This window comes from Pomacea canaliculata, linkage group LG2, assembly GCF_003073045.1.
Source record: "Pomacea canaliculata isolate SZHN2017 linkage group LG2, ASM307304v1, whole genome shotgun sequence".
Taxonomy (NCBI): domain Eukaryota; kingdom Metazoa; phylum Mollusca; class Gastropoda; order Architaenioglossa; family Ampullariidae; genus Pomacea; species Pomacea canaliculata.
The window spans coordinates 19,392,311-19,464,399 of NC_037591.1; the positions used below are offsets into that span (position 1 = coordinate 19,392,311).

The 72,089-nt window shown below is 40.1% G+C and overlaps 2 protein-coding genes across 8 annotated transcripts; both read left to right on the forward strand.

Annotated features, from left to right (window-relative positions):
- Nucleotides 1-1,024: 1,024 nt before the first annotated feature.
- On the forward strand, nucleotides 1,025-34,743 carry LOC112556527 (endoplasmic reticulum aminopeptidase 1-like). Of its 7 annotated transcripts, none has more exons than XM_025225609.1 (21): nucleotides 1,025-1,167; nucleotides 1,409-1,600; nucleotides 7,290-7,399; nucleotides 11,573-12,212; nucleotides 13,311-13,584; nucleotides 15,822-15,942; nucleotides 16,595-16,749; nucleotides 17,425-17,538; nucleotides 18,266-18,400; nucleotides 20,917-21,048; nucleotides 21,683-21,867; nucleotides 24,069-24,151; nucleotides 24,344-24,471; nucleotides 24,880-24,935; nucleotides 25,363-25,510; nucleotides 25,694-25,767; nucleotides 28,487-28,591; nucleotides 28,911-29,078; nucleotides 29,847-29,987; nucleotides 30,478-30,559; nucleotides 31,276-34,743. In XM_025225609.1, the coding sequence occupies exons 3-21, from the start codon at nucleotides 7,354-7,356 to the stop codon at nucleotides 31,423-31,425; spliced, it is 2,937 nt and encodes a 978-aa protein (XP_025081394.1). In that variant the 5' UTR covers nucleotides 1,025-1,167; nucleotides 1,409-1,600; nucleotides 7,290-7,353; the 3' UTR covers nucleotides 31,426-34,743. The 7 variants fall into 7 exon arrangements, with proteins under 7 accessions (XP_025081394.1, XP_025081399.1, XP_025081400.1 ...); XM_025225614.1 differs by having other exon boundaries at nucleotides 1,409-1,596; XM_025225615.1 differs by having other exon boundaries at nucleotides 1,409-1,540.
- A 2,856-nt stretch (nucleotides 34,744-37,599) lies between these two features.
- LOC112558218 lies at nucleotides 37,600-49,641 on the forward strand. Its single transcript, XM_025228547.1, has 11 exons — nucleotides 37,600-38,327; nucleotides 40,855-41,078; nucleotides 41,387-41,470; nucleotides 41,686-41,843; nucleotides 42,227-42,275; nucleotides 42,721-42,823; nucleotides 43,507-43,621; nucleotides 45,377-45,437; nucleotides 46,205-46,374; nucleotides 47,971-48,122; nucleotides 48,683-49,641. Coding segments are annotated over exons 1-11 (1,269 nt in total). The 5' UTR covers nucleotides 37,600-38,325; the 3' UTR covers nucleotides 48,834-49,641.
- Nucleotides 49,642-72,089: the final 22,448 nt, after the last annotated feature.

Sequence of the window (72,089 nt, forward strand, 5' to 3'; positions counted from 1 at the left end):
TGATAACTGACAAAATATGTTACACAAATTCTGTCGAGATTTCTGAACTCAAGGTAGAAGATATAAGGGAAATGTTGGTTGCTACACCCTGCAGCAGAGTGATAAGGGAGGGCGGGTGAACAACAGCGTATGAACCAGAAGTACAACACAATCAGTTATCATTATTTGATCTTTACCAAAGAACAGAAAAACGTAGGCAGGAAAAGTAATCTGACTCTTTAGTTCTTCAATGTTTGTTTAAATTAATGCTATCCCCCAGACTGAGCCTCGTCGTCCAGAGCCAACACTCTGCCATAAGAGTGGGCTTGCACTTCTCTTGACAAGCTGTGTTGGAGCCAGGGCCACAGAAAGACAGCACGGGAACAAAACACAGAAACATAACAAATACAAAACAAAAGAGCAGAATGTCTCAGCTTTTCATGGAGTTTAAAATAAAGCAGTATCTTTTATGACAGCGTGCATGAAGCAAGAGGCCCTGGTATAAGAAAAGCGTCAAGCTTAGTGTTTGTAGCTGTTTTTAAGTCCAAGCGACAGAAATGTGAAATTTAAGTGTCCTGGTCAAAGAGGAAGGAAGGATATTTAAAAGCTGTTTAATTCCACCCTCTCACGACTAAAAACGATTGATGAGTGCTGTAGAAGCAGAGAAAAAAATATATGCATTGATAAAAACCATAATTAAATTGCAGTTTTCCTTAGCACTAATATATTTTCCCAAAGAAAAGGTTCAAAGATCTATTACAATATATCTAATGATGAGTATATATGAACCAAATTGCTGTAACAAATAAAATTCAAAAACTCCAGAATATAATGTAAAATAAAGGAAGGTATCATAAATACGAAGTCATCTAGTCTATATAAATGGCAGTCCTAGGGTTACGTCAACCCCGAGTTACTGTTTCGTGGTTACGACATATCTTCCATTTACGGTATAAACTTTAAAGCCTTGTTTTGCGTCATAAACGTCGTAACGCGAACTTCTTTTATTTCATTATTAAACTATTTTATATGTATTTTTTGATAATTACTGTGTTAGGGTAGAATAAGTGTTAACAGTATGCTATTTACGTACAGTATGTACGTCTGTTCCGACTTTCAGCGAAATGCGGTTAACGACGCGACGTAGGAACGGAACAACGAGGACTGCCTGTACAGCGATCAAGAATGGTAACTAGGGTTAAATCCCACTTCGCATGTCTTTACTACCTTTTTTTTAAGTTACAGAAATTGTCTGGGGTGCTTTTCGTCCAGTTAAACCCCAAATGCCCAAGTCCTAGTGAAGAGTTACTTGTGTCTTTTTATTCAGTGTTTTGTTCCAATGACCACTGAATGCTCTCCAGTTTTGCATGCTCACCGAATCAATAATGCTGCAAAAGTCATGAACTGAACGTTTATTTCCCGTGTCAAGCGGAAGCAAGTCCGAAGAAAATTTACACTCCGTTTGAGTGGACTGCACATAGATATACACTGATTCTTGCGATAAATAGCAGTGTGCCAGTGACTGAACACGGACGTCTACAGAAGCTCGAGGACTGAGGAGGTAATTTCATGGGCCGGTAATCAAGCGAGCGATGGAAATAGTCTCCCTTTCACCGTGTAGGTAATGATCAGTGCAGATTATTATAAAAGTAACTCTTTAAGTCTTTTAAAACTTATTTTTATAACTGAACGCCGCGATCACGTATTGAAATATTTACACATCGTAGTAAATTTCAACAGCATTGCGAATGCTCGGAATTGTTTGTAGTTCATGGTAGAGATTAAGCGAAGTGTGTCCGTATTTGATGTGGCGTGTCAACAGCGCTGTAAGAATGTGAGTAGAGAGATCCTGAAGGCAAGGGAAGGAGAAGGGAGCTGAATTCAATGGCATTTAATCTAGTCATATGTGCATGTTCCACTTCTTTTGTTTGATTTCCAGACCTCCCAAAAGTACACTAAAAATAAAATTTCGAACTGGGGAAAAGTTTAAATGTCAGTTCTTCCTTATGGAAGCCTTTGAAAACATCCATATTCTAATCAGCACAGCAGTTTCAACAGAGCTTACTTGTATCGTTATTTAAAATTGAATGTATACATTTTTTTATTACTTGTAAATGTGCTTTCGCTTTTAAAATTTGCTAAAAATGTCAGATCTTTTGAGTTTCAGTCACAATTTTTTATATTCATATAAAAAACATAATAACAGCTTTTTACATCTGATGCAAAAAAACATTATTAACAATAAGCGTCATCCTATAGTATTGGATTTAGGATTTCCTATATGCATGCATGCTGCATATTTTTTTTCCAGTATGTTCCCAAACATCAGTTGCATTTTCAGAAACATACCTGTGGCTGTGACTATTATAGGCTGGCCATGAAATGTCTTGGCTTGCTCAAATAATGCAAATAATTTTCAGATAGTGTTTTATGGTAAGGATTGTAGGTGGAAGTGCTGAGTGATTTTTGCAGCAGCATAAAGGTTTTTATTAGCAAGATTGACCTGTCCTTAAACATGTGACCGAAAGCAGAATTTTGATACTGAATCAGCAGATTATGTTTTAAATGTTCAAAAACTCATTCCACAATAAAGTGTAAGAGAACACTATACCCACCTGAACTGATAGCTTAATTGTTGTAAACAAATCCAGATGCAGTGCCAGTTGTGTCAGTATTGATTCATTGCTGTAATAACATTTGACATTGCTTGCAAATAGGAATTTTAGGCTATGTTAAAAACATTTATTTTCAAAATTAACAATTGTTAAAATAAAGTCTATAAATCCATTTGCTTTTAGAGTACAGGCAGTTGTGGGTTGTTATCTTTGCAAAATTGTGAAATAATTTCCCTGAAGTTAAATAGCACTAAAAAACTGACACCATCAGAGCACAGCTGGACTAACAGACTCATAGCCATAGTTTTCCCATTTACTCTGGAATGCCTTTAATGCAATGAAGTTTTATACGTGTCACTAGGATTTAGTAACTCTTAACCCAAATCTAACACACATCTCTTGTTATTAGTTATCACCGACATTATCAACCATTCTTTGTTAACTGGTGCTGTACCCTTATTTAAGCATTCTGTTGTCACCCTATTTTTAACAGGCAAAAAAAGCAAAATAAAATAAAAAAAATCTTAACCCTAATAACTTAAAAATGTCATCCTGTTTCAATCTTCTTTTTCTGTTCGAATCAATTATAAAAAGTTTCAGCTTCAGAGCCATTTTGTCAGCCATGATCTTCTTAAACTACTTCAGTCTGCTTATCTTGAGAATCATTCAATTATACTGGCACTGCTTTGAGTGTAGAATGACTTGCTATCTGCTTGTGACGACTTCTAATGACTATCAGTGCTGAATCTGTCAGCTGCATTTGATCATTATATCCTTTCTCAGCACCTTTGACTTTCAGTCTCTCTGGCACCATTCTAAATTGTTTTTTATCTTACTTGACTGACCACACCCATGTTGGCTGTTGAAGGCCCCATATCTATGCCTACAACTTTGAAGCATGGGGTCCCTCAAGACCTGGCTTAAGGCAAGCAAGGCTTGGACCACTTATTCACTGTATGCATCCAACCACTTAGGCCTAGACTAGAGTGTCACATAACTTTTATATTCTGATGATACACAGCTTTCAGGTCTGGACCACCACACAGCAAACAGTAGACACTGTGAAGGCCTGGAAATCCACCATAAAACTGAAAGTGAATGATGACAAAGCTGAGATCATTCCAATAGTTTGAAAATAAATACCATCCATGTCTGCTTTAACTTTTCTTTAGGATATACACCTCTCTTTCCATGTCTCTGAGGAGTCTCAGTGTTGTCATCAGTGCATCATTGTCCCATAAATCTCATTTGGTCAGCCTGCCTTTAAATTTTCTTCCTTCTCAGTTCTGACCCTTGCTGTCAGGTTTTGCCTCATGTCTGCTTTTGTGATGTCCTGACTGGATTACTGCAACTCACTTCTTGCCAATTTTCCTAACTGCCTATGGATAACCTTTGAAATTAATTCAACTCATACTGTCTGTCTCCTATAGGCTAAAAATATGGATCATGCTGCACCCTTCCTTTGCAAGGTACACTGACTTCCAGTTTCGGCTCACGTTAATTATAAAACTGCTGCACTGGGTTGCAGGTGTCATTGCAATCTGTTTGTGTCATACATTAAATTGAAAAAAATTATCTGATTATTCTTCTTCTTGTCTGGTCTTACTGTTTGCAATGCTATTGCCATAAAAAGTCAACCTAAATTTTGCATTAGTTGATTGGTCTAGAAATAAAAGTTTCTATCCATGTATGAGTTTTAATTTTTTTGAAAAATGAAATTGGTTGGCAACAACTTAATTTTATTGAGTGTTGCATATGATGTCAAAATGTACACAAAGATCTTCTTACCAATAAGGGAAGTAGAAGGAAAGACAAAAGAATAGATAAAAGACAACACTCTTGAGTGGGCAGGTCTAATGGTACCATATCCAAATAATTGCAGAAAACTAAAAGATATGACTAAAGTGTAGATATGAAGTTCTGTAATATTTCCAAAGCTTTATTATGAAGAAATACTAAGAATGCATAAGGATGAGGGAAAAATGCTAAAGAAGGATATTAAATTAACAGCTGGCATTTCTTTTTCCATCTAATAAAATTTTAACTTATAAAAACTTAAAATGTATGCAGAACACTCCCAAAAGAATACAGATGCTTCCTTGACATCATCAAAATTTCAGACCAAACCAACAATATCCCTACCCCTCCCTCCAAAAATTACTGAATAATTTCAAATGCAACATAACTCTTTTCCTCCAGCACATATTCACCAAAGCTATTTACCTGTGAAGTCTGTGTTGTAAAAATCATTTTGTTTACATAAAATATTTGGTGACTTGTGTTTATTGTGTTTATTATTTTCCACTAGAGGAATATACAGTTTTTTGTTACCATTTAAAAGCGAAGATCTTACGTTTATAAGCTTTACGATAAAGGAATCAACAAAAAAGTGCTAAAGAATGCAGAAAGAAAGTCTTGATTGGATGTAATGAGGAGAAACAAATGTGCAAATGATAATAAGACAAATCATTTATGTGTATAGAAAATGAAGATGACTCAAAAACTTCTAAGCAATGCTGGCTGAAATCTTCGGACATAATATAGAAATCTCATTCTCCTAACAGCACAGTTCACAAGAATGTTTCAAAACATAGTTCTCAGCAAATCATGGTTACCACTATGCATTGAATTTGCAAGTAATATAAATGTAACTTAAAAACTAATTGTGCCTGTTTTCATGGATTTTCCCTAGCAGATTCATTTGTTAGATATATATGGTACTAGGAAAGATATTAAACGTTCACTGCCTTACTTTCTCCTGCCAACTCTTGAACTGTGATTTTATTGTCACCTTTAGTTCGATCACTTCATTTGAGTCAAGCTTATTCAGCTTAATAATTGATAAACACGGTGTCAGTGTAGTAAAATTGTGAAACACTTGTTCCAAGAATTTGATGCACCTGTGATCAAGTTCGATGTGCCAATGCTTTTAATGCTTGTTCTTGATGTCTCTTTGCTACATCAACAAAAAAGTGCTAAAGAATGCAGAAAGAAAGTCTTTATTGGATGTAATGAGAAACAAATGTGCAAATGATCAGCTTTATTGGTCCCAGTGGGCAATATAAACATGGGAAGTAGCTCTAGTTTTATTTTTAACTTACTATAACTCGAGCACTTTCCCATGTTTAAATTGTCCGCTGGGACCAATAAAGTTTGTCATTGTCATTGCTAACTGACTATGGCTTGCAGCTCAGTTTTGCTTTGTTGTAATTGTTCTAGCTGCATGCTTCTGACCAAACATAATTTGTGACCTTCCCCTAGATAAAAGCATTCAGATCTGGAAATTTGTCTTTATTTCTGTCTCACTCTTTTTCTCTCTCATTTTCTAATAGGGTGGGATGTTGATGTCAGTGATGAGAAAAACATGACGTCAGTAACACCAGAAATAATTGCCAAAATTTACTCTGATAATTTTTCTTTGGCCCCATCAGCAATGCATTTATAGGTAGCATAAAATTTAATGTATAGGTGTGCCCCTGTCTCCATAGGTAATATATTATATACATCCCAAGACCTACCACAGAAAAAAGAATGCAGGCAAGTTCTGCAGGTAAGCATGGAATAAGGACAAATGAAGATGAGTCAAGTACTGGACATATTTGAACTTTTGGATTTCACCGGGTTATGACCTGTTTTTGATTGTAGTACAAGCTGTTTAATTTTCTCTTTAATTTTCCTTTTTTTTCCTTCTTCGGCGAATTGTGGATAACAGAAACTGCACCCTCTGAACCAGTGGGTATTGGGGCATAATTGTAAATTTCCTTTGATGCAAAATACTTGAACCAGACATGGTGTAAAACCTTCCTGTAGATCAAAGGAGTTCTTTGCAAAATGCAGTGGGAATCTGAATAGCATTAAAGCATTCAACACTCTGCTTTATTTTTAAGATGGCTGCTTAGCATCTCATTTGGTTCAATTTTTTTTCCATTCAGAGTCCAGTTACCTTTTCTTGCATCTGCTCTAGTCCTTTGCTTGTGGAATCTTGCTGCCACAAATGTCACCACATATAATTAGTCTTCATAAAAAAGACCTTACCCACATCCTCCCCTGCCCCATTCTGTCAGAAAAACACTAAGACCCATTATTCTGTACACATATCAATGACCATAAAAGAGAAAAGCTTGTTTTGATACAATCAAAGGAATTCCAGTCATTTAATATGAAACAGTGCCATAAATATGAGTGTTTTATAAAAGCAAGTATCTCATATTATCTTTTTTGTCTAAAAAGTGCTCAGATCATGCTCCTTTGTTAATGTTATTATGCGCTATGTAAATCGCAGATTTATTATTATTATTTTGAGCATTCCAAAAAATATAGACTGGCAAGCGAAGACAGCTGGGATGACATGGATCCAACTGGGGAGGGTCGCCCAGAATCAGGTCCGTTGGGTTGGTGTAGTTGCAGCTATATGCTCCACTGGGGGCAGAAAGGTCTAAGAAGAAGAAGAAGAATCATTTGACTTTGCTGTTGTGATTTGTGCTGTAAGGTTATTCTGGTTCTTATACAGAAGTAACCTATAGGGTACAGATCATGTTCTTATCATTTTCACTTCTATGTCCTTGTTGCTTTAAAAAAAAAAATTCCTTTAGTTATTCTTATGAATGACTTATATAATTATCAGTAAAGGTATACAAATCTTGAAATTTTTAGTGTAAATAAGGATGCAATCTTGATGTTCCTACTTTTGAGCAGAGGCTTGTAACATCTTACTCTGGGCTGTTAGCTGAATAACGAAATCATCGGTGATCACATAACCATGTCAGACATGGAGGCAGAGGTGGAGGAAGCATCATTCTTGCCAGGTAAGAAACATTTGTAGAATTCTTACTTAGCTGTATTACCTTGTGTGAAGTGTTTTATTTTTGTTGTGAGACTGCCTTTGTTTTGCATGTAGCTTGTAAAGTGCATGTACTTAAATGGATTGTGAGGAAATATCCGTGTAATGATTGTCATCATCAGCATCACAATCATCTGACAAGGATTTTTGTGTACATGTGTCTGTTTATTGTGGCTTTTTCTCCTTCAAGAAGATAATAAGGTGCTTTGACAATAAAGTGCTCATGATGATGTTTCACCTTCATTTGAAGAGCTCAGCAGTGAGACATCAATAACTTTTAAGAGACAGAAAATCCCACCATAAAAGATGCCTTTCAACCAGAAGGTAGAAGAGCAGAATACACATCACTGACCATCCTTAGGGCTAACAGAAAAAAACAGATATTTCTACATCAGTAGTTCCAATTTTGACTCTGTATAGGAGTGCACCCATGTAAGTGCATGCATAGGAAATGGGGTGTATCTGTGTAAAAAGATGGCAAGATGACATGTAAAACTAGTGCAGATCTATTTGACTCATATAGTATTTTTAGTAATGTTCTTAAACACTTTTTCTTTTTACATCAACTTTATCAGCATGAGAGACTGCAGCAATCTCCAGTTTAATAACTCAGGTGGTCCAGTGGCGTAACAGTTAACGCTTGTCACCAATTACAGTGAAGGTTGGCTGTCCTGGGTTCAGCTCTTGTCTCGGGCAAGTTGTTCTTTCTCTGCAAGTGACATCTGTTTACAGGGCTGGCTGCCTTGCCGTGAAATAGCCTTCGTTGCTGGCTTGGTGTAAAACACCAATCCCCATCCCCGGCTTAATAACTCATTGATCATCTTGTGATGCCATCCATGATTTACCAACTTCCTGTATTTATTTTGGGACTGTGGGTGCAGCTGTTGCCATCTGCTGGAACAGAGAACCAGCTGTGCTAGATTGCTTAGATAATGCAAAAGAAAACATATGTGTAAATGTATAGAGCTGGTTCTTGTTAGATTTTCCTTTTTAAATTTTGTGATTGTATATCCTTGGTAAGTAGGATTATGTTGGAAGTCTTCATACTGTGACCCTTTTTCATTGTTTATCAATGAAAAAAATTACATTCTCAAACTTTCACTGTGAAATGCAACATTAGCAGAACACTTTGAGATGAAAATAACGACCAAGTATCCTGAAGGTCCAGAAGAGTCTCCTCTTATGGACCTCAGATTAGAAGGTAAGCGATTTGTACAATGAGGTTCTCACAAGGATTGTAGGGGATTATGTAGCATGCTTAGCAAATTTTACTTTTCATATAATCTCTCATAAACAGCTCTAGTTTTATCCATGTGCAGTTTAAAAAGAGGAATAAACTAACAATGCTACATATGAAGGAGCTAATTGTCTAAAAGTAATTTAAGTAACTCAGATTTAAAGAGGTTATGTGTGCCAGACTGAACTACAGTTGTGTGTGAAAAACAGGATTTTTTTGTACCCAGAATTCTACAACTTTTAGTATCTCAATGGAAAAGCATGAAAAACTAACCTTGATCAGTTGGCAGAATAATAATTATGGGATTTTGAATTGGTTGGGGCTGTGGCTTGAGCTCTTGTGACACCTGTCACCATTCAAAAAACATGGAGACATGGTGAGATGAGGCTGGATTTATCAACACTTTGAAGTTCTACCAACTGAGCAAGGGTGTTTTCAAAGATGCATTCTTGACAGCAAAGCAAGATCAATTTTGTGATACATCCAGAACTACTGACACTTGAGAAACTGTTGCAATTTTGTTGCTTTCTATGAGGGGCTACATGCTATGAAAAATAGTCATCTTAAGTGGGAGTGCTATTAATGAGAAATTTTGAGGGCAGGTAGGCCTATCTGTAAAGACTGGAGATTTAATGACTTTAAAAAACTATAATTATAAACATATTGCTAATTTGAAACAGTTTAAGCATAACAAGGCTTACATAAATCCTTAACTTGCTTCATTTACAAATAAAGCCATGTGAAAAAATTCTAAACAGAATGATACTTTATATCTGAATATATAATGATCCATTGTTCTCAGCTTGAAAATTTTTCAAAGTTATTATAAGCCCATTTGACACACATCCCTATGAGATTAACACCATACTAATATTAGTGCTCTAGAGTTGGTGGTAGTGACCCTTGGCTAAAGTTCCTGTCACTATGACTATGAGAATTGGGCATCATGGGTTCATATCTCAGCTCCAACATAACTCTCTCTGGAAATGACACCTTGTGATACCAGGACTGACCTTGGTGGGTTTTTTTCTGGAAACTCTGGTTTCCTCCACCTTATGTGTGGGTTTTGTGTGTAGCATGTTGAGTGCGTGTGTGTGTTTGTGAAGGTGCATTTGATGCTTATCCTGGAAAGGTGTGTGCTGGTGCGCCTGTGTGCATGTATGGAAAGTGCTTTGAGTTCAGCTGGTACTGGGTAAAAGTGCGATGTAAATGCATTGTATTATCATTATTAATGTGCCATTATCAAGTTTAAGATTTATCTTCTTTTCTTAGTGTGATTCAACCCTTGTTTTATGACCATTAAAATGGTTCCTTGTAGTTATCAGTAGATACTAGCCATATAACCATAATTAGGAGGTTCACGGACATATATAGGTGGACTGCTGTCTGTCTGCTGAGATCAACGGCTAGCCTCTTGCGAGTCTAAACAATGAATGTGACTAAACCAGAAGCTTTGTACACACCAGCCTCGTTCTAATAGTTTTTTCTCACACTCAGGCGCAGAATATGCCCCTTGCATGTCCCAGGTGAAAGTAATTGATATTATCCACCCCCGGTAATAGTCTTAGGGAGGAAGAAGAAACGTCTGCTAGCATATGGCCTAGAAGCAATTTAATTTGCAAAACTTTCAGAACCTATAACACTTAATTAAGTAGATGACAAAAAGATCGTGACTAATTGCTTACTGGTTTTGCTTTAAATGTCAAAAGTCAGTGCTTGTTATGTGTAAATAATTTAGAGCCATTTTGCCTGATTAAAAGTTTATTTTTTATTTCATATATAGAGAGAAGTAAAAACTCATACATCTGTAATATGTTTTTGCATTGCATATTTTGCAACTGGACATTTCATGAAGTGTTGACGTGTTGTAGTTTATAAAGTAAATTTGTTTTGCCACTTGTCATGGATCTAGTCAGAGTGCTAGGACTGGGCGCATGTGTGAATGAAAGGGTGCGAATGATGACGTTTTCTAAATGGAACGTGATAAATGACGTAAGGAGACGTCAAAATAAAGTGACGTCAAAAAGAGAGGTGACGAGAGAGGAGAAAAACGTTAGGAAGCAGCTAGAAGGAGAAGGACGCTAGAGGGCAGAGAGATAGAAGAGGTTGGGACATTGGAGAGCGGACAGAAGAAAAAGGACGTTGGAGATCGGATTGAAGAAGAGAGGACGTTGAAGAGCGGATTGAGGAAGAGAGGACGTTAGAGAGCGGATAGGGAGAGGTGAACGCATTTGCCAAGACAATGTGCTTCGCTAGTCAGAGATCGAATGTGATAGTATGAACGAAAAAACTACTGCCAAGATAGTGAGTTTATAGTGTGTGAGGTGTTCTTGGTACTTCGTAGATGTAGTAATTGAAGGAAAAACTATTGTGTTTGAGACTGTTTTGTTTGTATAGTTAGGATTTTGTTTGGGTGTTTTTGATCAGTAAACACGGGCAGACTCGTACAGGCAAATCATTCTTTAATTGGAGCGAAAGAACGCGCAATTGTCCGACCCGCTGGTGTGCTGGAAAGAGTGTAAAACGAGAGACACTAGCGGCGTCGTGACACCACTAGCTATCAATATCTTTAAAGAAAGCAATAAACATATAATGAGCCTCATGTATACATCTTTGTGTGTGTGCGTGCGTATGTGCTTGTGCAGGTGCACAGTCGTGTACATTCACATTCCCACACATGTAAGAGAGAGAGTGGGGGAATTAATGTAATGTAAAGAAAAACTGAACAATTTTGTTGTGGGAGGTTGTAACTAAAAGAACCAAAATAAAAAACGTCACAAATACTATATAAGTTGAATATTTTAATATAAAAATATTAAGCTGCGTAAAAGATATAGTTTTATAAAGCTCATAAGAGTTTATTGTACATACAGTGATTATGCATATTCTTTTAATGTACAGGTGAAAAGATTTTAAACAAGAAAGCTGTATATGAGCCATCATCAACACAGCGGTGCCAACAGTTGGTATGCAGTCGTCGCTGGGCAGTGTCAATATTTGCAGGAATGGGTTTTTTCGCTTTACTTATTGCTTCAATTGCTGCCTTTGCTCGCCCTTCTGTTTCTTGCCAAACAGGAAGCAACATTCCAGCACTCCTGGAAACGGCTTCTCCATCAGCAACATCTGCAAAAAGTAGCATTCTTTTGGCAACTAACGGCCAACCATTTCCTTGGAAAGATATTCGTTTGCCTAGGAACATTATTCCTGACCACTATCATATCTTCATTCACCCTAATCTGTCACAGTCACATTTCTCAGGAAATGTCAATATTTTTGCTTTAGTTGTAAGTGCTACAGACTTTATTGTATTTCATGTAAAGGATCTAAATATCACAGATGTTAAAGTTTTAAGAGGAGAAGTGGAAGTTGAAAAGAAGACACTCTTAGAAAACAAACAGCATGAACAGATATATCTGAAACTGTCAGACAGCCTGGCTAAAGGCACCAAGATTAAAATTATTGTGCATTTTGAGGGAACTTTGGAGAACAAACTGGCTGGCTTTTACAAAAGCTCCTACAAGACAAGTAAAGGTGAAATAAGGTTTGTAGCTTTTTGTTCATTCAGTAGCAGAGGTTTAATGTTCTGTTTACTAGAAGTGTTTTCATGGCTAAAATTTATAAACAGTTTTAGAACATCTTCATACTCAGTTTAATTTTTAGTATATGTACTGGAATCAATTAGGGGCATTCAGAAAGTGTGTCCCTTCAGTCGTCAGTTAAGAATAGCATTCCCAATATTCTTTCATTCCCTGTTGAAGCAAAATTATTATACACGTTATTATCACTAATATTGCGACCTTTCAAAAATCTCTCTTAATGTATATACTTATTATATTGGACATTATTTATTTCAAATAATTTGCTATATAAAGTTTTGTATGCAACATTAGACACCAGTTTTAAGGAATAGTTTGTCTTGTTTGGGTATGCAGGTTTAAGATCCTTTGTCTCTTAGTAACTTATAATTGTTTGTATAAAAAAACACATAAATGGCTTAAGAGGAATTTTTTGAAGAGTTTTAACTTTCAGAAACATGTGCAACTTAACCCAGATCTCCAGTGCTGTTAGAAATGGTCTCTTTTTTTTGTGAAGAGTTTGTTGTTAACTAAAGAGAAAGCTATACAGCTGGTAAATTTTAGATTGTAAGATTGTCCTGTAGTCATGTCATCTGGTATGTACTGAAGAAACAGAATTGATAATTTTATCTCAGAAGAAACATTATTACTAATAAGATTTAGTAGTTGCCAAGTTTTTTCCTTTCTAAAGCTCTTTTGTCCCTGTATTTGGCATGGAAAATGTTTGAGATTCCATTCAAAATACCATCTACACGTAAATCTTCTACAGTAGAGCCTCACTTTATGTGGTCTTTTTACATTGGCAAACAGTATGATAACCTATTTTTCGCTGATGGGCATGTTTATACTGTATTTCCTTTGCTGATCAAGCTTCATTTTTGTATTTGTTGTAATGAGAACTACATTGTAGGGGGAGGTCAGATACTAAAATTTGACGTAAAAATGCTGTATTCTTTGTATACTTGTATAAATCACATCGAGTCAGTTACAGTTGAGAAATGTACTACATAAATCTGCTATTATTACTACTACTCCTCTTTATAATAATTCTTTGTATTTCACAGAAATATTGCCACCACACATTTTGAGCCCACAGATGCCCGAGCGGCATTCCCTTGCTTTGATGAGCCAGACATGAAGGCCAACTTCTCCATGACGTTGATCAGAGAGAAACATCATATAGCACTTTTCAATATGCCTCTGCTTACGACAACAACATACAAGAATGACTTGATGCAAGATGACTTTGAAACCAGTGTTCAAATGAGCACTTACTTGGTTGCTTTCATCATCTGTGATTTTAAGAATGTCAGCAGTGTAACACAACAGAATGTTTTGGTAAGTTTCTTGGTGCCTGATAGTTTTGCAGTAAGGAAAATAGGTTTCATAGTTTATATGATTAATATGAAAGTGGATGACCAGTAAAAGGATTTTTTGGAGAGAGTTCCATTTGGGCACTTCCTGAACAGTGCTGCTTGCTTTGTTTACATGAATGTAGCCCACTTGCTTCAAGAAAAGACCATTTTCAAGTTAACATATTTAAATTCAATTGGAATTCACACAGGGTAACAATAAGAAATCATAATTAACACTGCCTGCACAACTAGTAGACTCGTAAACACTTGAAATAAAGTGTGACATGATCTTTGCAAAAAGGAAAGAAAAGTAACTGTGTGATGAGAACGTTTTTTCCCATTTAATTTTTTTTTGTACAGGTCTTTGCTTTGAAGTAACCATGTCATGAGAGATCTGTTTGCAAATGTAAATTTTTCTTGTCATTTCGGAGGACATGTAGTGATGTACATGTTTTTAACTTCAGAAGGCAGAATGCTGTGTGTAGTATTTAGGTAACTTTCAAGGTTAAGTGAAATATATACCAAATGGATAGAGAATGTAATCACTTCAACAAAATGTGGCAAGAATATTGATATTATGTTGTACACCACAACATGAATTTGGGCATAAAGCAGTTGTACCATCAATGAGGCTGGCTGTATTTGGTAAAGCTGCATAGTAATTATTATATATATATATACAAGGTGTCCGAAAAAATGTATTTACACTTTAAATGACAATAAATGCAGTGCTTATTGACTTATAAAACAAGATTAATTGTTCAAATTTACAAATATATTGTAAAAAATGCATCCACTCTTTAAATGACCATAAAGGCACTTGTTTATTGACAAGATTAATAGCTAATTATGAAATGGACAAATAGAGCGTTGTGCTAGTGAATCCTTGTGAAAATGTGCTCTAAATTGTCTATGTACTTTAATGATATTATTGTTCTTCCAGTTGCATTTTATGATACATTTTTTTAGTCATACTTTTGCCATTATTAGGGCTCAGTTGATCTGAAAAAAATGAAAAAGTTTAGCGAGTTATAGAGTCAAAATGTGAGTGCATTTTTGGGGCAGAGTGTTTTTATATATAGTTTTAAGAGTATAGGGAAAACAAAATCCATCCAGATGAGAACTGAATGATAGGAGGCTGGTGTTTTTACAGTAAACCACTATCCTTAAAAAATATGCTCATCTGGTTCAGAGACAACAACGACAGTGAAAATAAAAGAGCAATATGTGTTAAACAAAACGGCCTCACTCAAGTAAAGTAAAAAGGATCAGCAGACAGAAAGAATAACTAATTGATAAGACACCTGCATCAACTGACAATAAAAGAAAGACTGCCATCAGATATAGAGCAGGAAAGGACTAAATCAATTAGCAAAAGTTTTTTGAAAGGGTAAGCTTTAGGGTGACTGAGCATGTTGAAGAAGTACTGGGAAGGAACTCCACTGATCCCAATGTTGCAAAAGATCTTTTGCCAAAGATTGACTAGAAGTACTTCAGTTCTACAAGATGAAATCCATTATGAGACCCCAGTGCATGTGTTGGTTTATGTTGGTGGACAATATGAGATAATGAGGAAAACTGTTTGAATACAGGCAGAAACCACCTCGTAATCAATGCATTCCTAAATGGAGGCCTTTTAAGAGTTTTTAGAATTTCAGCAGAACTTACATGAGATGCAAATAATTCTGGTAACTTGGTCATTTAGGACCCTTACAAGTGGCCAGGAAAGAGAGAAAACATCATATTCATTTTAGTAGGGCATGGAGGACTCCCTAGAGATGAATTCTCAGGACTTCGAAGCTACTCTACAAACCATGCAAACTACAGAATAGTGATAAGAGCTGGTCAATTTTGAAAGAAGCTCAAGAGAATGGAGAATATTAGTTGTGTCCAACTCCTGACTTCAGTTGGCACTTTTATTCACCAGTATCCAGCTCTTGGATACAGGCTTTTCTTGCTAGATGCTTGAATTTTCATCATATTCAAGAAACTGTTAGAAAAGAAAATCCTCTAAGGGTCATATTAGAAATAAACAAGATGTGGTAAATTTACATCTTTTATTGTAGAAGCAGAGTTTCTTAAAGACTTGGTTCTCCATTTTTGTAATTTAATTATTTTAATCAGTATGAAGGTGCCAGATTTTCCCTCTCTTACAACTGTTGGGAGCTTTGAATATGACAAAATAAACTAACATCTTTGTGGTGTGTTTTGATTGTACAGGTTCGGGTCTTTGCTCCAGAAGAACAGATTCACATGGCACAGTATGCTCTGCAAGTGGCTGTCAAAGTCTTAGATTACTACACCTCCTTTTTTGATGTGCCTTATCCACTACCTAAACAAGGTATACCATGGTGCAGATAGATCTGCATTATTGGGTTGCCTGGAAAACCTTTTTGCTGGAGAAAAAAAAAAAAACCTCACTAGACTGGATAGGGTTAAAGCAGAGAGTGTGGTTGGGTGATAATTGCAATAAGTAATGTATTTGGACTGATCATACAGGATACAATGAGTATAGCAATCAGAGGGAGCTTAAGATTGGTCTAATTTGATCGGAATTTTGTGGCTAAGTTGGAGAAGTTTATAGCATCATGTCACTGGGTAATGTTCAAAGAAGAAATCCATCGACTGATAGAATACTTTAGAGTGAGAGTATTGTAATGTGTTTCTAACATGTCACTGGATAATGCTCATCTGGTGATAGAATATTTTGGAGTGATGCAAACTAGTATTGCTATTATATTAAAGCTACAGTGCTTGTGTTGGTCCAGTTATTCATTTAGATAAGATAGCCTAACACAGAACTGAGAATAAAGCCAGGAGAGATAAGCGTTTGTTTCCAGTGTGGTACTAGATTCCTGTTTCTTTGTAGATTCCTTTTTCTATTTTCTGTGTGCTGTATTTTTTTGTCTAGAGAGGAACAATGTACACTATTCTGTTAAAAGCTAAACTATTGGTGTTATGTATTGGGTGATTCAGCCTTTTGTTGTATGCAGACATGGTTGCTATCCCAGACTTTGGAGCTGGGGCAATGGAGAACTGGGGACTCATCACCTATCGCATGACATCCATTTTGTATGACCCTTTGCAGACCTCTGCTTCAGGCAAACAATGGATTGCCACTGTTGTGGCACATGAGCTTGCTCACCAGGTAGTGACGAATTCAGAAGGAGCAGCTTAATTTATGCAGCTTTACTAATGGAATTCCAGATAAAATTCACATGCTGTTATATTTCTTTTTTAGCCTTATTACTATCAGGTATGGCACTTACTAATTTGGTGTGTAAAGATGAGAACTGGGATCAGCAGGAAATAAAGATCTGCAATGTAGGGTCATTAAGGCAGCTTGTTAGTCCTCTGATTTTCTTTGGTGATTGGTGTCTGCTGACTGTATTGATGATAAGTCTAGTTTTTAAAAGGCGGCTCTTCTGAGCCTTTTGTTTAGGTTGTCCAACTTCCCACTTCTTTCATTTACATCTTTTCCAATTTTATATTGTTTACTTGTATTTCCAATTCTATTTACCATTAGTTACATTTTATCCTTTTAATTAAATGATTAGCCTAGTAAACTAAAAAATAAGAGAAGCATTAAAGACTTGAGAAGCACAGATTTTATTTTGGTAGCTTCCTACTTTTTGTCATTCTATGAAATGTTAGTCAGAGCTTATTTGCCATCATAATTTGTTGAAGGCAGTTGGATAATTGTGTTGGATATTTCCTGTTTTGTAGAGTATAGACAACTCTTTTTCACTGTGTTATCTTCCTTATTTAGGAACATATTTTAGCTGTTGTCACTTTATGGTAGATTAGGGAATATATGTTGCAGTGGTTTGGCAACATAGTTACTATGGAATGGTGGGATGACCTGTGGTTGAATGAAGGATTTGCATCTTTTATGGAGTACATTGGAGTTAATATTGCCGATGCAGATTTTCACATGGTAAGCAGTTTTATTTTAACACTTTATGGTTAGGGTTTTGTTGTTGTTGCTCAACCACTTGTGTTTTTTTGACTAAAGTATTTAGTTGAACCTGCAAGGAGTTCAATTTTGTATTAGTTTAAAATCTATATTTGGTTTTATCTTTGTCATCTGTATGGGTGAAAGTTTAGGTGCAAAATACAAGATACAAGATTCGTTTCCATTCAAGAAAATTGGTTGTGCTTGAAATTTTTTTTGTACATAACAGAAATGGAGTAAAAGTCAGTGTGAGTGGTGTGGTGTTACTTGAGTAGCACAGGAATATTTGTCCATTATTGTTCCAACATGGGCAGCCATAGGGATAATATAATACTGGTGATCTAAACTAGGAATCCACTAAGACATCACACTAATAAGTAAAGTAGGTTGCAGAATACTTGTAAAATCAAGAAGGAAAATAAACATTAAAAATTCTCTCTCTCAATCTGTCTCACACACAAGCACACTCTCTCTCACTTGTATGTCAGGTTGCTAGAATGCAGTGCACTGTGTTGGAAATCTTTTTTGCTATATTTTGAGCACAAATGTCCTTATGCTGTTTCATCAGGTTTGGTCATCCCCCCAAAAAAAATTTCAACATGACTGATAACTTTTATTTAAAATGTTAGTATAATTGCGCTTTATTGGTGAACAAGATAAAAGTATGAACATGTAATGAGTGGTCATGGCTGCTAATGTTGTGTTGCAGGAAGAGCAATTTGTATCTGATTCCCTGCAAAATGCACTGTTTTTGGATAGTTTCACCAGCTCACATCCTATCCAGGCACAAGTCAAGAACCCAGCTGAGATCAATGAGATTTTTGACAAGATATCTTATGACAAGGTAACTCATGCAACTCAGTGAATTGTCAATTCTTGGTAGACTATGACCAGATGGATCTTATCATGTTACAAAATAAACATTAGTAGATGTTAACAAGACACCAGGCATTTGGGCAGTCTTAAGCAAAATGTGGGCAAGCCTGACTTAGAAAATGAAAGAGAACGATGGAAAATGGCACAATTTGTCAGGATCTTACAAAAGCTAACAAGGCTAAAGGACTGATGATAAGAATAACGTAAAACTATTAACACATTTGCTTGGCGATAGGTAACATTGCAAAATACATCGTGCTGTGCAAGAATGAATAAATATGGAAGGAAACCCTTGTTTTTGGTCTGGCAAGAATGTATTTTTGACTAACCTGTAGGGTAAAGTTCTTTTGTGCTGGCATGTCCTCACCCCAAGATCAAGTAAGCAGGGGTTCTTGGTACATTACAAAAGCAATTGGTTTTAGTATGTGTTGTTTTTGCAGTTCTAGTAACTTTATGTTCACCTCTAACAAGTATGTCATGTAAAGTGTTCCTTGGTAAAGCTTACATCTTAGTGTTGTAGGTAGGGTTTCCTCTGAAATCTTTAAGCTACTCCCTTCTGTCCTTGCTTCAGGTGGCTTGGGTTACTCCATTACCACAAAAGCAATGGAAACTGATGATGATCTGAAAAAGCATTCCTTTTCATTGATGTTAAGGCTGTTTACATCTATATAAAAATGTTTAATTTATAAATGAGAAACCGAAAAGCAAAAGGAACAGTAAATCCACCAAAAGTCCCACTATCATGCACAGTGAGTGTGAACTGTGCAGTCCACATCCTATTTCAGCAAAATGCTTCTTTTCGAGAATTTTTTCCAACTGTTTGTAGATATGATTTCTTTTGATTCGTTTTCATATCATTTGACAAACAGTGATGCTGGTCCATCACTACTGATAATCAGGGGTACAACTAAATAGGCAAGCAGCTGACAAGGCTTGTGAATTGATGATAATAATAACAACAACAACATATTATTTAAAAAGCATATCTCCCACTTCTCTGTACATATACATATATTGGTAAAGTTAGGAGCACAGCATCATCCCACAGCATCATCCCACGCTCAGCACAGCATTTGTAGAGACAGTGTACAACTTTGTAGGAATTCAATAGACATTCAGACACCTAACTGTTGCTGATCATATAGTATGTGATCTTTTTTATATGTCTGTGCCCACTTAAATCTGTGTGGTCTACTTTTCACTGTATGAAGTCTCAAAACATGATAGGAATAGATTCTAGTCAGTAATTGTAGACCAAGTAATAGATCTTGGGCCTTAGGCCTGTTTTAAGTAGGTCCAGCATGAAATGACCAGTCCACACCTTTTAGTTTTGCAGTGGACACTTTACCTAGTCACATGCCTGAACTAGATCAGCTTGCACTGGAGGGATTCCTGGTATCCCACAAATGTGGCATCCTAGGTACATGAAGGATATTTGAAGTAGCTTCCTCAGGCTTATTTTCGCAAATACCTGGATTCTCCTCTCCATATCAACAAGCAGAGTCCATATCTCATATCTGTAAAGTAGGATGCACTATGACAGACTTGTACAGTCTGTCCTTGGTAGCAAACCTGATGATGTTGCTGCACAAGATCCTTTCCAGCCTGGCCATTGTCACTGTTGCTGTTGCTATTCTGATGCAGATATCTGCAGTGCAGCTGCCATCTTTGAAAAGGGTGGTTCCTAAGTCCTCAGAGCTGTTTATCTTCTCAAGCTGTACTTTGTTGTTGTAGATCTCAGCATTTCCACTGTCGTTTGTGTTAACCATTACCTTACTCTTAGTGCTGGTCTACATTCCATATGTATTCATGCTGTCTGTCAGCCTGTTGGCGAGGTCTTACAATGGTTGATTCTCACATACAGATCAATGTTGCATAGTGTCCTTCTACTAGTGGAAATGGAAGTGTGATGGTCATGAAAGGTTTTTCACAAGATGTTTTCCAATATATTGAGCAGTACAAAGGGATAGGGTTACGTATAGTGGCCATTCACTGTTGTCTGAAAGAAGTTTCCTAGTTGGTTGTTTAGTTCTGTGCTCACCAAAGGTTTCATACCTCTGATTACTATTCTCCCATAAATGATATCTTTAATGTAAATTCTTTCTTCAAGACTTACAAGATGACACAATGTTGCTGCGCTTTTAACCTCCATGTTAATTGTGTTGAGTGCTGGTTGAAAACAAACCAAACTGGAGTCATTTGTTTTGCTGTTGTCTATATATATATATCTGAGGGCCTCTGCTCACCTGACTAGTGAGCACCCTGCATACCAGACACAAGGTAGTGAATACAAGATTTTATTTTTATGAAAGTGTTTGTTTGAAAAAAATCTTTTTCATATTTTGTATTTTTTTAGTAAAAGTTATTTAGGTAAAATATTTTGAAAATCATACACACCAGAGTCAATCACATAGTATACTTTTATTTTCAAAACCAGTCAAGACAGAATTGTGGCATCTGGATTGGGAAGGAATTTTGTTGCAGGGAGCATGCTTGATACGAATGCTTCAGAGTGTGGTTGGAAAGGACCAGTTTCAGAGAGGATTAAGCACATACCTCAAGTCCCATGCCTACGGTAATGCACGCACAGCAGACCTGTGGGACGCTATACAAAGTGTGAGTTACAATGCACTTTTTCCATCTTGATAATGTCATTTCTTTTATAACATTAATTGTAACATGAATTAAGGGATTAGTTTGGTTTTAATAAGAACAAGAGTAAATTTGGATGCATACCTATTTCTCTACTTGCCCATCTGAAGAGAATATACAACTACATCAGCATCCTCGCACACATATACACAAACATTTGCATGCTCATGTTTTGCGAACAAATACATGCATACATGCTTAGACATTATTTTGAGGTATTGTTTTTATAATTTTATTAGAAACATAGAGTTTAGATACAAAACTTTATTCTCGTAGTGGTGGCTGGCTAGAGTTATCTTGATAGCAGAAATGTGTAGATGTTGGACATCAGTGATCAAAGTTAAGCAGAAATTCTGGTTGCCTTGCTAGTCTGGTCTTCCTGAAGATTTCCAATGCCACCATTATAGCAAAGTTGTGTTACAGTGGAGGTTGCATGTAAAATCACATATTTCCAGTTAAGAGTAGAGCTGTGTCTTCACAGTTGTGTCTGCAGTCAGTGCATCTTGCATGTGTACAGACACTTTCTCACATCACTGATGTTAGTGTTTTTAGTAGATAAGAGTAAACATTCATAGGAAATGTGGGCTTGTACACACAGGTCAGCAGTATGTCAGATGGGCTGACTGTGGCACAGATGATGGATACATGGACAATGCAGATGGGGTATCCAGTCATATCAGTGAGTTCGGCTCCTGGTTCTGGGAATCTTACTCTCCGACAAAATCGGTTTCTGCTGGGCTGCCAGCTGTGTAATCAAGACAGCAACAATATCTCACCATTCAAGTGAGTATCTGTGTCATTTTCAGTTGAATTAGATATGCCTATTAGGCAGAATTTTGTAAGTAAATTAGAGTTATTCCTGAAACGAATGCAAATTGCATATTGTTTAGTAACGAGGTTGGAACCAACATTGTAAGGCCATATACAGTGATTGAGAAGGTAACATCTGAACTTTAAGCATGTGAAATTAAGGCGAAACTGAGAAAAAAAACCCTGTATATATTGAAACAAAGAGTTTAGAAAAATGTATGCTAAAATAGTAAGTTCTGCCTTTTTCACAGATCAGCTTCAAGATTCCCAACTCTTTTACCACTTGCTCACTCATTAGCTCATTCACACACAGAATTGCTCAGTCAGTACATGCAATGCCATTTGGCATGAGATGGACAACAGCCCACCAAAAAAACTGAAAACAGGAATGATCACATGACAACTCAAAGATTTTCCTTTTCAAAACTAAAAAAGAAACAAATGTGATGGACTCAAAATGAACTATGATATACGTGAGCAAACCTTGCCAATGGGGAGGACACAGATAACAATAGGTAAAACATTGGCAACATTGCATTTGCAGATAATTACCATATTCGACCTGCAGCCCATTTACAAGACACTGTCGATACAAGTTGCACAGAATATGTTTTAATTTTTGTACGTAAATGTGATGTGTGCTAATAGGCTTAAAACACTATACACATTTACCTGCATAGTGTTACCTACACATTTCCATATTGATTTGCACCCTTTAATTGGTAAGCAGGATGACAGTTAACTGGTGTGTAGATTTTCCCTCTATTCTGGGGGGTGGGGAGAAGGGAATAGGTTCAAGGTGATACAGTTTACTAAGGGTTGCCAAGTGTGCAAAAAGTATGAGAAGTCTTAGAAATAACAGAAGTCCTAAGCAAAGCATACACTTCTGAACCTAAAGATCAGTGATTTAGATCAGTCTCATCTTTCTGATGGTCATGACATCAGTTAACAGTTCTGAATTAGGCTATGTCTGTGATTTAGATCTGTCTGATTTTTCTGGTGGCAACTGCCTACAGCAGGGTGGGGAACATCTGGCTTCAGGCCATACAAGGTCCTTGAAATCATTTGGTCTGGCCCTTCCAAGGCAGCTACAGACAGGAATAAAAATTCAACAAATCAAGGAGCTTTTTTAAATAGCCACATGAATTTATACAACAACAACAACAACAACAACAACAACAACAACAATTCATAACAACAGCATAAATTTTGAGAAACAAGCAAGGTATGTCATTATGAGATAGGCAGGATGTGTGAGTACAGGATGGGATATGTATGCTTCTTGTTGGCTGTGCTAAGCAGGCTGGCATTGTACATGTTGCAGCAGTGTTAATTTAATGCACTGTGACAAAGCCACCCTCTTGACTAAATGTAGCAGGCGAATTTAAAATTGATAACTTTGTGTGGCCTGTGAATGATGCTATAAATATCCAAACAGCCCTTGGCAGAGAAAAGATTCCCCCCTGATCTAGGAGAATGCATGCATCTCCCTTTCAGATGAGACGTGGACAGGAGCATGAGCTTTTCTATGCATGCAAAGTTGTGACCTGCTTGACAGTATTTATTGGGATTTTTTTTTCTTCCATTTAGATTCATATGGCTGATGATAAAATTATCACGAAAGCATCCAGAAAGACATTCAGTTTTCAATACTCCATTATAAATTTCCTTATTTTTACTTATTTTTTTATCCTTTTATTTTTCCTTATTATTTGTGAATTTATTGGGACACCAAACACTGATTACCTTCCCATCTATAGATAAAGTAAAAAGCATTCTGATGTCTAGAATAGACATTTTTAAAGCAGAAAATATTAGAAAGCTTACAGACTTAGTACAAGTTCATATTGCAGTGTTATTTTCTACTTTAATTACGGGAAGGTTCAGTAGCCTTGTGGTTAGCATGCTCAGGCTGAAGCTGAAGGCCACACAGGTTTTAAGCTAGTTTGGGTTGGTGATTGAAAATCCCTTTCTACCCATCCAATTAGGTACCAGATTTATCAGGGAAAATAAGGGGGTGCAGAAAAAAAGAGTTGAAGCTTCTATGTGTCATTACCTAGACATGGAGAATGAGTGAAAACTTGCTGCCCCTATGACCACTAGGCAGTGGACTTTATGTTTGTTTTTGTTGACACATATCCTACAGTCCAGTTTGTCATGTTTTGCCTTTTCAGCTACACATGGATTGTGCCTTTCCAGTATATAACATCTGCATCACCAGATAAACCACGCCTTGTGTGGATAAATGAAAGGGAAGGTAAGAGGCTTACTTTTAGGTTTGCAGGTTTTAATGTGTCTCACATGCTAGTCATCTGCAGTGGAAGCAGATAAGGCTTATCCACATAAAAGTGATTTTTTAATCTAACTCAATTTTTTATGGTACATCTTGCATCTGGTGTATAGTCTCATCTGAACACCCACAGCCTTAAGTTATACATCTTGTCTTTAGTCTCAGTGCCATACCCAAGAGATGTGCTGTGGATCAAGGGAAACTACCGGTCACTGGGTCTATACCGTGTCAATTATGAAGAAACTATGTGGAAGAAAATAATAGAGCAGCTAATGCAACAAGCCGAAGTAAGTAGTCTGTAGTCATCCTGAAATGATGAGGTTGATAATAATGGTGGTAGTCAAATGTCATACATTTTCATACTTATAAACTCTGTTTACTTCTCTTCTTCAACAAAAAATGTAGAAGTGTCATGTTATGTCATATCATGAGAGAATTTTGAATTTGTAAATTTTGAAGCTTTTTTCATTTTTCAAATCTATTAAACTTGTCAGTTTGTAGTCTTTTGTTGCACAGTGCATTGTGCAGGAGAATCCATTTTGTAGCTTCATGTATTATTATCATTAAAATAAACATCTATTAAGTTAATAAATGAAATATTTGACAGCGCTGAAGCAAGCTGTTGGTAAGTATTAAGTGCTGAATTACTACTCTTCAAAAGTTAAAGTGTATTAACAGTTAATGTATTGTTGCAGGTATTCAGCCCTGAAGACCGAGCAGGCTTACTTGATGATGCCTTTGCCTTAGCCAGGTATTAGCATGATTTAATTACACAGTTCAGTATTTGCTAAAAAAATGCTTGAACTATGATAATAAAGGAAACAGCCCAAACTCATTTAACAAATAAGATTTAGTCAGGTAAGCCTACCAAATAGTAGGTTAAAAGAATTTGAATGAATAGTAGTGTGATTTAGGCCAAGTTCTTGAGTACATGAACTACATATAAAATTACACTATTTTAAAATTATTTTTATGCTAATATCTTAAATGAAAAGTGCAGTTTTATAAGTCAATATTTTTTTTAACTCCTTCCCCTAAGCCACAGTCCCTTGTGCCTTTTCTCTTTGTTCACTCTCAGTGTTACATGTAAACTTCTAAAATTCAACAAAGTAAGTCTTCTTAATTATATTTCTAGATAATGTGTAAGTTCTTTGGTAAATATGTATCTTAATGATCAGGACTGGCCAGCTGAAGTATTCAATACTGTTTGAGCTTCTGGCCTATCTGAAACATGAGACCCACCTTGTGCCATGGGAGACAATCATTTCTGCTTATTCTTTCATCAAAAATAGAATGTACCTGACTGATGAGTATCCTATTCTTCAGGTATGTATCCATAGTTGATGAATTAATTCTTTAGAAAATACTGTTTATCACAAGACCAGCAATTAATATTGGTCCAGTTCTAATGTTTCCTTAATTTTCAATATTAGCTCTGATATTGTATAGACTTGTGTGCCATTGCAACCATGAGCAGATGCATTCTCATACAATTGTTATTCATGGCAGGCTTACATGCTGGATCTTGTGTCAGGACATCTGTCAAATATGGGCTGGGAAGAGAAAAATGGTCATTTGGATCAGTAAGTATGGGTGAAATTAATAATGATGATTTTGATATTGTGTAAAGTGTAAGCAGAAGTAGCAATTTTTCATTGATTTTAGCAGACAACATTTATAAATTAACACTCTGTCATGTTTCCTCAAAAGACCAGGTCTTATATTAATTTTTGCTCCTTATTTCCTGGTTGATTATTTTTACATGGACACAAATCTACATTTATTATAAAAGTCATATCATCTTCTTCTGGAACATCATCATAACTCTTGAAACCCAGAATGCCGGTTCGAATTTCTTGTGACTTTATTTGTACAAAGACATATACCTCTCATCTAAAGGTGCTTGCTTGGGCATTTACAAAAATTATAATTTATATTATCATTTACTTTAGGCATTAATCTAATAATAATATTTATTTGTATATTAATATCCTTACTTTACTATTCAATATGTCTGTTTTGTGTTTCAACGGATGAATGAAATTGATCTGTCCATCTGGCTTCTTTTCTTAACTAGGGCTTATATTTTGGGTAGTGCTTATATCATGAGCATCCTGAAAAATCATTCGAGAGCTTATTTCCAGGCTAGGTCTTATTTTTGGGGAGACACAGTGTAACCAAATAAATTTTCTCCTGCTTAAGGAGAGCATCCTCCACCAGTTGAGGCAGTTTACCTTCTAGTGGCGTGGTGGCTTGCATACGAGGGTCAGGAAAATAAACAAATAACATATGAACTGTAAAAGAATAAACAGCCATACTAAATGAAGAATAAAATCAAATACAGAAAACACAAAGAGGAACCAATAACAAAAGCAAGTGTTTCATGTTTATCAAGCAGCAAGGGGTCTAGATACCAAAAGCAGTAAGGTACAGAGCATGACACTGCTTCTCTTTGTTGGGCCAGAAGCAATAGATGTATAGAATACATTCCAATGGCCACCAGATCAGTGCTAGGACCTCTGCGATGAAGCAACTGACTTTCATGTTATTGACTGCATTCTCAGTAAATTTAAACAATACTGTGCTCCAAGAAGGAAAGTCACTATCAGAGACATGTTTTCTTCTCAAGAAATCAAAATGAAGGTGAAACGCTTAATAGTTTTCTAACATACTTGAAAATCAAAGCATGTGAATTTGGAATTCTGAAAGACTCTCTGATTGAAGACAGACAAGATTGACATTATCCTTGCAATGGAATCTCAGTTTGCACATTATAGCATCCCCCAAGAGCTACTGTCAGACAATGGACCTCAGTTCAGTAGTGCAGATTTCACAAAGTTTGTTAAAGAGTGGGGATTTCAGAACATTTCTTCCAGCCTCAAGCGCTCACAGTCCAATGGCCTAGCATAGAGTGACATACAGACCTTAAAAAAACATTCTAAAGAAAGGAAAGGTGTCAGGGCAAGACCCATTCAACAACACAGAAGTACCCTGCTACCAAGCAGTGTGTCACTAGCACAATTGCTGATAAACAGATGTCTCAGAACAAGACTGCCAGTTACAGACATCTACCTTAGATCAAGCATTCCAAACCAGCAGCAGTTCCAACAGGCAGCCAACAGACAGCGAGAACATCAAGCCAAGAATTACAGCAAGACGGCGTTGTCACAACCACTCCCCCCTCTTCAGCCCGGAGACACTGTCCGCATGCAGAAGGACAAGAACAGCTATCTTAAGCCAGCCACTGAAGTCTCTGCAACTGAAGTCTCAGGGTCATTCATTGTCTGAACTGACGATGGTGTACATATCGTAGAAGCAGGGTCATGCTAAAGAATACTAAGGAGCAAGCACCAAAGCTATTGATGACAGGAAAGGACGATGCCAGCGCCAACCCATGACTTCAGATGTAACCAGGGCTGAAGTAACATCTGACCTGGCACCTGACAGGCAAGCCCAGCCTGTAGTAACCACGCTCTGTGGCAGGCAAAGGTGACCTCCAATGCAATATTCCCAAATACATTGCAATCTTGACAGAATGTCTTGCATTTAACATTGATTCCAGTGATATTCCTTTGCCTAACTGGCTAGAGGGGTTTTAGCTCTCTGCTGCTTTTTATCTTTTCCTATTTTCTGAGTTTAAGCTTTTTGTGCAGTATTGATCTGTGCATCTATAATGCAATTTCATAAATTCCTTGATTTAATTCTGTGCCTGTGCCACTTTTCTTCTTTTCTACACCATTTTATTTCTTCTGCCACATCAGCGCCATTTTGCCATAACTTACATTTTAGATCTGTGTATCAGCAGTGTCAACTTCAGACTGCTTTCTTTTCTACAACTGCTGTACTAACTCTCAACTACTTTTTAAAGCAAAACTTTATTCACTTACCGAAGATTTCATGCATGGCAAGTATACAGATTGCATATGTACTGATGGCGTTATTTAACATGTAGCCAAACTAAGTGAAGATGCAGCCTTATTATTACTTTTTTTTTTTTTTTAAGATCAACGCCCATTATTAATATCTGTGTGCTTTTCTTTCTTTCTTTCTTTTTTTTTTGTAGAGCACTTTGAGCCTGCCTTTGGTGGTGTTAAGTGCTATATAAATTAACTTTATTATTATTTTTAATTAGTGATTGTTGATTATAATTATTGATTTTATATTTATTGTTAAGAAGAAAGATGTAGCAATAGAAGCTCATGGTCAGAGTTAAGCTGAGCTAATTGAAATTGACATCACAGGGATAATGATGCCAGCATCTTTTAATATCTGTGAAAAATTTATGGAAGTTGTTTTTTACAGGTTGTTGCAGGAAAGGTTATTGTCCTTTGCAACACAACTGGACCACAGACCCACTATTGATGCCGCTAGACAGAAGTTTAATGCATGGATGGAAAATAGCACAAGGTATAGGCATGCTGGTGATTGCAGTCATTTGACAACCTAGGCCAGTCAGAACAGATATAGACACACAAGGTCTAAACTTATCAGTTGAATAAAAAGATTGAAGAAATGCCCTAGGTAAAAGAAAAGGAATAAATCATGGTAAACAAGGAATTTGTCAGTGTAATCAGCTGCCAGAAAATTATTGGACAAAAGTCTGGATTGGTGCTTCTCTTATCAAGTTGTTTTTTTTTTTAGAATTTTAGTTTGTTGAATAAATGTAAATTCTTCATGAAGTATAGAAATAGACCAAAAATAGAACTTTTTTTTTTTTTAATGTCAGCATCCAGTCCAATCTACGGACTCTAGCATACAAGACTGGTGTAAAGTATGGGGATGACAAAGCATGGCAGTATGTCTGGCAGAAGTATCTCAGTTCAACCATCCCTACAGAAAAAAGACAGATGATGCAAGCGCTGGCAAACACTATGGATCCCCGTCGCTTACAGCTGTATGTCTTAATAAGTTTTTATGGCCAGTTTTCTGTTATTCTTGCTTCTGTGTAGTTCTGGGGATTTAGAACAACTTTACTTCAGGAGGACCAACCATGCATGGATGGCATGACTTACACCCTAAAACTGAAAACAAAATTGACCTTAACGCAATCCCTACATCTTACTCTACCACTATTCCTGACCCTAGAGTGTCATAGCATTCCCATACATTCATGGTTCGGGCTTACATTCAGTTGACACATTAACTTCTCATAATTGGAAACACCCTTTTATTGCTTCAGTTGTACAAATTTATGCATATCTTGCCTGTCTGGCTTGTCACTATGTACAGCGTGTTATTCCAATCTCACATAGCCTTTCAAAGGGAACTAATGCCCTGTTGAATAAAGGAATCAATAATCTTTATCTGGGGGGGTGTGTGTGTGGGAGGGAGAGACAAAGTCATTAAAATATTATTGTGCATGTTAGATTTCACTGTCAATTATAATAGATGCAATAGGCTTCTAAGTGAGTAGATCTACTTAACACATATAACCTAAATGTTGCTCCATGTTTTTCATGAGGGCAATGATAAACTCTGTTATCTGTAGTAGAAGTGTCTCGAACTGTGGTAAAATCATCTCATGCTAATAGAGGTTGTCTTGACTTGTGTGATTACATCAACTTGGTTGAATTGATAAATAGTTGACCATCCCTCTGAGGAAAATCAATATCTTGTGCTTATATCTGGCTGCCCACAAAATTGATGATGTTTAATTTTTCAGGTTTTTGAGAGACAGTTTGAACAAAGAGAAGATACGTACACAAGATGTTGATACTATCATTCGTGGAGTTGCAAACAATAAAGCTGGACACATGTTTTCTTGGCACTTCGTGCAGCAGAACTGGGATACTTTATATCAGCGGTACTCATTTAGTTTTGCAGCAGAACTATTTTACAGGGGCAGTAACTAATAATTTTAATGATGAAGTGGTTTAAATGCAGTTAGCTTATTTTCTATGTGTAAATGCTCCTGTGGTTGTAACCAACTAAAAAAGCTTGTATGTGTATTTAAATTTAAAGTTTTGAAAGCCTTGTTTCAAATGTATATCTGAATCTATGAATATATACACCAAAGAGCTATTTCTGAATTTAAAATGTGGATATTTATAATTCATAAATGACAATATTGACAATTCCATTTTATTAGCTACTCAAGAGAGGAAAATATTTGTTAACTGTATGGAAGCAGCTGAAAAATAAATATGTTTAGATGCAATAAAAGAACATTTACTGTAGTCTAGGTGAATGAGAGCAACTACTGGCTGGGAAGCATTTTCAGAGATGTGTAGACAGATGATACGATATGATGCAGGTGAAGATGTATACACAAACATGTTACTTTTTTATTTCAGATATGGAGAACAGTCATTCATGTTTGGCAACATTATTAAAGGTGTTGTAGAACCCTTCAACACGCAGTATGATTATGAAAATGTAAGTGGGTGCAGTGATGAAGACTGTTGGTAGTTTAGTTAGTGGCTTAGTCAGGTGGCTTAAAATATGCTTCTTCTTCTTATTCCTAATCACCCCCAGTGGAGCATAAGGCCGCATTTAAATTAAAATATGCTGTAGGCTGTATTTGAAGAATAAAGTTATTAGTTAGAAGCCTGCTATTGGCTGTATCTGGAGCATAAAGTTAGAAACCTGCTACAGCCTGTACGTATTTGGAGCATAGAGTTGTTAGAAGCCTGCCATGGCTTGTGTCTGGAACATAAAGTTAGAAGCCTGCTAAGGACAGGTTTGGGGAGCATACTTTGTCTGGAGCATAAAGTTGTTAAAAGCCTTTTATGGCTGTGTCTGGAAAATTCTCATCCAGTAGTACTGGATTCCACATTCCACACACTGTAACCTAGATACATTTACCCTCTATTACTGCTACTTTATAAAGGTCTTTACCTTTCACATAATTGATCTTTCTCATTACAGTGTATATTATGTAATGTGTATATTTTTCAATATATAACACATTCCATGTAGCCCTTTTTCTCCTTTGGCTTGACACCAGTTTGCAATTTTGCAAGAAATTCACTGACCATAGCTTCCACATTAACATGAAGAATACCTGTATTCTATGGGGTTTTTAGTGTAGATCAAGCACAAGGGCTTAGTTGGAACTAGTAACTGAATGATACACTTCTGTCTATGCATAGGTGCAACATGTTTTTGCGAACCATCAGTTGGGAAGTGGAAGGATGGCATTGAAGCAAGCTTTAGAGACTGTGCAGACACACATTGAGTGGACTGCTAGATATCAACAGGACCTTAGCAAGTGGTTAAATGAATATTCCACACGAACATAGACAACTTGGTCCTGCTGCTGTGGAAGTCATGGAACTTATAAGACATTCTTCCTTCAGTAGTTTGTTTTATAATTTAATGGATCGCTTATTAATCCTTTATTTGCAGCATCAGCCAACAAAATGTATGTAAACAAAATGAATATTACACCTTGAGCACTCAATTTTAGACTAATGAAAGACTAAGAAGTGAACAGAGATTATTTCATAAGTATGTATTTTGTAACAGACTGCTTAATTAACTGGCTAATTAATTCATTGGTCTATACGCATGCATACTCCAACATGCACACACATAGTGTGCAAACAGATATGAAGAAAACGTCCTCGAATTGCACGTCAGCTTACCATAACTGGTCTTGGTCCATGTTGTCCCTTTAGTTGTTAAAGTGCAGTGACACTCTGTACTTGTTTCCTGCCAAATGACCTATGGTGATAGATGTGATGTGTGCATACCCCCACTCGGAACTAAATCAAAGCCAGCGCTAACATCCCCTTTTACTAGGAATTACTAAAATATCCCCATTCCATGCAATCGCCTATTATCTAGAATTGAAATACTAGAATTGTCTTCCTTTTATTTAGAGTTAGCTTATCTGTTTGCTTTGATGCTGATGTGGACCTAAAATTACAGCATGCTTAAGCGTGACACCAATTTATTGCTCTATGCTTCTGCAATTTTGTGATGGTGTGTGACATGTTGCATGTTCTCAAGAACTAAATAAGATTTAATTTATAAGTAAAGTGCAAGGAATAATAGGGAGAATAAAGGAAGAGTAGCCTTGTCCTCAGCTGCTCTGTCTTACTCTGCCATATGGACTTGACAGATTAGACCATGTTTTATGTTCAATCATTGTGATTACACTTAGTTTATAAACTGTGAATAAATAGGTGGAGAAAAAAATGGTAAGTAAATTGCAAGCTTTTTAACATTGTCATCACTGTAATTTGAGAATGACATTGTCATTTTTCCATAATTACAGGTCGTCAGATCTCCACTAAACCTCTCTGTCTTTCTAAACCTCTTGTCTCTCTGTCTTCAGTCTTCATTATTCCTTTTTTGTCTCATTCTATTTTGTGTGTGTGTGTGCACTCATGCCCATTACTCACTATATTCTCTTTCTTCTTACCTGCATGTAATGAGGATGTACTGCAAGCAGCATGTCCATTATACATGTTTCTTCACTTGAACAGCAAACAATATGTTTCATTTACTTGTTTTCTTTCTGACCTCAGAAGACAGCACAATAACAGTCAGCTATCTTTTCTTCCTCACATCAGGTCTCATCTTTGCTGCTGAAAAGCTCTGCTTGATCTTTCACTACCATGTTAGCTGGGGGTGTCTTTCTTCATCTGTATCCTGCCCTGGTCCATTCCAAGCTTTCCATCATTTATGGCTCAGCTTCTATCCATCATCAGGGGCTTGACATCGACATGGATGCCTTGAACACAACTGTACAACTCTTGTACACAGATGCTGGTGATCCCCTTTCCCATTTCTCTTTGCCTTCTGAAACATGGGCTTAAAATCTCATTTAGAAACCTTGCAATCTGTATCATTTTTCATCCTGAACTTAATGGCCTTTTATGACATTTGTAATAAGGAGCAAAAGCTATTATTTCTTCAGGCAGAGGTTCCTGGAATATTTCTCATTCAGGTAGAATTTCTTTCTCTCCTTGGAATATTCCTGTTTAAGAGATTTGCTTTCATCTTACAGTTAAAAAAAAAGTTGATGCCAGTGAACTTGTTTTTCTTTGTTGTCTGTAAGAGATCCTCTTTATCATGGCTACTGTTCTATCTGTACTAGTGGCTCAAAAGTCCCAGATGGCTGTCCTGTCATAGCAGCAGCAGCAGTTCCATCCTGCAGATCATGATATATTTGTTCAGTACTCCAGCAAATGGCAGATTAATTTTTTTGGCAGGACTTCATGCCATCTTTGTAGTCTACACATCCACTTGTCTTCGGAGCAAAACTTCAGGTTGAGATTCACAACAGATTCACTGTCAGCCCTGTAAAGTATCCTTTCTTGTCACCTCTCATGGTCCAGCTTATACTGTCCAACAAGGACATTGTTTTTATCTGGACTTTCGGCCATGCTGACAGTTACATTACCAGTAACTTGCTATTTATAGTCACTAGTGTCTGTTGACTGTCAGTCTAACATTAGGATCAGCATTCAGTCTCAGTCACCAGGATTCTTTGGATAATGAGAAGTTACATGCCTTCCTTCCCTGTCTATTTTGGGCAATCAGGTGATGTTACGGTTAGCGCCTGTCACCAATACAGTGAAGATTGGCTGTCCTGGGTTCAGCTTTCATCTCGGACACGCTGTTCTTTCTCTGCATGTGGCATCTGTTTTCAGGCCTGGCTGCCTTGCCATGATACATGTATAGTCTTAGTTGCTGGCTTGGCGTAAAACACCTATTCCCCCAATTCCCCTCTCCCTGTCGTTTGGACCACCTTCCTTTAAGCTGTTTTGTGCTGCAGAAGAAGGTTGTTCTTTTGCATACCGAGTAGGACGCACTATTTTTATTTACCTATTGCATCTTGTTTTAGTGGCCGCAGATATAGCTTTTCTTTTAACTTATTTGTATTTCTAGTCACCCAGTGCTATCTCTCACCCTGATAATTCCAGCCTATGTTGCTGGTATGGTGTACGACATCAGCAACACAATAAGGTCTATAGGGAAGCCTTTTTTAAAAAAAAATTATGATATAAAAACTGTGTTCAGTAGTTTCACAATTTTTTTTTAACTGAAAAAAGTTTGAGTTCTGGTTTTGAATTTACATTTAAAAGTGATGTTTTGTGTTGTTAAAAAGATTATATTTAGCATGTTTCTTTGCATTGCATATATATGGTAATTTGTGCAGCTTTAATTGATACATTGTTTGTAAGTAATATGCAGCTTGTGTTGCTGTCTTTTGTAAATAATCGGTATTAGGCAAGTTTTGTTTTGGATTGTTAACAACTAGTATTTTGTATTTTACTTTGTTTAGAAAAATTATTAATAATGGAATTTGGCTAGTGCTACTTTGCATTCTTGGTATTTGCATGTTGCTTTGTTTGTTTAATAAAGTATATGAGAGGTCAGTGATACATAATGTGCCATATTTTTGCTTTAAGAATCTCATTGTTTAAGAATGTGGTATATTTTTGGTTGATTTTGCATTTGATTGCAAAAGACTGACAAAACACTTGGACATTTATTTCTTTACCTGTGCAGAAGCATTCCATTTAGGTACTGTATTTGATATAGATACATGTCTTTTTGAAATAAATGTGGTCTTAGGCTTACCAGACTACAAAATTGTTTTAAAATTATTGGGTTTAGTTCATTACGGTTGAGCATGTGGTGGTGGGAGTGTATGTACATTGATGATGATGATTGATGATGATGATGACTATTCTCTGTTTTCACATCACAAGCAAACTCTTTGGAAAAAAACACCATTGCCTAGTTGACAAATTTCATCCTGACCAAGTAATTCTGCCTCAGTCTTCACTCTATGATTATGTTCAATCATGCATGGCTATTCTACCTTCACATTGTGAACAGGCTGCTGATCAGTTTTAATGAAAGAAACAAAAAACTTAACTCCAGTTTCTCTACATTCTCATACCTCCACTCTGCTAAGTGTGTGCAACTGGATCAATGTTTATGTCAAAGCTACTGACATACTGCATGAAAACGACTTTTAAAATAATTTATCTCATTATATAATCCGAGAAAAACGAACGTTCTGTTTTAGGTATTACATTAACACTGGGGTCTTCTTGTGCATAATTCACTAATTTTGTTTCATTCTTTGTGTTGAGTATACATGAGATCTGCTCCTCGCTCTTAATGGCAGACATATCTCTGTGCTTTCCTAAGGTCGATTACACTTATTGTCTTACTATTATCAATACTCCATCATAAGCAGGGTTAATTATAATTATGTGTGTGTATATATAAACTATTTAAATTATAGTCTCAGTTAACAGAATTATTTTCAAATATGAAGGCTTTGGTTTGTAAAGTGATTCAGCTTGCTGATATTGCGCAAATGTACTTTGTTCAACTCGTAGTGCTGCGGTAATGATTAAAAGTGTCATATATCTTCTAGCCGGCTTTTTAATTGTTGTCATATATCCCGTAAATTTTCACAGTATGTTGTAGCCTGAAACTAAAACTATACAATATTCTGATAGTTAGTTTAAAAGTGACCTAGTTTATAATTTTTCACGTAAGATGCTTATTATACCACATACAGTGCTGTATGGGAATGTTCTAAATCAAGCGGACGACAACCTTCATTGAAGCGTGGCAGACGCTCATAAGCTCGGCTAATCAGATACAAAATTAAGCCACGCGAGCCAGATGGACAATCAGAAAGCTCAGATAGGGTCTATTATATAATCTTCCCTTGGGAAAAGAAAATTGGCGGGTACAGCATTTGTCTCCCGCTTAGTGTGCAACATAACTTATCAACGCTCTACGCGCACTCACTGTCATACACAGAGGAGCGCAGTTCAAGTTGTTAATACAGTTTTCAATATTACTAGGAAGTACTGGACTAACCAAAGATGTTAGGTTTTTGTGGTTTCCTGGAATTCAGATTCACGCCACTATCGATTCCATCCTGATGTGTTGAGTAAAATGCACCTCAAGGTACGTTAATCAAGTGAGTCGTACAAATCTTAAACAAAAAAAATCCTGAGCACATTGAGCTACACGTAAATGTCTCTCTCACAAACACACAATGGCATATCTAAATCCTAAAAAAAATTAAATAAAAAAAAAAAAAAATAAATAAAAAGATAAAAATTTTAAAGTGGTGTCTCCACACACACAAGAGAGAGAGAGATGATGATGATAGGCCGATGTGCGTCGGTAGCCAATGCCGATAAAGACATCTACATCGAGATTTATTTCGTGGTCAATTTATCAAATGGATGAAGATTTGATTTAATTGATCATCACTGACAGTGGTCAGTTCACCATATGGCATCACGAACTGTTCACACATGACACAAATTGGGATGGAGGCATTGTTGGAAAGTAAAAGCTGTCCCAATCCAAACGACAGTCCAGTGACATTGGAGGAATCATCTTTATAAGATTAGGTTAGGGTGAAGACCGTTATGTCGACTAGGCCAAGCAGACGTGACCTCATAACCCCACCCACCACCACCAAAAATTTCTTACTTGTGTAATGAGCGCTGATATGGAGAACACGTCTGTAACTGAAGACTGCTACATGAAGGGATTAATCTTCGATAGCGTGTCAACACCAGATAAAGTGACAGAAAAAAAAAAAAAAATCGGCCCCTTTCTACACACCCACACAGGGGTCTCTTGGGTTCCTGTGGTTAACTCGTGTTCTGATTGTATCTGGGGAATCACATTCGACTGGAGACTGTCCTCTGTCATTAAAATCAACGTCGTCTTATCCACTTACTGGTTGTGAGAAGAGAGCTCGTGCTCCTGCCAATGCATGCTCGGACGTGTGTGTGTTTGTAAGTGCGTGTGCACTGTGTTAGAATGTATGTTCCAAGGAGTCTGCCTGCCTTTCATGTTGTATCTCGTACTCTTATGTGCTGTCAGCCCTCAAGTGATCAGAGCCTTAACAATAAAGTTTGCTAGTTCAAGTAAATGATTGAAGTATGGCTCAGACGTTCAGTGTGTTGAGAAAGAGCGATGACAGCACATTTTGACACGTGTGTGCAGCCGTCGTGATGTATTCGTCTAAAGCTGTGGTGGTTACAGCACTGTTACAGTGGTTACACACTGAATCCGTGTACAACAGTAGAGACAGCCCAGTAATTATGTATACAGGCTGCATCTCCTCCTTCGTTTAGTCCAGACTCTTTTGAAGCTCACCTGAAGGCAATTTCTGGTTTTTGTGGTCTTTCGTTAAGCAGGTGTTTAAACGTTTAAGAGCTACACGTGACTGGTAATGTTGTGATGCTGTCGCATACAGAGGTACAGCCGGGTGGGTGAGCGGCGCACCTGTCCGCGTGGCCTTGTCGCCACCTACTTACCGCAGACCATACCCCATGAGCATGCCCTACTACCCGTATTAGTAACCCTGTAGTTACCAGCAAACGTGCGGGATGTGTCTTGGCGCGCATGCGCAGTTCGACTTTCTTTAACCGTTTGCCGACTCAAGTGTGGGGCGAGCGGCTGCATGATCAATGCTTCACCTCAAGACGCTTGCGAGTCTTACGAGTACAGCCAACTGCAAATACCGCAGTTGCTTATGTTTAGAGACCAGAAATCACACTTGATAAGAGTGTAGGATGCTTGAAAAATGTCAGTACTGCGAGGCGGTCTCAGAAACTAAGGACAAAGGATAAAAATAAATCAGTAAGAGGTGAAATTTATGTAAAAACGTTAAAATATATAAATATCATGGAAAAAAGGAGAGGAGCGCACAAAAACAATTACACCTAATTGTTGGTTTCAATTGATTAAAATATAATAGTAGAGCATGTGCCTGTGACGGCTGCTCCACGACTGGAAGGCGTGTTTTTATCAAATTGCTGATGATAGAGGAGAGAGAGAGAGAGGGTTAAGCCAGTGTACACAGTCAAGCGTGCTAATGACGTAACACCACGTACAGTCACGGCACGCGGCTCGTGGCCAGTCTCGCGCGGTCGGCATGGGGATATCGTTGAGGAGACTGGCCTCCGTCATTGGTATCAAGGTCCCTTTTCCACTTAGTGGTTTTGAGAAGAGGGCTCGTGCTCCTTCCGATGCACAGTTTTCTTTACTCGTCCGTTAGTCTCGTCGCCTCTTGACCTTCGCGCGGAAAAAGGACAGACAGGGTCACGACACTCTCGCCGCACCCGACTTTTCAACAAAACGTATGCACGGAGTCTTCCTCGGATTATCACTGTCAAGCAACGCTCTCAGATATGTATGTATGCTCGTATGTGTGTTGTATGTATGCATGCATGCCAAAGATGGTGCTCAGATTTGTTGATATGTATAGACAAACACATGAACAGATGAATAGTAAGAACGCGCGGATGCATAAATATTTCTAAACATTTACAAAGTGCAGCCATGGTTAGGATTTTTCGCCCAACTGTTTTTAAACGAAAATAAACTTTCTTTAAAAAAAACCTCCCTGCCAAACACCTTGTTTTATAATTGCTCTTTCCCCAAACTATACAAAGATCTTCTGTAATGAGGGAAAAAAATCTCGTGTTAAATTTGTTTTTCTCCATGTTTGAGTGCGTTGTTCAATTACGATTAGCGGTATGTTTATTATTTTATTTTCAGTATCATTTATTTGTGTGCGTTTTCTTTTATGTACATGCTTAGTTGTATACCACGCCGTCTACGAGTGCGTGTCTTGAGATTCTGAAGCGGTTTAGAGTCAACTTTTAAGATCGGGATAGTGTTCTAGTAAACAAAGGGAAGAAAACATTGTTTAGAAGAACAGACTGCGCAGATGTCAGGTTAGGAGTAATAACAGTAGACGAACTAGTGTCATCGGTTAATAGTAATAACAGTAGACTGGATAAAGTTGCGGGTCATCCAGAGTCGGCGCAAGGCTGGGCTAGACGAAAGACAAATACTGTACTCCCCTCTCCTCAAAAACGCGAATCATTTATCATCATCATCAACAACAACAAAAATTATATATTTAGGCTTAACGCTTTTCTTAACTGAAAATTTAAACAATAAACCCAGGCTTACATATTACCAGTAATGATTGTCGTGGCCTGTCTCGGGACTCATCACATTTGCACTCGAGAGCAAATGTGCAACCAAAACATTTATCAGTCATTCGACAAGTCAAACAACAATACCAATAGATCCGTAAAGAACGATTTCTGGTGACAAATGAACACATACAACCTAGCTGAAGATGCATCACGTGTAATATGCCTTCCTTCCACACAATAGCAGCTAGTGACAAGCTTATCCACTCAGGTGTTTCCGTTGCCCTCCCACCCACCTGCAGACCGCACCGTGATAAAGACAGGATTGTAGAGGATCCGCTCGCCCAGTGGAATGTTTTGTTGAGCTTTACAAGACCACTAACACTAACTCAACCACTTGCATCTATACAAGATATAAGAAACAAGGAAATATAATTAAGGTAAAGAGACAAATCGTGTTAATAAAATTTATATTTATACAGCTATATGACAATGTAAAAAGATCATGCAAACTTTTCTTTACAAACTCTCGTGCTTGTAGGACCATGGAGTTGAATCTTGATTTGTTCACACTTTTCTCCGAAAATTAGGACACAGTCTAATCATGGAGGTGTATAGGTGGACTGCTGTCTTGTCTGTCGAGACCAACGCTTAGCCTCTTGCGAAGTTCTCCGCTGTTAGTCTCGGCGAGCATAAACAAAGAATGGGGCTAAACCGGAAGCTTGGTGCAAACATGCCTCGTTTTAGTAGTTAATCTGAAGTGTGAATAAACTGGAAGCTTTGTACACAACTGCCTCGTTTTTTTAGTTAACTGGAAAAAATCGTCTGCCAGTAGTTCAGTAATACAAGTTCGTGTCTCATCCACAAATATATTATATTCCACTCAATGTAGTCCACCAATATATTTTTAAAGAACAACTCAGTTCAATTCACCGATATTCTTTACAGCAAAATCCAGTTCACAGATGTATTCTTATAGTACAGTTCAGTACACAAATCTTCTGAAAGACCTGTAACGAGACAACTTTGCAGGAATGGTAGGAGCGACAGAGCAGATAAATACAAAGTAAAATCAAACAGCAAGCTTTAATGTCACTAGCAAATGTCTGCAGCCGCTCAGAAAAGTGAGGCTGTGGGTTTTAAGTTTCAACTACCCAGACTATCAAAGAATGGCTCATTAAAATTAAACCTTTTTCGAGAATTGCTCGCCGTCTTTGATTAGTAATAAGAATTACTTTTTGAAAGTAATCTGTTTGTCAATTGCAGGCGTGCATCATGCACACACGGATACTTGCACACCTATACCTAGACATGATTTGGGGAATTTCAAACACTCGCTTAAAAAGCTGTATGGAGTGGTGCAGAATTTTCCTCGTCTTGTTTTGTTCTTTGGTCTGGAACTCTAGCTATCACGACTTCTAGCCTGTAGATCACTCTAATCACAGTGCCCAGATTTCTAACCCTCCCTATCCCCCGCTCGTTTCCATCCCGAGAGTTTTGCCTGACAGGTGGGCGAGCGGTACGTTGGAGCTTCTTGGAGACACTAACAAGACAAAGCACTCGCAAGAACTGTTTTTCGTTAGTGAAAAAGTGTGAGGCAGAAAATAAAAGCATCAGATAAGTCAGAAAGCGGAGGACAGCTTTGTCAATGGACTGTGTGAAGACCTTGCACTGTTAGCGACTGTGATTACTATTGTTGCTGTTAGTTATCGATGTACATGCTAGATTGCACGAGCTCGCCCATACTTCCTCGATCATCTGGTCATGTTTCAGGACAAGCAACCACAGCAACACAGTAGCCCCCTTATCTGAAAACAGCTCCACTTCAAGTGTTCAGCATGTCACGGACGTAGACAAAACGGACTTTAACGACAAGGAAGGGGCCGAGTTGACACCCTCCGACAAGGCTCGTTGTGTGTCTGCAAGGGATGTCATCCAGCTTGGCGTGTCATTGGTGCTGGGATGGGCATTTGGCGTGGCCCTAGAGAAAAGCAGAGGTCATCATCATAGTCGTCGACAACGACCTCGTTGTCGTTGTCATTGCTATCATTTTTGTCATTGGTGAAAGGAAAATAATCGCAGCCTGTGAAACAACTTTCACTTACATGTTCACAGTAGTGTGTATCGTTCTCTCAAATATAGGTGTGTGTGTGTGTGACTGCGGTGATCGCACGTATTGTTGTGTGGTGGTGGGTACGTGCGTGTGTAAAACCCATTCAGGCATGTCGAAGACATTCTTTAGAATGTAAAGAAGTTTACATGTGTAAATTGATGTATATACGATATAGCGTTTGGTGTTTTTCAGTGTTTGAGCCGAAATCCATCAGGCTGCAAATGGTATTCGAGCGATGGATTATGCTGAAAATGTTTCTGACGGCAGTTGCTACAGGTATGCCATATCCCTATCACTCTTTTGTTCTGACAATGCCAGTCGTCTTCAATCACTACAATCATTAAATATGCTTTCTCTCTACCTCTATATAACAGATTACATTAGGTAAATCATTTACAAATGTGATACAATGTCTATAGGTTTACTAAGTTAATAGTATGTCACTGTGTGGGTCTGCCTGTGTTTTGTGTGCGTGCTTGTGTGAATGTCAGGTCACCTTGTTCTAGGTGTCATGTCTCTAATACCAATCTGCAAAAGCCGCCTGGAGCTAGCAGAAGAAGAATACCTGTGCTGTCTGAAGAAGAAGGGGATAATCACTTCCTGCCTAGGCCCATTCCTTCTAGGAGTTGGAATGACACTGGCGGGTGCAGTGAGTTGGATTGTTCGTCTTCCTTGGCCTGCGTTTGCTTGATTGTAACTGTTCACTTCGCCTGGAGCAGAGCTCGTCTCTATTCTTCAGTCCTGTGCTGTACTGACCATCATCCTGTGTCTGTACTGACCATCATCCTGTGTCTGAATTTACCATAATTCTGTGCTGTAATCACCATCATCCTGTGTCTGTAATCAGTATTATCCTGTGTCTGTATTTACTGTCATCCTGAGCTGTAATCACCATCATCCTGTGTCTGTAATCACCATCATCCTGTGTCTGTAATCACCATCATCCTGTGTCTGTAATCACCATCATCCTGTGTCTGTAATCACCATCACCTGTGTCTGTAATCACGATCATCCTGTTTCTGTTGTTCACAGTGTCCCGGCATGGTCCTAGCGCAGGTTGGAGCCTGGGTTCCCAATTCCAGTGAGTGAGACATCAGAGCTATTCATTCATTCTGTTTACTGTTGGAGGTACTTTATACGAAACTAAGAAATAATTTTAGTTTTTAAATCTTTTTTATTATGGACGTTCACAGAAGCTATAAAACACACAAAAGGGACAAAATCTGAATACTGCAAAAACAGTATAAAATATTTTCATACCATCAGCACTCTACATCCTCATCAGTTATTCACTTGACATTTATTTCATGAAAATACACAGGTTTCCTCTTAGTGCCCTTTCTCACCAAAACGGATTTTCTTTATCTTTGAATTAAGTGAATGGAATTTCTTTTTGAAAGAGAATGAATTTATCTTTGAAAGGCGCTGATTGATTTCTTTATCTTTGAATAGCATTAGTTTCTCTCTGTCTTTTAAGGCTTTAATTTCTTCATCTTTGAAAGATAATGATTGAATTTTAAGTGCAGTCTTCACACTGCTGGGTTGTCTGCTGGGCGCCTTGCTGTACGGCCTTGTGGCTTCTACTGTCGAGCGGCTCACACAACCCAAAACTCCTTTCATCCATCACCAGTAAGCACAATGAATGGACAGTGTACTGGTGAGAGAATGTGTTATAGCAGTTACATTAGCTGGTACATTAGTGTTACATTAGCTGGCACATTAGTGTTACATTAGCTGCTACATTAGTGTTACATTAGCTGCTACATTAGCTGGTACATTAGTGTTACATTAGTGCTACATTAGCTGGTACATTAGTGTTACATTAGCTGTTACATTAGTGTTACATTAGCTGGCAAGAATATGGCAACGCCTTACCAGTCCGGCAGTGTGTTCCACAGAGGGGCGGTAGGCAGTACAGTCGATAACAGCAGGTGTATGGTAGATAACAGCAAGTTTACAGAAGTTCACAGCAGGTTTACAGTAGGTAGTAGTTTACAGTATGTTGCGCCAGGTTTGCAGTAAGTTGCAGTAAGTAATAGTTAGACGAGTGTTAGCAGTGTGGTAGTATGTTCAAATGGTGCGATAACTTAGACAAGGAAAAGATAAATAAATGTCGTGATCAACTTTTATGAACAGCTCAACTCCGTATGGACACTTATTATGTGTGATGTATATGCAGACCTGTACAAGAAGCTAAAGTGGGCCAGACATACTAATGCGAATATACACGAGTCCACTTGCATGTAATAGTTGACGTGTGTGTATGTGTGTGCGTTCAGAAGTACATACAGTATTTGTGTGTGTGTTGAAAGAGTTCACAAGAAGCTGAACAAGCCATTCGCCCTGCTGGCTCTGCCTGCCTGCTGCTTGCTGGCTGTTACTGTGCTACTGATGGAACTCTTCCTGCCGTATCAAGACAACCTAGAGGTAAGCATGTATCCGCGCCTACTTCACTATGCATCACATCGAACTACACACCCACACATCTTAATGATTCATGCCACATGCTCTGCTGTAATAAAAATGTAAGATATTCGACAGGTACTAGTTGATTAAAATGAGGTAATGTGGCCTTTCTTTAATACACTTATTTCACCTTTAGGCAGGTAGAGCGAGTACAACATGTCCCGTAGCTATCCTTACTAAAAATATCCTTAAAGATGGCTACATCTGGACTGTCTGGTCCACCGACGTGGGCGATCCACTGACCTTATAAACATCAATCAGAGTGTGGAGATGCGCGAGAAAGTGAGTGAGAGAGTGCGTGTGCGTGTGCGTGTGCGTGTGCGTGTGCGTGTGCGTGTGCGTGTGCGTGTGCGTGTGCGTGTGCCTTCCCTTCGATCTGGTCCAGGAGAGCAGCGAGCTCTGATCACCTTTACAGTTCTAGAATTTTGGATTTGGATTGAACGTGAGCGATGCTGCTTTCACTGTCTGGGGAGTACTGTGCATGGGATACTGGTCATTTCTAATTGTTTCATATGCACTAAGGATGCGACAAAAGAGAGATAGAGAAGGGAGAGAAGGATAAAGAAAGCACGACTTGTGACGTGCGATAACATCCCAGGAGAACCAGTGCAGGCTGATGGAGGCGATAAACAGCATCACCGTAACGATGTGCAACGATGGACAACAGGAGAATGGACTGTCTCTCACCTCCTTGCAAAGGCAATCTACAACTACGCCAACACTATCGCACCGGAAAAGCAGATAGCCCAGTGGCTAGAGCTGTGGCATCCGAACTGAGATTCGCTCTGGTTCAAAGCCCGGGCAGCGCAGCTAATTTCCCCCAGTCGACCCACGTGGCTGGAATGCTTACCTGACTCAATCCAGAGCTGGGAAGGGTAAGGCAGCGAAGGAAAAGAGATGGCACTGCCCTCACGTAAAGCTGGCCACGGGAAAAACGAGGTCTGTAACACCTCACTCTCTACTGTGTGGCATTCAGCTGTAGAATCTAGAGACTACATATGTACAGCATCAGTGCCAAAGTGATCAGTTGATAGGACACGTGTATTATAAAACCGTAGTTGACGGCAGCACGCGTGAGTGGTTCAGAAAACAACAGCATTGCATAGCAAGGAGACAACATAAAGACTAAACTTATCTTCCCATCAGCTTTAGAGGCTGAAATGTAGGGGTTAGTTTTTATATCGACTATATCTACTAATATCTGAGGAAAACAAAAAAAAAACAAAAAAAAAACAAAACAAAAAAACAAAAAAAAAACGAAACAAAACAAAACAAAACAAAAACAAAACGCAAACCGTTGAGGTTTGATCTTTGACTAGATAACAAGCAAAAGGGAAGGAATGCAAGAAGCCAGCCAGCAAGAAAGGTTCTCTCCCCTATTTTGTCGGTCATAGCATGGACGTGTAAAGGTGTACCTCTGTCTGTCTGCCAAGACCAACGTTTAGCCTCTTTCGAAGTGATCCGCTGTTAGTCTCGGCGAGCCTAAACAGTATGACTAGCCGGAAGCTTTGTAGCCTAATGCCTCGTTTTAGTAGTTAACTGGAAAAAATCGTCTGCCAGCAGTCCAGTAATACAAGTTCGTGGTCATAGATATCTAGTTTTCTGCAAACATATTTAAATAAATAATTGTTTTGTGTACCTGAAGCATATTTATTATGAATGTTATAAAAATCATAAAAAACTAAAAACAACTATTGATGACTTGTCATTTTACAGCACCCTGAAAAGCTCAGTTACAACATAGCGGAGACGATTGCCTGGCCACCATCTGTTGGAGGTAACACACATATCTTGAGACGACATCGATGTCAAGTACTTTGGTACTGATTATTCATAAAACAGCCAATAGGAATCCATAAGAAGCAATAACGCAGCTTTCCAGACTTTCCCTTCTCATTTCCAGTACCAATAAAGCATGATTACACTTTAAAAAAATGAAGCTGAGATCTTTCTCTATAAAAACATCTTCAAACTTTAGTCTTTCACGTAAAAGCAGCAATTTTCATATCATAATGCGTTTATAAATATCTGTTTTACCTATAGTGGAAATAATTAGGCAAGTATTTTCTTAAAGGAAAGATATTCCGACATATTGAGACCAAAAAAAAACACAAAAAAACAAAACAAAACAAAAAACATTAAAAAAAAAAAAAAGAAAAAGAAAACGAAAACGAAAACTTGTGGATAATTAAGCAGCTGATGGAAGAAGTTGTTTGGATGAATATTCCAATGTGTGACAAGAACTTAAGTGTTTTATATATATAAAGGAGTGATATGAATGTATGCACCCATAAAAACAATGCAAACATATAAACAGATATTAACTTTCAAAGTTATAATCCCAGACTAAATATACTCAACATGGTGTTTTAACTTGACTTTTTTCTTAACTCAGTATCGGAGGCTGGTATCTCTCACTCTAATTAATTGTCCACATCGCATACAGTCTTCACTGTATGTCTTGTGGTCTCTGCAACAAACAGTCAGTCAGCCACACGTGCAGTTGTAACGGTGTATGTCTTCAGTATTAACTTTGTTGTTCAGGAATGATAGTTGGCGCCCTTCAACTGCCAATGGTGCTGGTGCTAAAAGACACCCTAGGAAGCAGTTCCAGCTACGTGACTGTAATGTCACAGTGGGTGGTGACCTCTAACCTGCAAAGAAAGTTCCAGTACTTGGCAGTGCGACGAACTGGTGTGGGAAACTGGTGGCAAGTGAGTAAACTGTTAGTCTGAAGATGTTTAAGACTCGTTAAGTAGACTGCACTGCCCTCGTTCAAAACACAAAGTGTGGAAATAAATAATTATAATTCTGTGAGCATGAACTAGATATACTCTGTATGTTACCTTCATTAGTCAAGATTCAGTATGAGTTGCAGCTATTGAATGGCGCACAATCTTCTTTCATGTTTAGTAAAGAGTAGTATCCAGTTTTAAAAGACTAAAGTATGGCATAGGACTGAGTAGACACTTCTGCCATAGAGTATGGTGTGTTTAGAATCTTCTACCATAGAGTATGAACGTCGAGATGTACCAGAATACCCCATGCTAGTCGAGATTTAACCACAGGGAGGATTCGAAAATATAACAGTATGATGATCCACCCTCGAGGGTAATTCTAGATCATCGCCGGAGGGGAATGCAATATTGAATGTCTCCGGCTTACCACCAGGGTTGCTCAAGCTCAGGCTAATTCTGGGATATTTTCAGTCAGAAGTTTGTGTCTGCGTAAAGCGAGCCAGACAAATACGAATCAGGTGGGAGGAATGTTGTAAATGTAAGGAGAAGGTGCATATAACTGTATAATTTGAGAATAAAAAGCAGTCTAACACCGGGGGTAGAAACGGAAAGGGTTGGGGGCGGAAACTGTGACCCAGGGTGACTCATAACAGATATTTGATAAACTATTAGTTCTTCACCAGTCCCTAAGGAACCGTTTTCAGCAGGACACCAGGAAGAGAAGTAGTTGATGTATGCTACACTAGGTGCACAGACACTTTATTAGTAAGTGATTGCTGGACATAGCAGCCCTCTACAGACTGTGTGATAGCCTAGACTAGTGTAGTAAGTGATTGCTGGACATAGCAGCCCTCTACCGACTGTAGGATAGCCTAGACTAGTGTAGTAACTGTCGTTCTCTTTGCTATGCTGTTGACAGTGCTTACCCCACTCATTGAAAGCCAGTCCTTGCCGAGACAAGGATTACACTTGGGATCGCATTTACTCTTCTTACTCTCCAAGCTAGAGTCCTGGGGCTAGTTGAACAGCTTGTTTATAAACTTAAAACCGTTCTAAGAAGCAAATTTATAATTTGTTCAAATCGCTCCAACGCGTTGCACGAGCGTTTCAGCACACACTGCTCACGACAAGTGTGCTGACGGGAACGAGTCTGGCTTTAACAGTTTAAAAACAATTTAAGTTTTAAAAAGTTCTAAAATTGTGTTGTGCGCTGCTGCTACAAAACTGATTTATCTAAATGGATTTAAGGCCTAAAAGTGTTTAAAATTAGAAATATGTAACTGGCCCCTGGGACCTTCGGCCTACTGGCGTTAAGCGGCCCGGCAATTTGTTGTCGGTGACCCGGGTTAACCCTGTGTTCCAACACTCAGCTGGAAAAACAAACTCTAGCATCTTCTGTATCTGGAGCGCTTACCTCCCCTATCAGCATCTTCTGTTTCTGGAGCGCTTACCTCCCCTATCAGGCGACTCCCGCCCAGTGGAATGTATGTATGTTGACTTTATACAACATGGCGATACACGCCGTGCCGTGCAGGTATTTCATGGACTGAGCTTGCTGTAATATTCTTGCAGGTATTTTATGTGTCGGGGGGCATTGTGGGCGGCTTGTCGTCTTCACTCGCCTCGCACTCTCTGGCCTCATCACAAGGTGTGGGCGTGTTTGAGGCGCTGTGTGGAGGGGTCGTCATGTTGTTAGGGGCGCGGCTGGCCGCAGGATGCACGAGGTAAATGAGAATGGACTTTCATGTTTTATCTACATCATTTCATCGGGTTTCTTCCCATTTTTGACCAGTTCTCATATTTTTCTTCACACATAATCTATTTATTACTATGAGCGTAAATTGGGGCACATAAGAACTTATTTTTTTAAGAGTGGATGCTGAATTACTATTAAACACAAAAACTGAATACGGGGAGGAGGGTGCTTACTCAATACGGTGGGGGGGGGGGAGGGGCGAGGAGGAAAAGAGATTACTCAATAACAAAATATTCATATTCAACTGGTCAGAAAATAGCAAGAAGTGTACAAAATTGTCAACATGGTCCTGACCTATGAAAAAATAAAACAATCAAACAATAATGAAACACTGGGTTAGAGTGGAGACGCATTTAGGTTACTTATACAGTGGGAATAGACAGCCTGAACAAAGAAAGAAATACATGTATCTGGTGCCTAAAAAATTCCTCTTCTCATTAGCAAGGGGTAAATATTTTTCGGAGGAAGAAAAGCAAAGAAATCAGCGTTTGAACTGTGCGTGACCTGTGACTGTCTTTATTTCCGCAGTGGACACGGCATCTCGGGGGTGGGGCTGCTGATGTGGCTCAGCCTGCTGGCTGTTCCCTGCATGTTTGGCGGCGCCATCGTCACCGCATTCATCATGCGTGCATCTAATGGTTCACTGGACAGATTCGTCAACGAAACTCTGGTCATTTAAGATGTGAATGACGACGACCACGAAGATGACACATTATTCCTGACGTTGACCAGTTGATACATCTTGTTGCTTTAGGATATAACACTTGAGCACAGCTATGTATAGCCACGACCAAGTTGACAAGAAAGAGTGTTGTATTTCAATTTTATGTACTTCCATATAGGAAAAGAGAAAATTTGAGCTGATTAATAATGATAGTAGAGCGGTGCTCTTAAAACGATTGCACCCATCAACAGTGTTGCTAAGTGAACAGAAATCAGACCAGGACACCAATGTGCTGGAACCACCATAGCTAGCTGCTACAAAGTTTATTGTACAGATGACATTTACAGAAGGAGCATGGTGATTCTTATTGTAATGAACCTACCTTTAGAAGGGACAGAACTCAATTATATTTATACTTCCCTTTCACCTGTTTGTATTGCATTTGTGTTGACAGTTTTCTTTTACGTTCGTATTTCATTTGGATTGCGATTTTGACTTTGAAATTGTACCATGGTATACCTTATTGTTTACTAACACTCTGTTTTATTACATAACTTGTTATTTATATATATATAAGTTCATTTGTTTCATGCTATCCAACTGTGCTGTAGCCAAGTTTGTTGAAGACGCTTACAGTTCAAACTAAGGACACATCACGTGAGAAGATTTGACTGGGCAGAAGTGGAGGACAGTCTCGTACCGAGCTGACTTCTGACCTTTATAGACTAAGCAAGAAAGAGAATGTCTTTGAATGCGTCTGGAGAAATCAAGAAAGATGGGTGGAGGTCTTGCTTGTGGAGAAATACAAAATATGGCGGACGTCTTTATGTACTTCAGTGTTGAATAATTTGTGACATGAAGGTAATCATGGGAACTAGGGCATGTACATCTGTGTAAAACTGAGAATTCTTCCCCGGACAGAGGATGGTACAATGAAACACAAACATTTTCTTTTGTGCATCTTTCCGTTAAGGGGCAGAATTCCTCATTAGCACCATTGTATCACGACTGCTAGTACAACCACAGCCACTCGTAGTCAATGTCTGGTTTGGTTGTCAGGGTATCTCCTGTCATCCTGTCATCTTGCCATCTTGCCATCTAGCCAGAGACTTGGCAGCCGGGCGTGACAAGCTTCTCTTTTACTCACAGCCTTACTTGAAGTCCAATTTCACGCGGTCTGAACTGGCATCTGTTGGCCCAAGCACTGCCGCCACTGGAAGTTATATTGAAAACAGTTGCACACCAACACTAGCAACACCTGGGGGTAAGGGAGGTGGTAACAGTTTTGGATGCTGGAAAGTGGGTGAGGTGGTGGAGACAGCTCGGTGATCAGTAGTTGAAAGAATGTGAGTCGCACGGTCGGTCCCACAAACTGTTCCCATGATGTTGCATTCATAATGCTATATAATAGTTTGGGGTTCTAGTATTTCAGGTCCAGGAAGTCTAACTTCATTCACCGGACTATGCCGACCACAGGTCCTTATATCGCTGGGACCTCTGAAAATATGTAAATGCTCACAAGCCGAGGACAACTGGTAGGTGGTTTGACCCTGACAGTCTACATTGCCGTGTCCCAATCTAGTGACTGGTTCAGACAGTCGGAGGTTGGTTCAGAATCAGCAATGAACTGGTTTTGTGTTAATCAACGGATCTACGTTTGCTCTCACATGTGGCCGACCAACAAAAAGATAAATCGTCCTAAAGGAATGTGCTGAGCGGTTTTACTTTTGTAGTCAACATACAAAAGTCCCAAAGACATCCATTTGACTCACAAAGGCGCCAGCTCGTCCTCACTGAGTGCTATCTCGTTTTTCATTTTTAACCGAAGACTTTCGTTGTCCCTGTTAACACAACATAATTGTTTCCTCGTCCATTTTTACACTTTGAGATTTCAGCTAATCAGCCACAAAGATCAATCATTCTATTTTTCATTCTTTCTCTGTGCCTGAACTGTGACCAGTCGTAGAAGCAGGGGGGAGGAACATGAGACGCACCAGTGGGGGATATTCTGCATCCCTTTCAGTAGGTTTCCTAACTGACCGCATGTTCGTGATGTTGTTCAACCACTATTTCTTCTGATTGCCTCCTCCTTCCACACATCTCTGGAGGACTGTCTTGGACTGTGTGTCGTGCCGAGCACCATGCACGAGCCAAAGCAGTTTCCGCCGTTGGTGAGCAGAGGTTCCTGGGGACCAATCAGGGCGGCGCCCGCTTTGTGAACAAAGGACAAACTCTTTTGTTTTGACCTCCCTGTAGGAGATTCGGAGTAATGTCCAGAAGCACTTCGTCTCGAATGTTGGAATCTTCCTCTCCGTTTAGGTTAACAGGATCCATGTTTGGAGGCCATGATGTGAACTCGTGTAGATTGCTATTTAAAGCTTAAGCACCCGATGTCCCAAAAATGTGTTCAGCAAAGATCAATCACAACACCTGGCTAGAAGTCAAGACAGACAATTACTTAATCACCTTTAAGGGCGAGAAGATACTACTCGGGTGTTTTACAAAGAAAGGCAGGTAGCAGCCTAGTCACCTGTCATCATTGTCACCTAGCGGCGAGATCAGAACTACAACGATACCTGCGTTGAACGTGTGTTGTGGGTGAGTGTGTGACAAGGTGCGGAGGAGACAACCATGACTGGAGCCGCAAAATATTAAAAGAAAATATCAGGAATTGTTGTAAACCACTGAGCTGAGGAACAGTCGATGTTGAGTGAAACTTTGTCAAACTGCAGCGAGTGGCTTTTCGTGTGGCTTTTTATGTGACAGGACAGGAGAGTGCTGCACTGTATGGAAAACCTAATTACTTTTATGTTCACAATTTTTTTTCCTTAAACTGAAGTTCAAATCCAGGTTCCCGTTCATAAAAGTGTTCCTGTCCAAATCCGAGTTTGCATCTTCCTCCTCATCTTCATCATCTAGCGGTTTCGACAATGAATGTGTTAAAAAATGTTCAGTACTGTTTGTTTCAAAAGGTGGGATTCCCCATGAACATGGTGCCATCATTCTCACTGGAATCCTCAGAACATTACATCGCATCAGACACACTTCTCTGTAGTATTTAGTATATACATTAAATGCATAAGCTGTGTATCGGAGTTGCAGAAAATAGCAGATTTTTAAACGCACAGAATCCCAGACCAGAATGTTTATCATTGGTTTATGCTTTTAAAAAATGATTTGCACCACTCGTATTTCTAGAAGTGCATTCTCCATATTTAATATTGCAGTTGCCCTGAATACAAATCTCTCCATGCGTTTCCCCTCTTCCTACCTGTCTCTACCTTCTGCTACTGGTTCATCTACTGATGTGAGGTCTCACTAGAAGTGATAGACGAGGTGCTAAGTGAGGTCAGTAGAAACAAGACATTGTGTGGGTGGGGAGGAGGTGCGGGTCGCCATGTCTGGAGCGGTCACCATGGCGGGGTGGTCATGGCGCCAGTCCGTCTCTGCGCATGCGCTCTACAGGATCACGGAACACGAAATTCATCTCGCACTACACAACTGCAGGAGCACCAGTCATCAAGAAAATTAATCTGGATGCTGGTGTTCTGCCCCCAGTAGTAAGTGGCAGGCAGCCAGGGATCAATACAGCTTGTTGCTTAGTGCCTACGCTTTCTTAGCCCTGACACAACAACAGATTGCTTTCTTCACAAGCATCATTTATAAAAATAATCTCTGGCAGGACTTGGATTTCATCTCTTAATTTCTCTCATACTTAAAAATATTTTCTTTTTCAGAAATGGGAAAAGTTTGCGAGACTTTTTCTGTCGTCAATCAAAATTTAATTGTCTCACACTTTCAAAAAAAAAAAGGAATTCAAAGCATCTAAAAACATACAATTGTTGAAAACATAATTATGTCGTGTTGGTGTGACCATAGTTCAACAAAGTTTTTACGATCAATTTCTTCATCACCAGCGCATTACGAGTGCCATTGAACTGTCAGTATTCAGGGCAATAAAAAGGGATTCAACTTCAATTAATGAAGGATTACACTAAGCAGACCGAACAAACAGCAGTTCAAGCAATTAGCTCAGACAAAATTGGTGATAACACGGCATCAGTAATGGCGCTAAAGGTTTTTTGTTTTTTTTTTTTTAAAACAAAAGTCAGTCAAAAATCTCCATGACAAGACAGTTTAGTTTTACTCTCCATAAAGGAAATATGTCTCTTTCTCAAGTCCTTCCATCTGAGAGTTTGTCAAAATCCATTGTAGAGCCACTGCAAGTGGAAAGCCCCGAGACCTTGTAGTCTTGGGTAAAATGTTGGCATTGGGAGGAATGTTCATGTGCACAGGATGTTAAATGTGGCAAAGAACAAAATACACACATGGAACAGTTAACGAGGGGAGGAGTCATGTCGATGCAAAGACAGAAGCGCTTGTATTTAATCTGCTTTTCAACCAGAAGCCAGTGCTGCATGCAGTTCGTGATTTTTCACAAGAGTGCAAGACTGATTCAAGTCGGTTTTCACATGGCATACATCTGATGTTCCTGTACATCCGGGCACTTGCTATTGAAGTTGGTAGTGCTCTGAGCTGCCGACACTGGAGGTGCCCCGGGCCATTAACTGTAAACCGATGACAGGATGGCCGGTCATTAGCTGATAACTAAATGAAGGAGCAGGTTTGCACCTGGTGGAGTCCGCTATGTTTTCAACCTCTCTCCGACAGCAGTAGCGGGCTGTCTGGTGGCGCCACGGTTAGCGCCTGTCACCAACACAGTGAGGTTTGGCGAGGAGACTGAAACATGTGGGAAACACTAGACTGTTTACAGCAAACACGTGATCGTATGTCGTAGATGGAGTTCCCGTATAGGAAGAAAAGGCGACGATGTCAGGTGTGAGGAAAGTACAGGATGATTGTAGTCTCCATCTCTCTTACAAAATCCTTTCTCATGCCAGCTGTCATGAATCTGGATCCCACTCTCTCCTCTGTGTGTGTGTGTCTGTGCTCGTGTGCGCGCAAAGACGTAAGAATAAGTAAAAATGAGAATGAATGGTTGTTTTACGCATTCAGTAGCGATATGTTAATAAGCTCTATAAACTACTGGTCAAATACGAGCTTCAGTAGTCCCCTCTACCATCAGAGAGATAGAAGCAGGATGGTCTGCAGATTATCATGGAATCTCTGTATCGATATGTCTTTGAGACAGATATCTCAGACTGGAGGTGCTGGACATTTGACAGTTACACGAGCGAGAAGCAGTGTCAGATGTTTCTTGACAAAGGTGAGGTCTTTGAAGGTTAGCAACGGCCCATGCATGGTTGCACCTAGTGTAGAACTTCAGACAGAACGACCTTTTGTTTTATCCATAACCAGAAGGACCTCAGAACAGATGATGTCTGCGTGTCGGGCGACATCTAGTGTCTTGAGATAGAGTCTAGACTTTGAGAAAACAAAGCTAACCCTGATACAGAAGGGAGAGATGTGGCGACCCTGGGGCGACTAGTAGTATTATACAATTATCAGCTGCTAGTCGTTCATATTACATCTAGCGGCTGATGGCAGACTGGTTTTCACTAGTACATTCAACATTGTAGACAGACTGGTTGTCGGTATTACATACAACTATAGACAGACTGGTTGTCATTATACATACAACAACTATAGACAGACTGGTTGTCATTATTACAACAACACCTATAGACAGACTGGTTGTCGGTAGGTGTTGAGAGGCTGAAGGCACACGCTGATCTGGAGGACAGGGTGGCCAGAGGGTGAGAAGGAGGCAGCAAATTGGTCAGCTGGTGGTGTGCTAGTGGTGTGATGGTGCCCATTACGAGACTAGCCGGGGGCTAATTGTTTCAGAGCCGCGGCCACGTGAGCACTAGTCGGACTGTCAAGAGCATCGCACCATTGCAAGGCTTCTGCATCACTGGCCGCCTGAGTGTAGCCCGCGGGTCTGGCAATGGCGACTTTGATTTGTCTGAACCCACTTTCGATTCCTAACATCCTGGAGCTCACCTACCAATGCGCTTCTTTCGTTTGCCAAATGCCGACTGGACCAAACATCGGCTGGACACATGCTGACACAACATTGTCTGCCTTGGTGTTATTTTGTAATTTGATAGTCATTGTCTTCTTTCGGTGGCTGGCTGAAATTCATTGAGTTCCATGCTAGTGTTAGGACACTTGTGTTAATATGTTCCTTCTTTCTTTCAGTTTTCCTCTGTATTTTTTTGTCTCCATTCTTTTTTTTCTTTGTGTCACTTCTGCCATCAGCCCTGTCTCACATTAAAGTTCTTACTTTCTCCTTTCAATCTCTCTTTTCTCTGGGTTGGTCCGTCAGTCAGTCAGTTTAGTGGTCAGTCAGTGTGTCGGTCTCTGTTTAAAGTGTACCAAGAGGAGAGAGGCAGCTGGTAAATAATGTTTCTGTTTAAAGTCGTTAATTTTGTTTTATATCGTTAATGTTGTTGTTTAGTTACATGAGAATTCTCCCCACGACGATCTTTCTGACCTGTCACCCTATCACCGGTGCTGTTTAATATCTTCTTAGGGAACTAAGATGGATTCCGACAGTCAAGTACAAGCTGTACAAATCCTGTGTAGTACCGATCCTGCTGTACAGATGTGTAAATGTGCCATACACACTTTATGTAAGCAGGCCACACAATTTATAAAAAATTTGCAATACATAATTTATGTAAACGTGCAATACACAATTTATGTAAATATGCAATACACAATTTATGTAAATATGCAATAAACAATTTATGTAAATGTGCAGTAAACAATTTATGTAAATGTTCGATACACAATTTGCAGCATTACTGCCAAAGAAACATTCATTATTTCGACGATTCTGTGTTGATGAAGGCAGGGTCAACTAGTGTCGTGAAGAGCAGAGATGCTGTTTGGTTGCTGGCTTTTGCTGAATGTACTTTTGATTGAATAACTTAACATTCCCCAGTAAGTGTAGGATACAACTATGGACTGGGCAAACTGTGAAAACTTGGGAAGCTTTTACAATTTAAGTTATTCAGCAGCTTGACTCACTGGTGCATTATGGGTGTCCAGGGTAATCTCGAGATGCACTTTGTCGATAATGTAACTCAGATTTTTAAAACGAAAATGATACCGAGATATTCTTTCTCCATACTGTGATTTAGAGATTTCTCAAAAGTGAGACAGTGATACATTGATATTCGTTTTCCATAATGTAATTTCGAGATTTGATTCCCGAGTCCTGAGCAGTCTCGGTGTCGATGTGCGGTGCAAGATATCCTAAGTGTCGAGGGTTCATGTCTGTTACCTGTCACGGATATTTTTTTATCTTTTATATTTCTGAGGCTTGTGTTTTGGTACTAAGAAAGTCTCTCTCTCTCACTCACAAAAAAATAAATAAAGTTATTGTTCATCATAAAGTTAATGGTACAAAGAGGCACAGACCCCGTCTAAAGTTATAAAGCAAGACTGAGTGCTCTGAGCTCCATCACACAGCATGTCGGAAATGGAATCAGTGGGGACGAATTAAAGTTGAAGACAAAGAGAAGTGTGTGAGTTACAACACCAACAGTTGACCGCCTGACGTCACTTCTAGTCGTTTACTTCCATCTTGTAATCAATTCCTCCGCGTCACTGGTCACCCACCTTCAGGAAAAAAAAAGAAAAAGCAACTGAAGAAACGGAAGACCCCATGGTTGCCGAAGATCAAAGGACAGCCGGTTGCATAAAGATACTGTTTGTTGAGCAAGATGGAGAATATGAAAAATCAATAAATAATTTACTACGCATTTCCGGATCTCCTTTGTTCGCGTTGCGCATGCTCAGTGTTCTTTCGTTTGAATGGACCTCCTTGTCCACAAGATCAACTCTGAACGTGTCTTAGACAAAAAATAGAGAAAAAAGAAGAAAAAAATAAGGCGATGAACGGAATGATATGCGGATGGTTGGAGCGAGGAAGTGAGATTGATCAAATATCAAATCATAATTATTATCACTTTCAGTCCAATAATCGGGCACCGCCATATTGACAGAGCTGTCTGCGCCTACAGTTGTAGGCAAAGTGCAAATGTTTGTCGCTTGTTCCCAACTTATCTCATTAAACAGAGTTGTGGAGAGCTCAGCTGTGTTCAGTGGCTGGTGCAGCAGCTTGACTTTGTGTACAACGTTTACCTACCGACTGTCCACAGTCCGCTGTATGTGCACAGCTCTTCTCCACAAACCGTATTGAGCAGATGTATGTAAAAGTCAGCTTTACAGGAGTTGTGCTGCTTGTGTCTATTGGAGTGAACTGCAGAGTAAGGAGCGTGAGTGCAGTTTGAGCTACATGCTGAGTCACATTCTCAACGGCAGCTTTGTACTCGTCACCCTGAGCAGCTTGGTCATCGCCAGCGAGATATTCACTCCGTCTGCTTCCTAATGAAACTACCATTGTCACAGTCATCACACATCGTTATCACACGTCATCATCATACCGTTATCATACGTCATCATCACATCGTTATCACACTGCATTATCACTGGGGGAGTCCGATACCCATTCACGACAGCTGCTTTGACTGGGGAACGGTTGTTGAGCCCCATGGGTATTGAACTCAGGCGCCTCTGGGTTCGAACGCAGTGCCCTAACCGTTGACCACCACAAAGGAACGTTTAACCTTATGAAATGAGGGTTTTGAGGAGAATAAAGAGTTACTGAACCTGGTGTAGCAACTGATAGTACTCCCTGTGACATCACTGTGAGAGTGAGACACTCCATGTTTGTTATACACCAGTCCTGACATGATGCCATCACGTGAAATGAGGCAAAAGTGTATTTACTAGAGTTACACTAAAGTTACACTAGAAAACTAGAGTTACACTCTCTCTCATTTCTGTTACAAATTTAGGTTATGACAGTGGTCATTCAGGAACACCATCAGAAGTTCTCCCATCTACTTCTCTTGTCCGTTCAAACCGAGGGTTTTGTGACAGGATCTGACATCGTCTTCTTTATTCCTCGATTCCTTAGGGGAATAAAAAAATATTAAAAACAATGCAGAGATGTTTCACAATACTACAAAGACCTATAATTATATACAGAATGCAGCAGATGTGAAGTTTATTTTCACAGTTGGATGGATAGCCTCATTGTGGTATCTGCTCCTTTTCCTCCTGTTGGCTGCAACCTCGACAAAATGAAAAGGAATAAAAAGGCTGTATTACAGAGTAACTTTATTTTTATTTATATCTTTGTGTCATGAGGCGCATCGTAAATACTTTTGCAAGTTAGATGATAATATAATATTGGATTTTCACATTTATACACGATAGTAAAACTAACGGGCTTTCTTTAGCCTTTTATCCGCGGACTCAAAGTCAGGTTGTGCTCGGCGTCTTAACAGAGTTTCAAAATGGATTACCTGAAGCTGAGTGTGATGCAGGCCCTGGGTGAGCTGAGTACCAGATGTCCAAACCCTGATCTGCCGGACGTGCGTGGGCTCTGTCAAGACGCATGCGCCCCGAGAAGAACCCATTACAGGTTTAAGAGCAAAATCATCGATTGCCATGGTGAAATGTTCCAAGAGACATCATTTTTTATCGGTGCTACAGACGAAGCTAACGAATCCTTCAAGGCCTGCACAAGCAGGTTGTGGACTTCCCTTTTCATGCACTGACAGAAATATTGGATGGACTGCTAGAGTGTTGCGCATGCGTGCGGGGACGAGAGACTTTACATAAAAATCAAGTTGTAAGACAGTCTTTTCCTGACGATAGATAAAAATGGATGTTTTTTCATCGCTTGATTCACAAAACAAGTGAGATGGTATTTAATCATACACACTTCGAAGATAGGAAAACACAAGATCACCTAGCAGACCGGATAATAGGTTACAATGGCATGACACCACAAAGAAAAATGAGGATGTTTATCTAAAACTGTTTCTTTTACAGATTTCTCAGAGAGGAACCCTGAGATGCTGTCCTGGTCAAGCGCGTGCAGTGGTGAGCGTGCAGAAGTCGCCAGTCCAGGGTGTCTACCAGCGATGTGCGGATGTTAGGGAGGACAGGGGTGGAGGGTTGAGCTTGTAAAGGAGATGAGATGTCACCGTGAAATGAGAGGTCAGTATGCAACAAAATAATCTTCGACCTCAGACAATTCACACCCCTTCCCCTGCCACGAAACTGAAAGCTCCAAGTCCCGACATTGATCATACCGAGCGAGCGTACGCAAAATAACATTGAGAAGCGAACTAAGGGAAGAAGACTTGTAACTCTGATTTATGTCATTATACACTAGACATCTTTGTTCATGCTTTGAAAGAGAGCTGGCCATTGCTGCTGTGAAAAGTAGTCAGAGCAAGGCTGTCCTCAACAAACGGTCGGACACAACCAGGCCTGACGAGAGGGGGGGGGGGACAGGGGGGTCTGGTGTACCCGGGCCCGCGGCTGTCAAGGGGGCCCGGCCTTGGTCAGAGGATTTTTTTTTTCTTCTTCTCCTTTTCTTTTTCTTTTAAAGAAAGGTCTAAGGACAGAACACCCAAGCATTACACATGCAGAAGTTGAGTTTGAGTGTAGATATTGAGATTCGAATTGTAAACATACATTATATACTGGGAAAATAATTTACGATTACAAGTACAAGGGGCCCGGAGAGGTCTGTCCCGGGGCCCGGGTGGCTCTCGGCGGCCCTGCTTACAGTCTAAAATAACAGGCTGACAGTTGGCTCTCCATGGAATACTGTACTTCTTGAAAGTAAAATCTAGTGTAACATCGTCTTCAGTGTCATTCACATGAGCAGTCTCTTTTCTTCCATGCAGCTACTGTAGAATAGTGCACAAAGGAACTAACACCCATCAAGGTAGATAATATAGGGATAATCTATCATCCCAGGAATATTACTGTTTACAGGAAGACGAAATAAAGTACAGTATTATTGCAGGGTCAGAAAATGAACCCGAAGCTGAAGTGTCCTGCTCCATTGGGATTTCTGGTCTGTTTTCTTATTTTCCACGTGGTGCAAGGTGTGACCTCAGGCAATGTGACTGGTACTGAGTGCACTGTACAGGAGTCGTAAGTATCCAGATGTGTTTTATTGTCAGCAGTTCAAACGCACGTGGCCTAATGAAAGCTCTTGTCAAATTTCGTGATAAATTTGATATTTAAAAAAAAATTCAGATTTCTTGCCTCCTTTCATTCTACTCGCTTCTGAAATATTTTTCTTGATATTTTAATACACAATTTATGTCAAGGTTTACACATACATATCTCACGGCCGTTGCCCTAGCCTAAAGGTTTAGTCGAGTGCATGATAGTCAAACTGTAATATAATAAAGCAAATGGTATTTTGTGAAATGTGCCTTCGTGGGAAATAACATTTTTTAGATTAGATGTCCCAGTCTGTTGTTTCTGTGTAACGGCTTCTTTAAACTCCCACCGAATACCTGGCGCACACAGGCACGTGAGTCGTGTCTAAGTATTTCTGTGTAACTGTTTTTCTAAACTCTCACAGGTACCTGATGTACAAAACTGTTCTGACTCAGCACGCGCACGAAGTCTGCACTAACACGTGGTGTTGGCATTTTCCTCCGCGATGTAGGTGATGCAGGTGAGCAAAACAACAACACGTGTGAGTATGATGACGTGTGGCCTGGGTGACGTGTGGGACCTGTAACATAATGCATATGACATGTGACGTGTGGGTCCTGTACCATAACGCATGTGACATGTGACGTGTGGGACCTGTAACATAACGCGTTCCTGTGTAAGAATTATGGTGTGTGGCATGTAACAGACTTGCGATGTATGAAATGTATGAGACAAGTACTGTGTAAGGTTCAGCCTCATCTTAATTAAACACGTCATCTTCAACATACACCTGTCTGTCATCAATAGAGCAATGGTGTCAGTTTTGAAATGAATCGAGAAGTCTGCAATCCCAGTCTTGCATTTTTCCATCTCTTAAATAGAGTCAAATGGGTTTGGTTTCGTTGATCATTGGAAAATAAATCTTCTAAGCCACCATGTTCACTATCTTGATGTGCACTTTCAGCACTGAAGCAAAATAAAGCAATACAAGTGTAGAAAAAAAATTGAAACAAAAGTAACATATTTTATCCTCTCTCTAATTTCTCATGGTCATGCAAGTCTTGTTTTGACCAAAAAATCAATAGAAATAAAATGGATAATAATTTCCCCAGGGAATTCAAATGGAATCGTTGTTAACGAGCATCGCTTGCTGTAGGCCTAGTGTCTTTTCTCAAACGATGGGCAAAGATCGGAAAAAGACTCACAACGGTCTCTCGGCAGCGCTGTACACCGGCAACGGCTGAAGGGATTCGGGAGGGTCTGGTGCCGAGGGAGGGCCTGAACGGCTCGCGCCCGGTTAGAAATTTGGAGAGGGGCGTGGCACAAGGCAGGGATGGTTAGGGTTGGCGCTATATACATGGGGAGCAGGCGTCCCGAAAGGTTTATGTGCTTGGCTGATAAGTCAATGGTGCGAGGCTACCATCTGAGGGATTATGACTGAACGCCTCTAAGTCACAATCCCGCCCGAATATGTAACGATACTTTCAGTGCCGCTGCGATACACGCCGCGGTGTCACAGCCGCGGCGGTGGTGAAGCCACAGGAAGGGGTCATCAGCCGCTCGCGCCGAGCAGTGCGCGGCGGGGACCAGGACGATTTTCACCCCATGCGACGTGGAGATGCCAAATCATTCGTAGACGACCTAGTTCTCGGTCGGGGTGTCGTACTTAGTAGCAGCCACCTCACTGCGATCTATTGAGACTCAGCCTTGGACCAGGAGATTTGTCCGCATTCGCAGACGGACGCATCTCCGACGATGGGCTCGAGTCCCCCTCCTCAGTACAAAGGGGGAAAGGTGGTGATGCAGCTACCGGATGCACCGGTAAAGCAGCACACTACTTTTCTCTCTTTTACTACTTCGCTTTTTTCTTTTTTTTTTCTTAAAAAAAACCCAGGGGGAGGGCCTGGTGCAAAACTTTGAAAATATTCCAGTTCGATGGGAGGGTCTGGTGCAGATAGGAGGGTCTGGTCAAAGACTTTGAAAAAAACTTTACTCGTCATTAACTTCACTTTGGTATTAGAAATTTAGGGGTACCTCGATTCCTTCAAGTATACTAAAATGGAGGGCCTGGTGCTATGGGAGGGTCTGGTGCATACAGGAGGGTCTGGTGCAGAGGAGGGTCTGGTGCGAAGAGGAGGGTCTGGTGCGTGAGGGCCTGGTTTAAAAAAAAAGGAAAGTAATAGGGGAAAAATTAAACAAATGTTGTCCATAGCAGCAACGCTTTCTACTTTCGCCGGTTGATCGCATTCAGAACAACGTTGTGTCTGTACACCGACAAAAACCGATCACAACAATACCCAGCCCGATAACCGTACCAAATGAGAATTCACCCATCATCTTGGAAGTTTCAGTTCAAGAGGAGGGTCTGATGCCGGTAGAGTTAGGGTCAGGTGCCCGGAGGGCCTGGTGCCTAGCGAGAGTCAGGTGCCCGGAGGGTCTGGTGCCTAGCGAGGGTCAGGTACCCGGAGGGCCTGGTGCCTAGGGAGGGTCAGGTGCCCGGAGGGCCTGGTGCAATGGGAGGCGTAGCACAAGGCAGGTATGGTTAAGGTCGGCGCTATATACATGGGAAGCAGGCGTCCTGAAAGGTGCGCGAAAGGGACCGTGGCTATAAAGGTTTCTATATATGAAATGCTCACCCGGTTTTGTATTTTTCATCTGCAAATGAGCGCTCGCTCGGCGTGCGAAGCCGGCGGTCGAAAGCGATCGTTGTCTGCGTCCCGTCATCTGGCGAGCCGGTTTCGAAGCGGACCGAAGAAGGTCTGGTACGGGTTGGCTTGGTGGCGATTCGCGGCTTTCGCTGCCGCGTTTCTCACGGCTCAGGCGCGCGCTGGTTGAGCAGAGAGGGGTTCGTCGTGCTCCTTTCGGCCAGGCGCATCGAATAACGCTTGACTGTGTCTCGCGGAGGGTCTGGTGCGGAGGGTCTGGTGAGGAGGGTCTGGTGCAAAACTTGGAAAATGTACGTTCGAGAGGAGGGTCAGGTGCGGAGGGTCTGGTGCGGAGGGCATGGTGCCAAACTTGTAAAATGTTCGTTCGAGCGGAGGGTCTGGTGCAAAGCGGATGGTCTGGTGCAACACATTGAAAACACACTTCTAGTCATTAGTGACTTCATTTTGGTACTGGAAGCTTAGGGGAACCTCGTTTCCTTCACGTTTACCGAACAGGAGGGTCTGGTGCGGAGGGTCAGGTGCGAAGGGTCTGGTGCCAAACTTTGAAAAATGTTCGTTCCAGAGGAGGGTCATGTGGCGGAGGGTCTGGTGCCAAACTTTGAAAATTTTCTTACAGCGGAGGGTCAGGTGCGGAGGTCGGTGCGGAGGGTCAGGTGCGGAGGGTCTGGTGCCAAACTTCGAAAAATGTACGTTCCAGAGAAGGGTCAGGTGCGGAGGGTCTGGTGCCAAACTGAAAATTTTCTTACAGCGAGGGTCAGGTGCGGAGGGTCGGGTGCGGAGGGTCAGGTGCGGAGGGTCGGGTGCAAAGGGTCTGGTGCCAAACGGAGAAAATTTTTCTTTGAGCGGAGGGTCGGGTGCGGAGGGTCGGGTGCCAAACTTTGAAAATTTTTCTTACAGCGGAGGGTCAGGTGCGGAGGGTCGGGTGCCAAACTTTTGAATATTTTTCTTTTGGGCGGAGGGTCTGGTGCGGAGGGTCTGGTGCATGGGGAGGCGTGGCACAAGGCAGGGAAGAGATAAGTTGGCGCTATATATATGGGGAGCAGGTGTGCCGAAAGGCGCTAGAAAGTGAACATGGCAAATGGAGAAAGGTTACCATTAGCCATGCAGTGCTCACCCAGTTGTGGTTTTATCGTTGGCAAATGAGTGCTCGCTCGGCGTGCGACGCCCTCGGTCGAAAGTGATCGTTGTCTGCGTCCCGTCCTGCTGCCAGCCGGTTTTCTACGCGGACCGAAGAAGGTGTGGTACGGGTTGGCTCGCTGGCGATTCGCGCGGCTTTCGCTGTCGCGTTTCCCACGGCTCAGGCGTGGGCTGGTTGAGCAGAGAGAGGTTCGTCGTGCTCCTTTCGGCCAGCCGCGTCGGCGTATCGAATAAGCTTGACTGTGTCTCGAGTGAAAGAGCGCGCCCGTGTCGATCGGGTGAACGCTCAGCAAGTGGAAATGTTTGAACCGATGATTCGGTTGCAAAAAGAGCGAGAAGCATTGTACCGAATGAAATTGCACGGCCACGAACGGCAGAACCTGCGGCCTCGCCGCGGCGACTGCTTCGTGGAGGTTACGGTATTGCAAACCACAAAAAACAGCATTCTGGTTGATCCTGCCAGTAGTCATATGCTTGTCTCAAAGATTAAGCCATGCATGTCTAAGTTCACACCCTCGTACGGTGAAACCGCGAATGGCTCATTAAATCAGTCGAGGTTCCTTAGACGGTCCATTTCTACTTGGATAACTGTGGCAATTCTAGAGCTAATACATGCAAACCAGCTCCGACCCGGTGTCACAGCTGGGAAAGAGCGCTTTTAATAGTTCAAATCCAGTCGGGGTTTCGGCCCCGTCCCTTCTGGTGACTCTGGATAACTTTGTGCCGATCGCATGGCCTCGAGCCGGCGACGCATCTTTCAAATGTCTGCCTTATCAACTGTCGATGGTACGTGATAGACCTACCATGTTGACAACGGGTAACGGGGAATCAGGGTGTGATTCCGGAGAGGGAGCATGAGAAACGGCTACCACTTCCAAGGAAGTCTTACCTAGCTCGGGGAGGTAGTGACGAAAAATAACAATACGGAACTCTTTTGAGGCTCCGCAATTGGAATGAGTACACTTTAAACCCTTTAACGAGGATCTATTGGAGGGCAAGTCTGGTGCCAGCAGCCGCGGTAATTTCAGCTCCAATAGCGTATATTAAAGTCGTTGTGCTTAAAAAGCTCGTAGCTGGTCGTGCGGTCTCGCGACGGTCACTGCGCTAAGCCTGAGCGTGCGCGGCTCTTCGCAGGGTCGTCTTCGCAAGACGAACAACTGCGAAAGCATTTGCCAAGCATATTTTCATTAGACAAGAACGAAAGTCAGAGGTTCGAAGACGATTAAATACTGTCATTGTTCTGACCATAAACGATGCCATCTAGCGTTGAGCAGGTGTTGCTTCATCGACTCTGAAACCAAAGTTTTCGGGTTCCAGGGGAAGTATGGTTGCAAAGCTGAAACTTAAAGGAATTGACGGAAGGTCACCACCAGGAGTGGAGCCTGCGGCTTAATTTGATTCAACACGGTAAAACACACCCAGTCCGCACACTGTAAGGCTTGACACATTGCTATCTTTTTCTTGATTCGGTGGGTGATAGCGCATGGCCGTTCTTAGGTGGTGGAGCGATTTGTCTGATTAATTCTGATAACGGGCGAGTCTCTAGCCTGTTAAATAGTTCACCGATTCTTCACGCATCGGTGCTAACTTCTTAGAGGGAGAAGTGTCGTTTAGCCACAAGAGATTGAGCAATAACAGGTCTGGCTGCCTTTAGAAGGAGTCAAGGTGGATGTGACCATGCTTTGAAAACAGTGCAAACCCCTTGAACGTCCTTCGTGATAGGGACTGGGGGCTTGAAATTCTTCTTATCAACGAGGAATTCCCAGTAATTACGTCGATGCCCTTTCTACACACCGCCTGTCACTACTACCGAGTGAACGGTTTAGTGAGGGGTACCTGGCCTCCGCGTCGAGAGTCTGAAAAAGTCTCTCAAACCGGAGGGAAAGCTTTTGCCGAGTCAGGCTCTAAGTGACGCCCCGGACTCTCGCCTCGGGGGTGGCATCGGCGAAAGTGTAAAGAGAGGCACATTCTCCCGTGGCTGCTCCCTAGCTCTACAATTTTTTTATTCATTTCGCATTTTGTTGAAACCTTTCAAATATCGTTGCAAAGCAGATGAAAAGAAATGAAACAACTTTAGGCGGTGGGATCACTCGACTCGCACGTCGATAAAGAACGCAGCCAGTTGCGTGAATTAATGTGAATTGCAGAACACTCTACCCTAACCATTTTCAAAAACCAAACAAAAAAAAAAAAAACCCAAAAAACAAAACAAAACAAAAGCAAACAAACCCGGGGGAGGGCCTAGTGCAAAACTTTTTTTTTAACAAAAGTTCCAGGTCGATGGGAGGGTCTGGTGCAGAGAGGAGGGTCTGGTGCAGAGAGGAGGGTCTGGTGAAAAGGGAGGGCCTGGTGCAAAACTTTTTTTTTTTTTACAAAAGTTCCAGGTCGATGGGAGGGTCTGGTGCAGAGAGGAGGGTCTGGTGCACAGGGAGGGCCTGGTGCAAAACTTTTTTTTAACAAGTTCCAGGTCGATGGGAGGGTCTGGTGCAGAGAGGAGGGTCTGGTGCAAAGGAAGGGCCTGGTGCAAAAGTTTGAGAAAAAAATTTGATTCATCACTTTCTTCGCTTTGGCATTAGAAGCTTAGGGGTACCTCGTTTCCTTCAAGTATACGAAAAGGGAGGGCCTGGTCTGAGTGAGGGCCTGGTGCATATAGGAAGGTCTGATGGTAAGTGTGAATGTGAGTGTATGCGTTTGTGTATGCGAATGTGATTCGTGACCTATAATTTCACAGTTGTCATGCTCGCACTTGTTTTGTAAGACTTCTGTAACTAAAATATGTGTATGTTCCTTAGCCAAAGGAATAGGAAAAGATTAACATCTTAGAAGTAGTCGTATGATACGCCATTTTTGTCTCGTCTTTCTATTTTTTCGTATGCATGTATCTCGAGTTAAACAACATTTGCTGCTTACAGAACAGAGCTGAGGTCAACGTACAAAGTGGTCACGGAGCTCGCCTATCGCAGGAAGAATGTTTGCTGCGCAGGGTACACTGAAGATGGTGATACGTGTATCCGTAAGTCCTCCAACTCTTCTGACCTCGTGATTCTGGGTTGCCCTCTGCATAACTTTGTTTGGATGGTTGATTAGGCGTATCCATCCACATCCGCGCACCTGAATCCTGTCGCTAGTCGACCCCCTCACACCTTCCCTCTGTCACGTGGCTGTCACCCGGCCAGCGACCACCCGACCCCCACATCGCCAGCCTCCACCCTCCCTGTGTGCGTGCTATGTTCCATCCACCTAACTGCGATGTCGCACACTACCATACAGTATAGTAATCGAGTTTATTGGCAAATAGCATTTGACAAGGCAGGAACATCAGTGTCAATGAGAGTGACTAGCGTCTCAAATTGACTGACAATAATGAAGTTTGTGAGAAAAGCTCATAAAGTTTTTAGTCAGCAGGTAAAATGACAATATTAGTACAGTATAACTTTGTTCTATGAACTATTACGATTCAGCTAAAATATGCTAAACATTTCTATTTTTCTGTCATTTTTACAAAACCTTCTAATCTCCTTAAATATTAAAAGTATTAACACTTACTAGCTAACTAGTCTTTAAAACAGTTGCTTTGTCTTCTAAAACTCAGCAGGTATTTTAACGGCTAGTGACTGATGGGGGTTGAAGTCGACCGAGTTTATGCTTCGTAAAAAGTTGGATGAATTCAAAATTTCTGCTTTAAAGAGTCTGAAGGCGACAGTTCAGTTCAGATATTTGTTTTACGTGTAACAGCATGCGTGTGTGTAGTTATTGTGTGTATGTGTGCGCGCGCGCGTGCGGTTTTTGCTAAAGGAATAATATAGGAAGGGACTTTCGATAGGTTGCTGCGTGTTTGTTATGTAAGTTGATAAAAAATGATAACTGATGTGCTCTGCTGTTCGTCGCAGCAAACACTTTTTTAATGAGGTTATTAACGACACTCGATGAAGACTTGTTTAGGCATTTACTTCTTCGGTTCTTCCTCTTTACATGTAGAAGTATAAATCACTTACATAAAGAACATTTCCTTGCACGTCAGTGAGCTTAGTACAAAAGTGCAGCACTTAGAACAAAAGGCGATGTGATACATCTACCCGTTGTTCTAATCTGTCGAGGTTTTGACATCGCTGCTGACGTAACAGTCCTTACTAAGAGGGGGGGGGGGGTCTGTGGAGCGGAGTGCTACAAGTCTGATCCTTTAACATCATTTGTCCTCATTTACTAACCACTCGCATGTAAACAACTTTATGTTCAAGTAGTGATGTAGATCCTAGTGCACTTGTCCTACTGTTTGCAGTCTATATTTCGTTACTGAATGAAGTGTAGATATTGAGATTCGAATTGTAAACATACATTATATACTGGGAAAATAATTTACGATTACAAGTACAAGGGGCCCGGAGAGGTCGTCTGTCCCGGGGCCCGGGCTGGCTCTCGGCGGCCCTGGACACAACTAAAGGATGAATAATGTGGTCAGTGGTATGAAGGACGAATTACTCAGCTACACTAACTTTAGCCCGGAGTTTGATGGCGGCACATTAATTAATTCTTGTCTTTGACAAAATACAATGTGTGACAGGCATTGACTTTGACAGCAATGATTGAAAGATGTATTACTGCCATCATGACAGTGAGCATAACGATGGTAAGGGAGGTATGCTCTGCCACTGTATGTCAGCAGTAATTATATACATATATTGTATGTCAGTAGTAGATTATATACTGACACTGTATGTCAGTAGTAATTATATATACAAATTGCGGTTGACGACTCAAATGTTCAATCAAGCTTACTAATCACTCAGAACACAAAGAATAAAAGTAGACTTCACAGTCTGATAACAAGCTTTCTCTTGCTTTTGGCTTACACTCCACAGCGACAATGACCAATTACAGAGAATACTTCTGACAAAAGTATCAAAGGCCACAAGCTGATCACCTACTCACGAACTGTTGACAAAGTAAAGATGGAGGGAAGTGTCAGGGGAAAACAGTGCTAGCAGAGTTATTGCCCGCTTTTATTCACTTTACGCCGCGCCGCCATGGCGTCTTGATGTATCTAGAAACAATTCCCGATTGATGGACTTAGCTTCTCAGTCTTATGAATGGCACATGACCACACGACTCTTGCCCTCCCGGAAAGGCAGCTGGTGGCATCGTCTGGCTTGTTTCTGTCAGCTGGTAGTGAGATGGACCAATGGTCGGCAGATGGCGGCGCTGAACGGGCCAATTCCCAGAGGTGGACTAATGGAAGACATGGGTGATGTTTTCCGAACAAACCAGATGCAGCTCGTTTAACAAACGGAAAATATTATAGTATACTATATAAATATAGTAAAATATTATATACACGGCAACGTTCTGAACCAAACGTAAAGAAGTTTAGTAGGTAAATGTAATATTTAAATATAGTCAAAATGAAAGGGTGTAAATGATAATTTAAATGTTTTAAGATGCATAATGTTAAAACCAAGTAAAGATGAAAAGGTATTTTAGCCATTACAATAAGTCATATTCATAGTCTCATTGTAAACCATAAAGTTCCAGAAAGTACAGAATTCTGCTGCACGTCTGGTGCTTAGAGCAGGAAACGGGACCACGCCACCCGTCTCCTTCGTTGTCTACACTGGCTTCCCATCCAGTCTGGCATCCAGTACAAACTGTCCGTGCTGTGTTTTAATTTCTTTGCTGGCACCTGCCCTGATTATTTCTCTGAACTGCTCTTCCCCTACATCCCAGCCAAACTACTCCTTTCTTTGTCTGATGACCTTACACTCAGTATCCCTATCACAAGAACCACTTTATCTGATGACCACATTTTTAGCAACTGTGCTGAACTCTATTCCCTTCCACATCCGCCTCTTACCCACTGTTAAATCATTTAAACATTCACTTCAACACATCTGTTCCACGAGAATTACTCTTTTCACCAATCAACATAGTTGTCAGTAGTTGTGATTATAGTCTATTGACCAATCCACTTGTTCGTTTTTCTCTGCAGATTTATGACATCCTCCATCCTCATTGTTCCCTGATTCCTGTTTCTCGTCCTTCGCATACTGTCCATGTCCCCACTTGTAAGTGTGGTCCTTCATTCAGCGTAATATGCGCTATAGAAATTCATGTCAGTTACTACTGCTGACTACTGCTGCTGCTACTACTACTACTACTACTACTACTACTACTACTACTACTACTACTACTACTGACTACTACTACTACTACTACTACTACTGTACTACTACTACTACTACTACTACTACTACTACTACTACTACTACTACTACTACTACTACTACTACTACTACTACTACTTAATACTACTGACTACTACTACTACTACTACTACTACTACTACTACTACTACTACTACTACTACTACTACTACTACTACTCCTACTACTACTACTACTAGCTACTCACTACTACTACTACTACTACTACTACTACTACTACTACTACTACTACCTACTACTACTACTACTACGTACTACTACTACTAACTACTACTACTACTACATACTACTACTATACTACTACTACTACTACTACTACTACTACTATAGATAAACCCAAACCGTAACGCAGTAAAACTTAAAGCTTCGTGTGATTGAAGAAAAAGATTAGTCCGAGATGAACTGTCTATTTGCTTCAGAACATTTCATGGACTGAGTATAAGAGGCTACTGCTACCACTCGTAGAGATGCCTAGCCGCTTCATACCACAATCTAGAGGAGGAAGGTAACTCATGGTGTGGCCAAGAGATACCAAATCAGTCTTCCTACAAACTCACTAGGACTTCCCTAGGGCGTGCTGTAAAAGGGAAACAGAGAGTAAAGCGAAGCAGAGACTTTTTCAATCCTCGAGAGGCTGGACCCCCATCGAGGCATCCCCGGCCTGTGAAGCTCGCAGAAGGACTACAATGAAGGGCCTGTCAGATGTTTCATCTGTTGACACTGTAGGGACTAATGGACTAAGGTAGCTCGATGTGCCACACTTCACCATCACAATAGCTGGACTTGTGATGAGGGCAAGAGCAACGCGGTCGTTAACGTTGACAGCCGCTTTTATGGCTGCGCGTTCAGTCTTGAATATCCTAACACAACTTCTCTCTGGCATGGAAAAATGTTAGTCATTCTACATGGTACCAGATGGAGTTTCCGAAGAATGGACTCCATGGGAGACAAGTTGTTTGAGGACTTCCTTGTCGGTGAATAGTTCTGTAGCTGTGTCATTGGTGGAGCCACTGTCGTGCTTGTTTGCCTGTTTTAATACCATTATTGTGCTTAAAATGATTTGTTTTCTCTCATTATATTCCCCCGATGTGCTCTTTAACGATTCGTTTCTCTGTATAATATCTGATGTTTCTCTACAATCCTGGTCTTCAAACCAGAAAGTGAGGACTAAACGATTGAATGATCTTGGGTATTGGATGGTGGTTATTATCTAACGAGGCTCCGTCAGGATTGTAATAGGTGCGATTATTGTGGAGAAGGGTGGATAATGAGTTTGTTTAACAGCAAACACGAATGTTTATGGGGGAAATGGTCTTGTTAAGTCACAGAAGTGTTTTAGCTGGCAGGCAGGCGAGGACAGTGCACCCAGCAGTAAGGACAGAGACAAAACCTGAGATGCACTCTGGCACTGCACCCAGTTGAGAAAGAAATCATTGAAGATGGATGAACCTTTCGTCTATCTGGCCTCAAATGTAGGCTGTGTAGATGTGTTTTCCATACTCTCTGGCCTAAGCTATGCTGAAATTTCAATAATGCAAAGTCCTAAACTCTACCAGTGTGGAAATCCCTATTTGCTAAGTTAATATTATGAACATTGTCATCAAGTACCCAGTGATTTCTACACGCTTTTTACATTTACAAAGACGTAGCTGATATAATTAGGTAGATCAAAGAGTCACTTTAATTTAATTTATAATTTTTATTTAATGGTAAAGCCTGCAACGCAGAGGCAAAGTATTTCTTGAATTTGTCATTGTCAATGTGATGCTGTTAAAAGCCGATGTGTCCTCACAAGGCATGCTTAGGGATGAACGTTAGCATACACCCTTGTGGAGGACCATACGATTGACTGAAATCATGGTACCCAGAAGTCACAAGCAACTATAGACTTTGACCAAAAAAACAGGAAGTTGCCAAGGCACAGAATGGAGGCGAACCACAGTACTGCTGGTGATGACTTTTCACTACTCCACCTGATACAAAGGACGAGTATTTGCATGGCATCAAGTTTGTCTTATACTGACCTCCAATCCAGCGACTGGACGAATCGAACAGGTAGGGGAAGACTTTCAGCCTATCGTAATGATACTAGACACACAGTACAGACATGGAGGCTCATCTTAGCTCAGGTGTGACTCCTACAGCCAGTGTTATTCTTGGCAAATATCGCCCAGTCCAGAAACCGCTGGATGCAAATTAATTATTAATCTGAGTCAAGAGAAGGGAGCTGAAACTATCTG

Coding starts and splice junctions, on each gene's coding strand:
- LOC112556527 (XM_025225608.1), top strand. CDS start 8,569: ATGAAAATAACGACCAAGTATCCTGAAGGTCCAGAAGAGTCTCCTCTT. Junction 13,585..15,821: donor TAACACAACAGAATGTTTTG/GTAAGTTTCTTG, acceptor TTGATTGTACAG/GTTCGGGTCTTTGCTCCAGA. Junction 21,049..21,682: donor TGTGGGACGCTATACAAAGT/GTGAGTTACAAT, acceptor TTGTACACACAG/GTCAGCAGTATGTCAGATGG.
- LOC112558218 (XM_025228547.1), top strand. Junction 41,079..41,386: donor GGCCCTAGAGAAAAGCAGAG/GTCATCATCATA, acceptor GGTGTTTTTCAG/TGTTTGAGCCGAAATCCATC. Junction 46,375..47,970: donor GTGTGGGAAACTGGTGGCAA/GTGAGTAAACTG, acceptor ATATTCTTGCAG/GTATTTTATGTGTCGGGGGG.